This window comes from Cetorhinus maximus, chromosome 9, assembly GCF_964194155.1.
Source record: "Cetorhinus maximus chromosome 9, sCetMax3.hap1.1, whole genome shotgun sequence".
In the NCBI taxonomy this organism is placed as follows: domain Eukaryota; kingdom Metazoa; phylum Chordata; class Chondrichthyes; order Lamniformes; family Cetorhinidae; genus Cetorhinus; species Cetorhinus maximus.
In genome coordinates this window covers 139218056-139290144 of record NC_135887.1, presented here as the reverse complement: position 1 = coordinate 139290144, position 72089 = coordinate 139218056, and positions in this window count along the sequence as shown.

The window sequence follows — 72089 nt, the reverse complement described above, 5'->3', positions numbered from 1 at the left end:
CCACCATGGCAGCTGGTGGAATTAGAAATCATAAACAAATCTAGCATTAGAAAGCTAGTCTCAGTAATGATGGCCATGAAACTATCATTCATTGTTGTAAAAACCCATCTGGTTCACTAATGCCCTTTAGAGAAGGAAACCTGCTGTTCTTACCTTATCTGATCTGGCCTACATGTGACTCTAGATCCACAACAGTCAGCCTCTGAGATGGCCTTGCAATCCACTCAGTTCAAGGGCAATAAATGCTGGCCTTGCCAGTGATGCTCACATTGCATGAAAGAGTTAAGAAAATAAAAGGGCTGATCTGATTGTGCCTTAACTCCATTTCCCTGTCTGCCTCGCTATAGCCTTGACTCCTGCATGCTCAAAGGCCAAAATGTAGTCCTAATGGATCAGCAACAGTATGGGAGCCCATTGTGTCCAAGAAAAAGAGGACATAATTACTTGTTTGTTATTATCAAAGCAGCAATTCACCAAGCCTCCTTGAACATCACTTTCCAAACTCATGACCTCTACCATTTAGATGGACAAGGGCAGCAGATGCATGGGAACACCGCCACCTGAAATTTCCCCTCCAAGCCACACACCATCCTGACTTGGAACTATTTCACCATTCCTTCCCCTGTCGCTGGGTCAAATCCTGGAACTCTCTCCCTAACAGCACTGTGGGTGTTCCTATGCCACACAACGGCAACGGTTCAAGAAGGCGACTTATCACCATCTTCTCAAGGGAAATCAGGGATGGGCAATTGATACTGGCCCAGCCAGCGATGCCCACATCCTGTGAACAAATTAATAAAAGAAGTTAAAATTAATCCTGGGGTGGCACTCAGTGTCAATGCCTTTCCCTTTCTCATGGTTCTCATTGCAGTTTTGTACTTTCCTCCTATGGGAAATTAACACCTTTTCTCTCAGTTTCATTTCATTTTAGAGTTGTCTGGAGGTCAGGCTCATTGAGCCTTTGGAATCTATTCGCTCCTTCAGATAGCCCGCTCTCTTCTCTCACCCCCCTGCCCTCTCCTTCAAGAGAAGACATTCGAAAACAGTCATGAAATATGAGATGAGGCATTTGATGCACCTTGCCGAATTTTAACCACTTATTAGCTCCCCTTTCAGCCCGCTGATGACCATCTAAAGTAAGCGATGGTTATTAAGGGCTGTACAATGCTCCCTCCTCCATTCTCGTGTTGCACCAACGCCCGCGAGATGCAAACAAAGTGACCTCCACCTGCCAAAAATAAATATGGTGAGTCAGTGCTGTTCTCGATTGGTGAGCATCAACACAAGTATTTCTTTGAGGCGATTGATAGAATGTTACTTTGGAACCGAAATACATGAAGTGTCTTCTTGTTTGGCATACAGATTCATTCAATCCTTCACAGATAAATGTGCTGCATTGGCATTAGCACAATCCCACAAATATCATACAAAGATAAATATATAGTGAGAGCTCGGGCACTGCATTAAGTGAATCATTTTGTGTGTCATGGGGAATATGTGCAAAATATGCACAAATAACAGAACCATCAAATCACGTATACCGAAGTGGATCACCGCACCAAATCCCAACAAATCTTTTTGCTACTATGAAAATAAACATCCTTAGCTTTTTATCCTTCAATTGTTATGATCGCCATAGAGGCCAGTAACTTTTAAAAAGAAATTCAAAATCACAGGGCGGAATCGTCCCCGATTTGCATTAAGTGCGGTAACGGGTAGAAAAAAAGAGCGTTTTTCCCACCGGCCGCAAAGGTGGGTCTTCACGCCGTATTGCCCCAATCCTGCCTCATTAATCATGCATTCCCGGGAAACACACTGTTTCGATGGCGGGCGGGCTCTCATTCGTCCACCACCCTGTCAACTCGCCGCTTCTTCATGCTGGGCAACATATTTAAAGCAAGCCACGCATCCACCTCTCAGTGCTTTCAGCCCAGGACTGCTGCCCAGAAGGCATGGCCCCAAAAGGCAGGAAGACTGTAGCCCCCCGTCACCACCACCGGTTTAATGACACATCCCTCGAGCACCTTTTGGAAGCAGCAGAGCCCTGCCGTAATGTCCTCTGCCCCCACTGGATGGGCAGCAACATCACCAATCCAGCATGGGGAGGCAGTCCCAGCAGTGGTCAGCACCGATGCCCTGCAAAAGAGGACAGCCACCCAGTGCCACTACATGGTGAATGGTCTCATCCATTCCGCAAGGGTAGGTCACTCTTCTCATCACCCTCAGCTCACACTCTCACAAACCCATCACACATCCTCAGGGATCTCACACCTCAAGGGACAACACCGCTAACTCTCACATCTCCATCAGGCGCATTTCCTCTGGAGCTCACGTCCTCACCCTGTCCATGGCTCCGCTCAACACACAAACATTCCACACAGCGCCATGTGTCCTGCTCACACTCTCTCCATCTGTTTCCATGCAGGAGAAGCTGGCTCACACCAGCAGGGAGAGGTCACAGACCGGGGGTGGAATGGCCCACTTTAGGCCCCTCACTCAATTTGAGGAGCATGCCATTGCGCTGACTGGTGAGGATGTGGGCCGTGCCATGTGAGGATCCTGCACCACATCATTCCTCTCTCAAAGCAAATGTGAGTGATGAAGATATTAATGTATATAAGGTTATTGGAAATTATTTTAAATTGGACTTGTAGTAGGGTCTGTGTCTGTGGGTGTGAGTGTGTGTGTCTTAATTGGATTAAAGCCAGCTAGTCTGGGTGCTTTGATGTAGAGTAGCATTGAGATGTTACACAGTAAGGGAGAGGGTAAATTTGCATTTTGTTGAATAAACCATTCAAAGACTGGAGGTAAAATCGTGCACCTAGCTAGGAGACACCAAGCAATATGTTTATATTACTACTAAAATTGATACTATGAAAGGAGTTTTATTGTAAGAAGAGGTGGAGTTCAAAGGGCCTGGTGATACAATGAGAATTTACATTCAAGGTGAAGGCTAGGTATATACAGAAAGTGTTTTGTGTGTGTGTCAGAGGGATGCCTACACCTATGTGAAGGAGCCAAATTGAAAGGAACCTCATTTTGAATTCATAAGAGACAATGTGCTTTGCCTGGTGTCTGTTTAATGTCTATGGGTTGTTTTTGCCTTGGCGAAGATATTTACCTGGGAGTGATTCATTTGGGGATTTGTTTAATGGTTATTATGGTAGTAATATGTAGACATCTCAATGTGTTTAATACCTTGTTAAATTAATAAATGTTTAGTTTAATTTATAAAAAAAAACCTCTGGAGGCTTGGTGGTCTTATTCCTGAATTCAGAGCTGCATCTCAAACATACCAATTGAAAATATAGGTTATGACAGTTGTTTAAAGTTTCTCTCTGGGATATTAAATAACTCAGCCTTTACCAACTGCTGTGTCATAACATTTAGGAGCTTTTGGCAGGATAATATTTGTGATTCCTTGATTGGTTTGGAATTGGTGAATCTTAAGGTAACAAGTATAAGAAGCACTTTGAATTCAGGAGTTGATGAGGTTTTTTAGAAGTGGTGAGACTGCAAGATGGCTTTGGCAATTGCTAAGACTTAACTGGGAGTAGAAGAGATAACTCTGATTGAGTTGCAGAAAATAACCAAGAGTAAATTAATAGAGTTGGCAGATAAGTTAAAATTGGGGTTACCTGCAGGGGCTGGGAAATCAGATATAATTTAAAGTATAGCACAACATCTACAGTTGGACGTGATACCTGACACTAGTGAGTCACAGCTGGAGATAGAGTGATTTAAGTTTGAAATGAAGAAGCTCGAATTTGAACAAGCAAAGGAACTGAAAAAAACTTGAATTAGAAGCAAAGGAAAGAGAAATGACATTTAAAAGGGAGCAAGTAGAGAGGCAGGAGAAAGAAAGGAAGCTGGAACTGGAATTTCGGGAAAGAGAGAAAGAGAGAGAAAGAGAATTCTGGCTTAAAAGGCTGGAAGTTAAAAAAGAAATCTCAGATGCTGAGGGGAGTTCTGATGATGAAAAAACCTTTAACCTAAAACCCAGTGGGGAGATGTTTAGATTTGTTCTTTCAGAGTTTGAGGAAAAAGCTGTTGAAGGGTTCTTTATTTCATTTGAGAAGATAGCTAAACAGATGAAATGGCCATAGGAGCACAGAACATTATTATTACAGCCTAAATTGCTGGGTAGAGCGGATGAGGGATATGCTTCACTGTCTGAAGAGGTATCGATGAATTATGATGTGGTGAGAAAGGCTGTTTTGAGTGCATATGAATTGGTTCCTGAAGCAGAAAGGCAGAAATTTAGGAAAATGAGAAAACAGCCTGGGCAAACTTATACTGAGTTTGAAGAGTAAAACAAAGTAATTTTCACTGGTGGATACAGGTGTTGAAAATAGAAACAACATTTGCAGCTCTTAGGGAGTAATTTTTTTGGAAGAATTTGAAGATTCAATCCCTTCGGTAGTGAGAACTCATGTGGAGGAACAGAGGGTTGATTCGGTCAGACAAGCAGCAGAGAAAGCTGGTGATTAGGAGTTAGTTCATAGAGCTAAACCTTTTTTTCTTTCAAATTGGAAAAGGATAGAAAGTGGGAAGGTGAAAGGAAGGCAGGTAGTCAGGGAAGAGGAGTAGCTGGAAGATCCAAGGAAGTTTCTTCTCAGAATAATCAGGAAGGTGCTGAAGGCAGAAGTGATATTTGAAAATTGAGGTGTTTTCATTGTAATAAAGTGGGGCACACAGAGTCAGTTTATTGAAAATTGCAGGAAAAGTCTGTTGGAATTTTTGGGGCACAGAAAAGTTCTGGAAGTAAAAGCACTGTGGGTTCTGAGGTTCAGGCACAGGAGAAACCAATGGTTCGTGTACAGGTAAAACATGGAGAATCAGTGATCGATAAAGAAGTGGGAACGTGTTCACAATTTACCCAAGAGAGTTCTGAGCAGCAGCTTGTCAAGGTGTTTAAAGATTTAGGGTGGGATTTTCCACGCCCGCCTGCCACTGCGATCTTCCGGTCCCACCACAAGTCAATGGACTTCTGGCTGGGGCGCCACCTCGCCCGCGACTTATCTTGCCCGTGACAGGGCCAGAATATCCCAGCCTTTGTGTGTGAAGGGAAAGTCTTTCCATGTGTACAGGGTCGAGTAGGTAAAGATGTTAAAATTTTAAGAGACACAGGGACGAGTCAACCTTTAACGTTGCTGGATTGTGATATTTGTTTCAGAGGGAGTATTGCAGGAGCAGGCGATACTGAGTGGGGTTCATGGAGATGCTAAACCTATTCCGCTGTGGAAGGTAAATTTAAAGTGCAAATGGAGGACCAGTGAAGCTATAGTTGCAGAAGTGGAAAAATTGCCCATTGCAAGTGTTCAATTTATTCTGGGTAATGATATAGCTGGATAACAAATGTGGGTGATGCCTATGGTAGCTGAGCAGCCTGTAGAAGTGTTTCCAACAGAGGTGTTATAGAGGGAGCAACCAGGATTGTTTCCAGATTCTGTGATAAAGAGATCAAAAGCTCATCGGGAAGAACAAGATAAACAAGACAGGCAGGCAATTCAAAAGCAAGAAGAAGGCGTCAAAATCCAATTAGCAGGCACTGTGTTTGATAACATTGTTCAGGAGGAAAGACTACAGGACAATTCAACTGAAATGTTTAACTCAAGGAGCGTAGTGGAGCTACATAAAAATGATTTGCAATTAAAGCAATTATATCAGAAAGCTTATTCGGAAACAGAAAATAAATGTATTCCAGTATGTTATTACCTTAAGGGAGATATTTTAATGAGAAAATGGAGGAGGTCGGATCATGTCTCAGCAAATTAAATCTGGAGTGAGGTGTATCAGATTGTTATTCCATTTGGGCGTAGAACTGAGATTCTGAGGATTGTTTATGAAATTCCAATGCGGGGGGAGGGGGGGGTGGTAATTCCAATGGGCAGGTGGGGATGGGGGGGACATTTAGGAATTAGGAAAATACATGAAAAGATACAGAGGTATTTTTTTTGGCCAGGGTTGCATGTAGTCAAATTCTGTGGAACCTGTCATAATGTCAAGTAACAGAGAAACCACAAGCAATGATTAAGCCAACGCCTTTCGTCCCAATACCAGCATTTGAAAAACCTTTTACCTGGGTGTTTATTGATTGTGTAAGATCCCTCCCTAAGACTAAAAGTGGAAATCAGTACTTACTATCAATATTGGATGTATCTACCAGTTTTCCTGAAGCAATACCTTTAAGAAATATTACAACTAAGAAGATTGTGGAGGAGTTAATTGCATTTTTTTCACAAGATATGGTTTACCTAAGGAAATACAATCAGATCAGAGGTCAAATTTCATGTCACAGCTGTTTAAGGAAATAATGAACAGTTTGGGGATAAAACCGTTTAAGTCAACAGCTGATCATCGGGAGTCAAAAGGAGCTTTGGAATGATGGTAGCAAGCTTTAAAAAATATGATGAGAGTGTACTGTCAGGATTATCCACAGGATTGGGATACAGGAATTCCATTCTTGTTATTTGCTTTTGGAGACACTCCAAATGCATGGACTGATTTTAGTCCGTTTGAACTAGTTTTTGGTCATGAGGTAAGGGGACCACTGAAATCGATTCAGGAGAAATTGATGGCTCAAAATTTAAAAACTATTCTGCTGGACTATGTATCAAATTTCAGGGCAAGATTGAACAGAGCGTGTGAGTTGGCTAGGGAACATTTAAAGATATCACAGCAAGTGATGACAGTGAAGGCAGATAAGAAAGCTAAAGCTCACAGTTTTGTTTCTGGACAGAAAGTATTAGTTTTGTTACCAGTACTAGGTGATTCATTAAATGCAAGAGTTAGTGGGCCTTAGAGGATTGAAGAGAAATTGAGTGAAGTAAATTATTTAATGAAAGCAAAGGGTGCATCATGTAAATATACTTAAAAGGTATTTTGACAGGGAAGAGGAACAAAAAGAGGTATCAGTGATGGTGGATGATGAGAAAGAGTTAGAAGTGCAGGACTCTGAAATTGATTTTCCTCTAATTAGATTGGATAATGAGGGAGTGTTTGAAAATTTAAATGAAATATTGAATTACCTCCCCACTCTGAAATCCTTCCCTTACTCCTTCCATCCCCCTTGCACCTAGCTCCCCACTTGCTCTCTTCTATCCTGTTACCTCCTACTTCCTCCGGTCCCTCCCCCCAACACCTTCATTCCCCCCAACCTCACCCTCGACACCATCCTTCCCCCCTCCCAACCTCACTCCCTCCTAAACCTTTGTTCCCCCACCGACAATCTTCCTCTCCGAGTCGATCCTCGACCTCCCTCTCCACGCCCTCGACCATCGGTCTGTTGTGAGCAGACCCTCAACGGTGACTTTCCCCCTTCAGTGCGCTGTTGTTGCGACGGAAGCATGTCCAAGAATCCATCCAGCATGCTATGGATATTCCTTCAGGGTCCCATTGGCCTCCAGCATCTTCTGCTCCTCGGATGTCCATGATGTGACCAAGGCCCTGGTGGTAAGTCCCGACTCCTGCTCATGAGACTTGTCAAGACGTGTTCTGTGCTGGAGTGTTTTCCTACCAACGTGGGTGGATGATCCAGCTGGGGGAGGGAATGATTCCGCAGGCTGGCCTTATAGTGATATACAGATGTATTACAATGAGGTTCCTGATGTCCAACAGTGGGAAACACGGCCCGCCATTGACGGACAATTGCAAACTGGTTCCAGGACCTTGTGAAACCGATTTTTGGCCTTCTCAACATATTGCCCGCTCATGCTGCCGAACACGCCCAATGCCAGCGGGCATGGAAAATTCCACCCCCAGTGATCGGCTTAAAGGATCAGACAACAAGATTTCAAGTTTCACAACACTTATTGCAACAAATGAAAACCAAATATGACGTGAGAAAAAAACATTTTCAAACAACGAGCGGTTCGGGTCTGGAATGACTGGAAGTGTGGCGGATGCAGGTTCAATGTTCAGTCGAGGCATTCAATAGGGCATTGGATAATTATTTGAACAGAAACAGTGTGCAAGGGTACAGGGAAAAGGCAGTGTAGTGACATTAGGTCATAATGCTAATTTGGAGAGCCAGTGCAGACACAATGGGCCGAATGTCCTCCTGTGCCGTTAAAATTCTGTGATTCTGTGAACATTGACTACACTTTATTTTTGTAGACGACTTTAACCAACAAAAAATAACTTTCCAATTTTAACATTTAAAATGACCAGAAATGCCCTGCTTCATGGTTATACTTTACACTGTCCCTTAAGTAGACGTGCAATTCTCCTGGAACCAGTCCAAAATGATTCTTCGTTCTCAATGGTTTCCTTCTGTTCTTTTTCTTTCCCAGCCTGGTAATTTTTAACTTCAGAATTGTCTTTCATGGTGAGGGTCTCCCTCTAACTCAAACTAAGTGAATCTTCCAGTCTTGTTTTCAAATCCTCATGGATTTGGTCTTTTCAGTGTGAGTGCAAGCTCTCACCTGCATTCCTGTGTAGTGAACAATACAGACTTGATGCCCCTATCTGTTCCTTTTCTCTTGGATCCTGGCAGACTGATCTGTCTCTGAAATTCAGGGAAATCTTTAGGGAGCTTTGTAATCCAATCCTGCAATGACTTCCTATGCACCCCTCCCCATTGCAGACCGTCTCCATCACAATGTGAATCAATTGGGCCTTGTATCCAGGTAGACATGCTGATTAGCATTCCTGGAGACTAACCGTCTGAGAGGAGGCGGTGGCATTGAGATAATGTCATTGGACTAGCATTCCAGAGGCCCAAGCTAATGCTCTGGGACACAAGTTCAAATCCCACCATGGCAACTGATAGAATTTAAATTCAATTAATAAGTTTGGAATATAAAACTGGTTTCAGTCATGATGACCATGAAACCTTTGTCACAAGAAAAGCCATCTGGTTCACTAATGCTCTCCCTTTAAGAAAGGAAATCTGCTGTCCTCAGGCCTGGTGTGGCCTGCATGTGACTCCAAATCAACTTGATGCTTGACTCTTAAATGTCCTATGAAACGGCTCAACAAGCCGCTTCATTGTATCAAATGATGCCAGAAAAGTCAATAAGGAATGAAACCAGATGGACCACATGGCATCGACCTAGGCATCGGAAATGACAATGGCACACCCAGCCCTGTGGGCCCTGCAAAGTCCTCTTATTAACATCTGGGGCATTTGCCAAAATTGGGAGAGCTGACCCACAGACTAAACCCACAAACAACAGCCTGACTTAGTCATTCTCATGGAATCATACCTTACAGACAAAGCCCCAAACACCACCATCACAGCCCATGGGTAATGAGATGTGATCTCATTGAAACTTACAAAATTCTTCAGGGGCTCTATAGGGTAGATGCAGGAAGGATGCTTCCCCTGGTTGGGGGGGTCTAGAACCAGGATACACAGTCTCAGAATAAAGGGCAAGTCATTTAGGGCTGAGATGAGGAGGAATTTCTTCACTCAGAGGGTGGTGAATCTTTGGAATTCTCAACCCCACAGGGCTGTGGAAGCTCAATCATTGATTATCTTCAAGGCAGAGATCAACAGATTTCTAGGTAATAATGGCATCAAGAGATATGGAGATAGTGCAGGAAAGGCACTGAGGTAGATGATTAGCCATCATCTAGCTGAGTGGTAGAGCAGACTGGAGGGCTGAATGGCCTACTGCTGCTCCTATGTTCCTATGTAACTTCTCTGACACTAGATTATTGCTGTTCTCGTCCACTCTCTTCCACCATCAGCCACTCATCTCTCCGTCTTCTAGGGTTGCCTTGCTAGCATTCTCCATGCGTTTTAGATACATTCTTAAAGCCTTTTTTCATTCGTTCTTGGGATATGGGCGTCGCTGACTTGGTCAGCATTTATTGCCCATCCCTAATTACCCTTGAGAAGGTGGTGGTGAATTGCCTTCTTCAACCGCTGCAGTCCATATGGTGTAGGTACATCCACAGTGCTGTTAGGGAGGGAGTTCCAGGATTTTGACCCAGCGACAGTAAAGGAATGACGATATATTTCCAAGACAGGATGGTGTGTGGCTTGGAAGGAAACCTGTAAGTGGTGATATTCCCATGCATTTGCTGCCCTTATTCTTCTAGGTGGTAGAGGCCGCAGGCTTGGAAGGTGCTGTTGAAGGAACCTAGGTGAGTTGCTGCAATACACCTTGTAGATGGTACACACTGCTGCTACTGTGCGCTGGAGATGGAGGGAGTGAATGTTTATGGTGGTGAATGTGGTTCCGCTCAAGGGGGCTGTTTTGTCCTGGGTGATGTTGAGCTTCTTGAGTGTTGTTGGAGCTGCACTTATCCAGGCAAGCGGGGAGTATTCCATCACACTCCTGACTTGTCCCTTGTAGTTGGTGGACAGGTTTTGGCGGGTCAGGATGTGAATTAGTCACCACAGAATCCCAGCCTCTGACCTGATCTTGTAGCCGCAGTATTTATATGAGTGGTCCAGTTCACTTTTTGGTTAATGGTAAACCCTAGGATAACTCTTTATCGTGCTTCCATCTCATTTCCTCACCTTTTCCCTTTTCCTCTTGCACTTGATGTCAACCTTTGTGTAAAATGCTGTTTTGATGCAACTACACGAGGAACCCTCTAGAAATGAAACTGAGTACTACATCAATTTAAATTCTTGCACAGCACAGAGAAAGCCTTTCAAATATATTCAGGCTTCTACACTATACAACAACACAATCTAAGAGGATTGCCAAATTTCATATCCACTGTTTAATATTAAATAGCTAGACTCAAACAACATTGACGCTCCAACATCAATTAAAAATTGCAGATTAGGATTTTTTTTTCTCTTACTGTTGTAATGGGTGTTTTTAGCACACATTTGGGGAACCAAGCTCTATAGTTAGACGCTCTTTCATCTCATCTCATCGCAACCCAGCAAAGGTACCAAAGAGAAAGCTCACTTTCAGCATAGAATTTTTGAACCACAGAGATTTAAAGAATAGGAGGCTATTCTACCCACTGAATTTGTGCCAACTCTGCTAAAACAATACAAAGGTAATCCCACCGCACTGCCCCGTCACCACAGCCATTGATTTAATACATTTTCTCATGTGCAAAATTAGGAGCTTCCAATATGTTTCTTTTGCCAGGATTATAGCAAACTGCAATAGATGCAGGTTGCTGAAACTAAATTGTCTGAATTCTTATTTATCTCAGGAGCTATCTAATTGGATTATATCGGCAAATACTTTAGTTTGTAGGAATTATTGCACATTATCAATTCTGTTGCATCTGTGAAATGTTCAACTTAATATGTGAATTTGTTGTGATGTATCATGTATTACATTTATTTCTAACGTACATGTGTAATCCTTAGCCAAATTAATAGTAATGCATTTAGATTATATGAGATGCAAGTTGCCTAACATTTATTATTGACTGCAGTCCTATCCAAAAATTTTGACATCATTTTCGCACTCAATGCACTCAGAAACTATCAGTGTTCATTTAACTTCAAACGTTCTAATCTGGAATGAGTTTGGGCGCAGATCAGCAGAGTTTTGCCAACTTTGACATCAAATTGCAAAAGACGCACAGAGGCATCCAGTGTGCTCAAATGTATCCAGTGCAGTCAAAGCTATCCTGTGTGCTTAAAGCTGTTCAATACACTCAGCAAGCTGCATTGAGAAATACGAGGACATTAATTACTTCAATAATGTCTGAATTCATTTAGACTAAAAGACCTTTCCACTATATAGGATATGCTTGAGAGCACCCAGCAGATCCCCATCAGTTCTTAATTCAATTTAGTCTCAGGGTCTATACTTTGCATCCACAGACCCGCAGCACCACCCGCCCCCCCCCACCAATCCTTTACCTGCCAATCTCGGGGCTAAACTCTCCCCCTGCACTTCCCCTTGCACCCAAGTTTCAGGGTCAAGCCCTTTCCCCCACCCCCCCACCCCATCTCAGGGTTTAAACCCTCTCCCCCACCCCCCCATTGCCACCCCCACCACCCCCAGCCCGGGGTCAGGGTCTAAACTCTTCCCTCGATATCCTCTCCCTCCAATATTCAAATTCTTCTCCCCACCGCCCCACTCCTGTCTCCAAACTCTTCCCCCACTTCTCCCTCCGGTCTCCAAACTCTCCCTCCCTCTCTCTCAAAACTCATCCCCCATACCTCCGCCCTACCACCTCCTCTGATACACAACCTCTCCTCCCCTCCCTCCAGGAGGTGGGGGAAAGAGGATGAGAGCGGTTGAGAGAGAAGGGAGGAGAGAGAGGGGGAAGGGGAGAGAGGAGGTGGGGGAGAAAGGGTGGGAGGAGAGGGAGGAGGGAGAGAGGGGGAGGCAGAGGGTGAGGGGTAGAGAGAGGGGGAAGGGAGAGAGAGGGGGGAATGGGAGAAGGGGGGTGGGAGGAGAGAGTGGGAGGCAGGAGAGAAGGGTTGAGTGGGTGGAGAGCAAGGGAGAGGAGAGAGGGGGAAGAGGAGAGGGAGGGGGAGGGTAGAGGGGGGCAAGAGAGGGAAGGAGAGAGAGGTAGAGGGGGAGAGGGAGTAGGAAGGGGGAGAGAGGGGGACAGAGGGAGTGGGCGAGAGACAAAGGAAGGTTGATAGGAAGGGCAGGTGGAGAGAGGGGTGAGGGGGGAGAGGGGGGTGGTTGGAGAGACAGAGGGGGAGGGGAAGAGAGAGAGAGGGAAGGGGAGAGGGGGAGGGGAGAGAGGGGGGGAGGGGGAGGGGAAGAGAGCAGGGGACAGGGGAAGGAGAAGGGGAGGGGGAGAGCAGGGGGAGGAGGAGGGGAAGAGTGACCGGGAGGGCAGAGACAGAAGGGGAGGGAGGGGGAGATTGCAAGGGAGAGAGGGGAAGGAGGGAGGTGGGGGGGGGAAGAGAAATGTTGCAATTTGAGGAGGGTGGGGATTTCGGGGGCAGAAGAAAATTGCTCAGGGGGTGGGGCGGGAGAAAATGTCTCCGGGGGCACAGGTGATGAGGGGCAAAATTCCTCTGGGGGCGGGGGTTGGTGGTGGGGGAAAAAGCTGCTGCAATCTTTGGGGGTGGGGGTTAGCACGCGGCTGCTGCCAAACAGAAAAACACAAAAATAGTTTATTGAAACTTATGTTAAAACTGAGAGCGCTTTTTCTAAAGTTTGCTCAGTTTTAGGATGTTTGAAGCTACGGAAATGCAGAAATATGGAAAATAAACTCTGATCATTTTTTGTGTCCAAATGCTACTGATGTTGCTAATCACAACTGTTGGAGAACTGGAATTTGGGGCAATTGATGACACTGATATCAGTTACGTTATTTGCAATGTTAAGTCACAGCTAAATGATTGCTTTTGAGTGTAATTGGTGTCAAAGAATGGCTAAATAATTGGTTTTGAGTGCAATTGATGGCAAATGATAGCTCAATGTTTACTTTTGAGTGTAATTGATGGCAAATGAGTGAAAATGAATGATGTCAAAATTTGCGGGTAAGGTGGTGACTGCGCCAATCCTCCTAATTGTTCCTACATTCTGTTTCTACATCACCTGGGGTAAAAATTGTTCACAATGAAGTCCAATGCTAAGAGCTTTGTTTTGACAATACACCTGTCTCCATGTAGATTGGAATGAACAACAGCTCAACAAAAGATTCTACAAAGTTCAGTCCTGAAAATGTTCAACTGATGCAGCGTTCACAGTTCTCAGGGTTTAGGATGATAGATTTCCACCACACAGGGTGTGAGAAAAATACCATTTCTTGATTTCACTCCTGGATGGCCGAGTTCGGGCAGAATGAAAAACAGTAAAAACTGGGAAATAAGAATACTGGTCCAAACTGGTCTTGTATACTTTAAAATGGAACACCGGTTAAAAACTGGAAAATAAGTGTACTGCTCCGAACTGCTTATTCCATCTGGTGGGGTCGGCAATCGGTGGTACACGAGATGTATATGAGTGGCACTCACACGGCTAGTCCAATTAACGGCACCAAGAGTTCTAAAGCTAATATTTTGTCATTTACTTATCCCGAGAAGGTATGTTACTTTGATGAAAGATGTATAGAATTTAAATAGTAAATGCCGTTTCACGTAATGCAGAACAGCACATTGTGTTTGAGGGTTTTTTTTCTAAATTGAGGGGTACATTTGACAAAATGGCAGCTCCTAAGAAAGCATAAGACCATAAGACATAGGAGCAGAAATTAGGCCATTCGGCCCATCGAGTCTGCTCCGCCATTCAATCATGGCTGATAAGTTTCTCAAACCCATTCTCCCGCCTTCTCCCCGTAACCTTTGATCCCCTTACCAATCAAGAACCTATCTATCTCGCTCTTAAATACACTCAATGACCTGGCCTCCACAGCCTTCTGTGGCAATGAATTCCATAGATTCACCACTCTCTGGCTAAAGAAGTTTCTCCTCATCTCTGTTCTAAAAGGTCTTCCCTTTATTCTGAGGCTGTGCCCTCGGGTCCTAGTCTCTCCTACTAATGGAAACATCTTCCCCACATCCACTCTATCCAGGCCTTTCAGTATTCTATAAGTTTCAATCAGATTCCCCCCTCATCCTTCTAAACTCCATCCAGTATAGACCCAGAGTCCTCAAACGTTCCTCGTTTGCAAAGTTAGATGTCCGTTCATTTCAGGATTCTTGGACAGGAATATTTGGATTTATTCAAAAGAATGACTGTGCTGTCTGTGCTTTCTGTTGTTTTGAAAGTGCTGTTTGTCACACATCAAGGGTGGACTCGTTCCAGATTTGCGCTAAATGTGGTAGCGGGCGGGGAAAATTATGTTTTACCCGCCGGCCGCAATGGCGGCTTCTCACGCCGTGTCGTCCCAATCCCGCCGCATTAATTAGGCGTTCACAGGAAACACGCCGTTTCCATGGCGGGCGGGCTTTCATTCGCCCGCCGTGCCATCACCCCACTGCTTCATCATGCCAGGCACCACATTTAAAGTGCAGCCACGTGCACACTTCTCAACGCCTCCAGCCCACGGCTGCCGCACGGAAGACAGGATGGCCCCGAAAGGCAAAAAGATTGCAGTCCCCCACGTCTAGTGGTGCGTCCCTCTAGTGCCTTTTCGACACTGTAGAGGCCCACCGTGATGTCCTCTACCCCCGCTCTGGCAGTAGGAGGGGCAGCAGCATCACCAATCTAGCATGGGAGGCGAAAGCAGCTGTGGTCAGTTAGCGCCAATGCCCTGCAAAAGAGGACAGCCACCCAGTGACGCAACAAGTTGAGTGGTCTCATCCATTCCGCCAGGGTAACTCACTCTTCTCATCACTCTCCACTCACACACTCACAAACCCATCACACGTGCACAGGGCCCTCACTCACTGCCAGTTCAAGGGACATCACCATTCACACTCACACTCTCACATACATCTTCATTGTCCTCATCCCATCCATGGGGACCACTCACCACTTATCATCTGGTCTGGCAGACGTCCAGCTTGTACTCTCTCCATCTCTATTCATGCAGGACAAGCTGGCACACAAGGGGGAGAGGTTGCAGACCAGTGATGGAATGCCTGAAATCAAGGTACTCACGGGCTTCCAAAATAGAGCCATTCAGCTGGGCCGGCAAAGATCTGGGCCGTTCGTGTACTGACAGTGAGGTCGGCGCTGCTCTATCAAGTCAGGATCCAGCGGTGCAAATCCATCAGACATCCATGCTGTGAGCAATGCCATGCACTAATTGTCTCCCCTTGCTTTCGCAGGCACATCTGCCAAAAATCCCAGAGAGTCCATGACCCAGGGCCTCCAATCAAGGCCTGAGGGAAGCTCAGATGTGGCATCCACTGAAACCCTCCCCAAAGTCCCGTCACAGCGCTCACCCACACCCTCCCACCAGCGCAGAGACACACACCTCAGCGAGACCTAGCTTTAGAGTAGCCTCAAGATCACAATCTGGTCAGCACATCGCACTGTCTGATCCACAGCAGGCGGAGGTAGGGACTTCCCAGGTCCCCGGCACTCGGAGGGCTGCTGGAGGCCGGAAGTTTGCTAAGTCCGAGTCAGATGATGAGCCTCTAGAATCGGTCATGTCACAGTTGCTGGAGCTGCAAAGACAAGCTCGGGAACATCAGATTGCAAGGCATGATGGATAACTCTATAGAACCATAGAAAAGTTACAGCACAGAAAGAGGCCATTCAGCCCATCATGTCTGCACCGGCCAAAAAGGGAAAAAGAAACTAGCCGCTCATTTTAATTCCACTTTCCTACATCTGGTCCGCAGCTTTGCAGGTTCCAGCACTTCAGATGCAGATCCAGGTACCTTGTAAATGAGTCGAGCATTTCAGCCTCAACCACCAATTCAGGCAGTGAATTCCAGATGCTCACTGCCCTCTGGGTGAAAAAGTTTACCTCATGTCCCCTCTAATCCTTCTACCAATCACTTCAAATCTATGACCCCTGGTAACTGACCCCTCAGCTAGGGGAAAACAGGCCTTCCCTGTCTATCCCATCTAGGCCCTTCAATCTTGTACACCTCAGTTAGGTCATCCCTCAGCCTGTTCTAAAGGAAAACAACCCTAGCCTATCCAATCTTTCCTCAGCTGCAATTTTCAAATCCTGGCTACATTCTTGTAAATTCCCTCTGCACTCTCTCCAGAGCAATTATGTCCTTTGTGTAATGTGGTGACCAGAACTGCACACAAAATTCCAGCTGTGATCTAACCAGCATTCCATGCCCGCTTTTGTATTTTATACCTCATCCAATCAGGAGCAGCATTCCATACATGATTCTTTACCAATTTATCCACCATGAGAGTAAACCTGCAAGGAACATAAAAGTGGACTATAAAAGCTTCTTTAAGTAAAAGAGAAAGATTAGTGAAGACGGATGTCGGTCCCTTACAGTCTGAAACAGGAGAATGTGTAATAGAGAACAAGGAAATGGCAGAGCAATTAAGCAATGACTTTAGTTCTGTCTTCACGGAGGAAGACATAACTTTCCAGAAATGTCTGCCTTCAGACTGAGGTGATAGCGCCGGCATGCCAACACACCGAGGTCAACACTAGTAGGATAGCAATCGCCATGGAAGCCTTGGTCCAGGACTTTGCTCCTGCACTGCTGTGCAGGCTGAACTCCATCACCGATGGCATAGTTGGCCTCCAACAGTGTGTACGCGAAAGGGGTGCGGGGCAGCCCGATCTCACCAGTTAACCTTTCTCCTCAAGGAGTCAGCCTGGGGCCCCCGGGCACCCATAAGTAGGAGGGCCAGCAGGTGTAACCCGTGGAGCCATCCATCCAGGGAGTGTCCGGCCCATCTGAATTCCCCCTTCCTGTGACCCCAGCAGCTCCAACTCCACAGGCCGAGGAGAGTGCCACTGCCGCACAGCAGGATCCCAAAAGCAGGCCGGGGCCTTCCAGGTCTCGCCCTCCAGAAGACGCCCATCAAGGTCATCACAGATAGGGTGTAACAGTCAGCCGGCTGCCTCCACCTCTGCTGTGGATGGCTGGGGAGCACAAAGATGTAGCGGCAGGATTAGAAAGGTTAGGAAAGTGTATTTGCACAGCCTGGATATGGGTGTTAACCACTTGTACATAATGTTCACTATTGTAAATAAAGTCTCAACAATGTCTCCCTGCCTATGGTTCCTTGTTCTGATGAGCAGTGTTCATGTCACTCAAGACGTGAAACCTTTCTGCACAAGATAAAGGCAGGTGTCTCAGTCCAGGGCCTCTTCCCTGTGCTCTGTGCAGTCTGAGGCCGCCGCACGGGTATCATCAGCCACGTTCTCTGTGGGTAGCCCTGGTCCCCGAGGAGCCCTGTAGGCTCTGTAGACCCTGGAAGACGGCAGGGATTTGTGGCCGACTGAGGATGTAGGAGTCTTGCACACTCCCTGGGAACCATGCACACACCTGCAGGATGTGTTTCTGGTGGTTGCACACCAGCTGCACATTCAGCAAATGGAACCCCTTGCAGTTGACATCGTTGACCTCTTGTTGTGACAGAGATCTGAGTGCCATGTGAGTGTAGTCGATTGCACCCTGTACCTGTGGGTAACCTGACATCTGAGAAAATCCAATCGCTCATGCATCCTGGCTCTCATGGTCCTGCTCAAAATGCACAAAGTTGTGTGGCCCTCACGAAGATGGCATCCATGACCTCATGGATGTATTTGTGGGTGGAGGCTTGTGACATCCCACAGAGGTCACCTGTGGAGCCACTGGCATAAAAATTGAATGCCGTGGTCACTCTCACGGCCACTGGCAGCGGATGCCCACCATATTCCCGTGGAGCCAAGTCCTGCAGTATCCTGGAGATGTGACTGATCAGTTCCCGAGATGTGGGCAGCCTTCAGCAACACTGATTCTCAGTCATGGACAGGGATGAAAGGCGGTGTCTATGGACCCTGGGTCTAGCTGGGCAGCGACCAACAACGGCTCACTGTGGCTCTTCAGGGGCGTGTGCGGGCCATGTTGCCTCAACCGCAGGGCATCCCTTGCCCCCCCCACCAACCCGCCTCCAACAGGTGACCCAGGCAAGCACTGTGCAATGTTACTGTGCACTCACCTCCGAGGTCCCCATAAAGTGCAGCCCACCAAGTCCACACCTTATAGACGTTGTTGTGAAACACGTCAGTGCTTGTAGGTGGATGATCCAGCGGGGCAAAGGGGGGAGGACGATGATTCTGGGATGATTCGGGCTGTCCTTATGATGATATGCAGATGTATTACAATGAGGTTCCCAATGTCTGATGGCAGGAAACGCAGCCCGCTATCGATGGGCTGAGCAGATCATCGCAAACGCTGTGAAACTGATTTCTGGCCTTCTCGCCATACCGTCCACTCACGACACCGAGCACGCCCGACACTAGTGGACATGGAAAATTCCGCCCCAAGTGTTGAACAACATTTTCAAATGATGCACGAGGAAACCTTTCTTGATGAAGTGGAATTGTGGGCATCAGAATTTAGAGACCTGTGGAGTGCACTTGACGCTACCGAGAGAGATCATGAGGCCTCTAGTCTGACCTGCCGGGCGTCCCTGCCAGTGAAATTTAACTGTTTGAAGAAAACTGCAACGATTTCAACATTTGGATCTACATTCCTGCGTGAATAGGTATTTTCACACATGAAGTCAGTCCTGTGTCACTCTTGGAGGAGCCGGTTAACAACTGATCTCTCAGAAGCCTGTCTGTAACTTAAAGTATCCAAATCCATGCTGGACATCGGAAAACTCAGCAAGGAAAAGCAAGGGCTTGGATCACACTAAACTGGTAAGATTTGCATTTTAACTTAATTTTAAATGAAGCTTCTTAAGAATTTTAAAAACCTTCTTTACTTTACATGCAGCAATAGTTTAATTTTATATAAGAGCTTATAAACCCTTCAATGTATTACTGGCATGTGAAATGTTAAATTTGAGTGAGTAAGTGAAGCCTGAGTGCGCCACTTCCGAGAGGTTGCTGATCCCGGGCCTAGTTCTAAAGATTGTGCCCCTTGTTTCAATAGGACCAGAATCTACTCCTTTTAACTTTACAGACCTTTGTCAAACCATTCCTAAATCTGTGTACCTTTAACGTAAATAAACTTAGGCCTGAAATTTTTGGTTGTCGGGTGCGGGCGATCGGGGGGCCCGGGAGCGGCCAGGAAACAGGCCGCCCACCGCGATTGGCCCCCGATCATGATTTCGCGCGGGCTGGCCAATTAACGGCCAACCTGCGTGAAACGCGCGCTGAAAATCTCAGCGCTGCCGGGGTGGGGGCGGGAAGAGGGCCGGTGACGATGTCACCACGGGCGCGGGATGAGCGCTTCGAGAGAGAGCTCCCTGAAGGCCGAACAGCTGCCTCGGGGAGCTGCAGACCTGCAACTAATGAAACAAAGCTGCAAAATGCTGCAAAAAAATGCCCATTCATCACAAGCAAGCACCTGAAATCATACCTCATAAAAATACAGCCCCCAGATACTTATTTTTTATTTTATTTCCTAACAGAGATTTCATCCCACTTTTGGATGAGGTTTGATGAAAAATGTAAAGGCCGCCTGGCCAATTGGCCCGTCCGTCAACTGTAAGGTTGGCCGGGCCACGAAAAATCGCAGGCCATCGCACCGCTAATGGGCTTAATTGCCCCCTTAATTGTCAGCGGGCGTGCTTCCGACTTTTGCGCGTCCCGGCCAAGCCAAGTATCGCATCAGTGCGCGATAACGTTGGGACGCTTGCCCGACATCATCTCGCGCAATCTTACGCCTGATGGGGTTGGGCGTGCGCCCACCCACGGGACATAAAATTCTGCCCTGGGTTTTCTAAACCTCCCTGAGGTTCATTAAGTTTACTGGGCTTGTGGCACTTGTCTGAAACTATTCCATAACTCCTATACCATCTATAAGAGGGTCAAATACAGCTTTTTAAATGCAGTCTAACCAAGGTCTTGCGTAAGGACGGAATGTTGTTCCATGTTATATATTGAATCGTTTTATCAATACAGCCTAATTGTTTTCACAATGGGCTCTTGGAAATTGTCACACACTTTTAGAGGATTATGAACTCCAACAGTTTTCAGTTATATTTCATGTAAAGTTTAAGGGTACTTGGTGTTGCTTCTGCCCAAATGCATATCACTGCAGTTATCCAGGTAAAAACTCTACTCCTCTGCTTCTAAATCTGCTTGCAGAGATTTGCTCACCTCCACACACACACACTCTCACACACACACACACACACTCACACACACACACACACACACACACTCACACACACACACACTCACACGCACTCACACATACACTCACACACACACACACATACACACACACAAACACACACACACACATACACACACACTCACACACACGCACACATACACACACACAAACACACACACACACATACACACACACTCACACGCACTCACACATACACTCACACACACACACACACATACACACACACAAACACACACACACACATACACACACACACGCACACATACACACACACTCACACACACACACTCACACACACACAAACACACACGCACACTCACACACACTCACACACACACACTCACACAGTCACACACACACACTCACACACACTCACACACACACAAACACACACGCACACTCACACACACACACACACACTCACACAGTCACACACACACCCACATACACTCACACACACACAGATTCACACACACACAAACACACACTCACACATACACACACACACTCACAAATACACACACACTCACACACACAAACACTCACAAACACACACACACACACACACACTTCATTGATGAGAATAGAATAAAGCAGAGTGTCCCTAACACTGATCCCTGTGGAACATCACTGGTGAAAGACCTCGAAGCAGATCCACAGCCACTGATAACAACTTTCTGCCGACAGAAATGTAGCCAATTCTCCATCCATTGTAGCAACTTACAATCTATTCCACAACATTCTGCCTGGTGGTATTACCTATTGTGTTGTACCTTATCAAACGCTTTCTGAAAGAAAAGAAGTATAGTAACTTATTCCAGCAAATTAATAAGGTACAACCATTTTTCTTCCAGAAGCCACGTTAAGTTTCCTGATTCTCCATCTAGATGAACATAAACAGCATTTCTTACCATCCTTTCAAATATCTTAGCTATAATTGTTACCAGGCCCAAAGGGCCTATAGATTCCTGGATCCACTCTTTTTGGAAAATAGGAACTACATGACATTCCTCCCAATTTAAGAGAACTATTCCAGACTCAAACAACCTGTTAGACATGTAGGCAATGGGTTTATAAAGCACACGTCCCATCTCTTTAATCATCTTCGAGCGGATAACACTGGACTAGGATTTACGATAAGGTTCCTTATTCTCTCTAGGATGAATTTTTTTTCATTCTTTTTCTTTTTTCTCATGGGATGTGAGTGTCACCGGCAAGGCAAGGATTTGTCGCCGATCTCTAATTCCCCTTGGGAAGGTAAAGACTATATATCACCACTGGTGGGCATTGAAGGAAAAATTGCTATGCCCTATTCAGCCAGTAGAGAAAGGACCAATTTATGAATCTCCTACATTTCTGCTCAGGTCTTTGGTGATCTGCAAATAATTTAATATTTTACTATTTCCTTACCTACAATGTAGCCCATAGCTAGCTATTGAGCATCATCCATAGGTGTGAAGGCTAAAACAGAGTTATCATTTAACGCCCCGGTCATATGCTGGGACTGATCTAAAGCATCTTTCAGAGGTGCTGTGTATTCTTTAACATTGCACTGTCATGTCCTTCTGTTAAAACAGCAGACTGATGAATCTCATGTCAAACTGTTCGTTTTCTTCCTTTATGATTGGCAATAGTAGTTTTGGGGCTATCATGACTAAAGCAGTAAAAAAGTTCAGGACAAAGTTATAGTAGTTACAAACAGAACAGTTAATCTCAGTAACAGTAACTAAAATGTTCAAATTACTTTTTTTAAATGCCAATTAAGGTGATTGGTAATAGAATATCTGTCTTTCCTTACAACCTTATTATTTGCCCTAGCAAGTTGCTCTTCACTGAAATTTATGTGTATTGATTTTTAAAATAGTTTAATGATTTATTTTCCCTCTTTCCCATGGCCCATTTTGGCTAATAAAAACAGGACTGATTTATGAACAACTTCTCCACCTGAACTGGCCTCTGGTAATGGTTTACAATCTTCCCCATTTCAAAAGTGACTAACACTGTCATTGAATTTGAGTCAATGGGCCAGATTTCCACTACCGAGATGGGCCTGTCTCAGTAAAAGGTGCCCCAATACATGCAATTTTAGCTCCCTTGGGGGGGTGGGTGCAGGATAGAATCGGGTCCACTGACCCCCATGAAGCAGGATGTAGGTGGTCACGGGAGCAAGTAAGTGCCAAGTCGGGATGGTGGAAGACTTACCTTGGTTCTCTGGGGCTCCACTGGAAGCCCCTCTAGCCCTCACCTCTCAGATCCCCTCACCCTGCCACCCATTCCACATGGCCCCTCATAATCTTCATGCCAACTCAATAACAACTCATGCCCCCGACCCACCCTTCATGCCCCCTCATAGCCCCATACTACCTTCATAGGCACTCATCCAGTCTCCACTATGGCAGACCTCAGGAGCCATGTAGAGATGTAAAATAGCTTTTAACAACCTAATACAGCTCTCACTTATACGGACTTGATAGTGAAAAAAACTACCACTCATGAAATCAATTCAAAGCTTTTAAATCTCCTCAAGTGGTTGATCTCTTATAAAATAAAACTTCTGTTTAGACTATACAGCAATGACAGCTAATCCTTTAATAGCTTCTTTAAACTGTGAATCAAGCTGTGAACTCAGAACCCCCGGTGAGATAGTTGTAGCTTGTGAAACTCAACCAAGCATTCACAGTGACATAATAATAGCCCTTGGGGAAATGCCAGTCACAAACTCCATTAAAATTGCACAAACAGATGCTAATGGTTTTTGCTAACTAACACCAGGTAACCTGTCAATCAAAGCAGTTCAGCAGAATTTTTTTTAACACTCACTAACAACGGCAACCTTTTTATTGTTTAAAGATTGGGATATTTGAAAAAAAAACTTAAGATCATGACACTTAAACTGACCTTGTCTGCCCTTCAAATGCATTTATATCTACTTCATCAATCTGTGACACCCACACTGTGGGTTAAGGCCCTTGCAACAGCCAAAATTTGGTCTTTTTGAACTCAGTGCTAAATTCAAAATGGCCTTGCTGAGTTTAGGTGTGATTGCTGTCCAACTCTCTTACCCTTTCTGGCAAAAAATGGGATCTTACGGATATGGGGGCGGGACTTCCACATCGGATCCCACTCCATGAAAATGCGGCCCAAATACTCTGCAGTCGAGGGACCTCCATTGAAGCCCATCTCGTAGGTTTTTCCATGAGTTTCTCATTGGCCTGTCCTTAGCAAATATCAAGTAACTTATTAATTTCCATTTTTGCTATGCTCATTAGTTCTTTTTGGAGAAGGAATCAAGGCATCTTAAACTGGAAAAATAATCACTTGTATTTTTAGATCCAATTCTACTGCTATTTATGAGTGTGATTTCCACTCCCAGCTCCTATGTGATACCCTGAGGGATTTTACTTGGGCTCCACGATCCACAATGTTAAATTGCACAGAGAGTGTAACGGATGAACTTTCCAAGAGACGAGAAGGATTCATTTATTTTTCAAAACCCCAAAACAAATTAATTATTATCCTGCCCTGTGCTTCTGGTATTACTGGCTTTCCACAAGTGATGGGGGGTGTTAAAGAGCATGTATACTGAAATAAGAACACACAACCTACAGTTGTGATTCCATCTCCACTAGAAAGGGTCCCTAACCCATGTAGCTGCAAACTGTCTAACAAGAGAAAAAGGGAAAAACTGCAGGTGATGACAAACAGCTGTAGCTTATTACTTGTCTAATGATGGCTTCATGTAACATGGCCTCATCTCTCTGAACATTGAAACCAAATGAATGGTTGACTTCTGGGGAAATATAATAGTTGCATACTTAGAGATGGCACATCTGCTTGAATCTCAAACTCTGTATAAATGGACCTATAACAAGGTACAGGGAATAAAACTAGTACCAGCATAGAGTATGTATTTGTGTTTCCCACAAAATCCGGAGTGTCTGGAGGTAGCTTCCAACCGGTATCAGATTGTGTATATTTAAAATTGTTACTGGATGTTCAATTGCAGAGTATTACAAGTACAGAAATTTCAATGGAGAGGTCCAATCCACAACATACAGAGCAATAAACTCCAGCAGTTTGAAAGACAAGGACGAGATGATGCCAGTGAGAAAGACAGTAAAAGGAAATCTAATGGATGAACATTTCACCGAAAACACCAGTGTGAAATAAGCTCTAAAAAGTTGTTTGAACAAGAACAAGAAGCAGGGGTAGGTCATTCAGCCCCTCGAGCCTGTTCAATAAGATCATGACTGACCTGACTGAACCCTCAAATCCAGTTTTCTGTCTGCCTTCCATACCTTGACTCCCTTATTGATGAAAAATCTGTCTAAACTCAGTGTGGAATATATTCAATGACCCAGCCTTCACTGCTCTCTGTGGAAGAGAATTCCACAGACTAATGATCCTCTGACAGAGAAAAAAAAAATCTCCTCATCTCCGCCTTAAATGGGAGACACCTTATTTTTAAATTACATCCGCTAGACTCCCCACACAAGGGAAAACATTCATCTCAGCATCCACTCTGTCAAGTCCCTTAAGGAACTTATATATTTCACTAAGGTCACTTCTCATTCTTCTAAACTCCAGTGAGTAGAGGCCCAACCTGCTTCTGGAGAAATTTTCAACATATGAAGGTCAGAGGTCAACCCAAGTCCTGCAACAGCAGAAGTATTTGGTATGATAACTCTTAATATAAGTTAGTTACGTCCACTTGTCAACTTATTAGACCTTCGGCAGAATCATCCCAGATTTGCACTAAGTGCAGGAGCGGGCAGGTAAAACGACGTTATACCCGTCGGCCACGATGGCGGGTATTCACCTCGTATCATCCCAAACCCGCCATATTAATGACTCATTCCCGGGAAACACGCTGTTTCGATGGTGGGCGGGTTCCGATTCGCTTGCCACGCCTTCACCTCGCTGCTTCATCACGCCCGGCACCACGTTTAAAGTGCAGCCGCGCTCAGTGCTTCCAGCCCAGGGCTGCAGCAAAGAAGTCATGGCCCCGAAAGGCAAGAAGACTGCAGCCCTCGAGCAGCTTCTAGACACCGTGGAGGACCATGGTGATACCCTCTATCTCTGTTCTGGCCGTAGGAGGCGCAGCTACATTACCACTCTGGCTTGGTTGACGATGGCGGTGGTGCTCAGTGCCAATGTTGCACAGAAGAGGTTGCCCAGAAGGAAAAATCAGTAAAAACTGGGAAATAATAAGACTGGTCTGAACTGGTCTTGTATACCTTAAAATGGGACACCAGTAAAAACTGGGAAATAGGAGTACTGGTCCAAACTGTTTTTTCCCTTCTGGGTGGCCATCCAATGCAGTTGGAGGATGAATGATTTCATCTGTGCAGCCAGGGTATGGCAATCATGTCATCACTCCAAACTCACACACTCAAACCCACTACACATTTACTGGCATCTCACTCACTGCCAGCTCAAGGGACATCACCACCCATTCTCACACACACATACCCTCACATCTCCATCTGGTCTCATCTCCTCTGGAGACTGCCTCATCAGCCCTCACCATCTTAAGGCCACTTGCACAGATCGACATGTGCCTCCACCCACACCCTGGGATACCCTCCTTCCCCCAAGCAAGACCTTGCCCTGCAGCCATTGAAAAGCCAACCACATATGGCTGATCTGGTAGGTAGAGACCTACCTGTGAGTGCCCCTAAAAGTGACGTGGTGCTGTCTGTGAAGCCTGGCGCTGATGACAGCGAGTGCTGACCGGTGCTCGGTAGGCAAACAAACCTTGAAGTCCCGAGTGAAGTACAACCCTCCAAGTGCATGCCTTGTATACGTTGTTGTGAAACATGTCGATGTGTTTTCTCGCCAATGTGGGCGGACAATCCAGCAGAAGGGGATGAGTCCGGCCGGCTGGCCTTATAATGATATGCTGATATATTACAATGGGGTTCCCGATGTCCGATGGCGGGGAACACAACCTGCCATCGGCGGGCGGAGCACACGGTCGCAAACTGGTTTCACGACATGGTGAAACTGATTTTTGGCCTTCTCGCCATATTGTCCGCTCACGCCACTGAACACGCCCGATGCCAGTGGGCACGGAAATTCCCGGCCCTTAGATATTCTAAAGAATAATATCCAGTAGGATCGGAATGACACTGGGCAACTCATCACAAAACTTTACATTTATAATTTATAAAGGATCTGGTATACATTTCATTAAATGCGGGAAAAAAAAACTGTGATTTGTTGAATAAATCCATTATAATTTTAAAATGCCTGCAGTAAAAATGGCCTGTGTTTTGTATTACAGAAGAGATTAGCATTCAGACCACCATCTGCACTGATTGAACCAGGCTGATTGCTTGGCCGTGCTGCAAAATCCTGCCGTTTGATTTGGAACCAGGAGCAGGGCTCTCGAGCTATTGTTGTCACAATAATAATTTGTGTCGTTATCTGTATTTGATAAAAGTAATCATGTGGGATGAACTGTGTTTCTTGTACTTATTATGACCATTATGCCAAAGGAGACAGTAAAGTGCTGGAGATAATGCCGAGCAAGGCCATAATGGCTCATCAAGCGTCTGATTATGAATAAACATCGGGGAAACCCGAGTCCTTCAGTTTGGAACGGAGGTATCTGAGGTGGAGGGGAACATTTTTACTCTCCCTAGTCGGTAGGAACAGAGTGTGTGGACAGGTAAAATGGAGTTGCTCCATTTCTCACTGAGATTTTAGTGCCTCTGACTTTGATAGCAGAGGATGTGCCTGCCACACTCAGCCACGCATCCCATGCCAATCGAGATGCTAAGATGTCAATAGAGCACCCCCCCCCTCCCCCCCCCCCCGCCACTACCAGATATATTTTAATGGGAATGTGAGCAGGGAAAACTGAAACAGGTCAGCGGATGGTGGAAAGGATGAAGGTGCTTTCCAGATAAGTGGGAAACGTTCCTCAGAGGGGCCAGTAGGAGCAGGACTGCTCCTCCAAGGCCCACATGGAAAATAATGTCCACTTTGCTGCACAATCCCATGTCCCCCTCCCAGCCCGCCACCATCTCTCCACTCTCCCTAACTCCCATCTTTTCCCTCCCAAGGGACCCTCCCAAATTCAGCAATTCACTTGGAAGCCCGTGGGCAGCCTTTGGCCAGGCCATCTTCCTCTGCACCCCCTTCCTGTTCATTCCGCATTGACCTCACCCAGGACTTGCTCACTGCATTAAAATCAACCCTCTGATCTTAGAGGTATAAAAGTTAATAAACCAGATGGAAAAAAAAAAGTAATTTGGAATAATGCTTCATTCCAAACTGTAGGAGTATGGCAGATGAAAATTAACAAAAGATCACTTCCTGAAATCAGGAGGTTTAGCTTCAAAGGAGAGTGACCAACAATTGGAACAAAGTTCAAGACCGAGGCAGAAGTTGAAGCTCTGGTCGTCATTTTTAAAAAGAAACAACAATGAGGAGACTTTAGGATCATTCTAAATGGAGGAAACACTTTCCCCATCATTAGCCATCCTCTGGTCTTATAAGACATACACTTTCTTGAAGTATGCACAGGAGTGATGATCCACAGAGAGGGAGGAAACTGACAAATCCAACTGAGAAAAAGGGAACTTGGGTTGACTGATGAAACTTTGTAATGATTGCTATTTGTGTCTCAGGACAATAAGGACATCTCTTTGGAGCACTGAATTATTTGTGCTGTCATTTCAATTGATGAGTAGCTTGCACTAGATGCCACAATGGGTCCAGCATTAACAATAGTCCTTCCCTATATGACACCATTCATCATTTTTTCAGAACTGGCAGGAAATCACCAACTTGATAACCACCAGAGAGAACGAGAAACATTTCTTAATCCTTTTAACCGTGTAGACTGCTGGTCATTTTTAATTTTAGCCAAAACAATAGCTAGAGCTGAATGTCTGCCAACTGCACAAATAACTTATTTTATGTAACCCCCCTCCCGCTAAAGGAGCCTAAACCCCAACCTCTAAATGACAGACCAACCCCACAAGCATAAGAGACTCACCTGCTTATTGCCAATCACAGAATTCAACACCACAGAAACATTGGTAAAAATTCTGAAATCCCATGTATTAAAATGGAATTAGATTTCTAATTCAGATCTAAACAGTGACCATTCCTTGGGATAGCCGCTCTGGCTATTCTAGTTACAATACTGTAATTTTTTTTTTAAATGAAAGATAGAATAACTATTGCCTTATCAACATGGATAAACCATTTGTTTTATTCAGGAGGGGTGATTTGAATCTGAACACAGGCCCCTCCCCCACCATGCAACCCAAACAGAACACAATATTAGTGATTTTGTTTTTACTATATTAAGAACAATTGCGTTCCAAAAGATTTCACTGCTGGGATAGAAAATCTACTTGTCTGAAATATTATGTGGCTGGAACAATGCATTAGTATTCTGTCTGCACCATCTGGATTGACAGACAGGCTGCGTATGAGTAATGCAGGGGAACTGGGAAATCGAGGAGGAGGAGGAGGATTATAATGTCCAATGTTGGCTTGTAATCATGTGCAATTTGTGACTAATAGTTTGCACAGGAGAGAAACATAAGCAATGATGAGTAAGAAGACTGTGGAAGCTTTGGGATCCACTACAATAATTCTGGATTTCAATTGGGGCAGATTTTGCCATCGGGTATTAGCTGGGTAGGGTGTTATTAATACTCACCCAAACATCAGCTTAATTTACATAGTGAGGACAAGCTTGCTCCATCTGCTTGACTCTGGCAAGCAAGAAGGAAATGTAATTTGCTCTCATTGAAAATCAAGCTTGATGTGAGGTCACCCAATGGAGCAGGAAATTATTTGCTTATAAGGGTGGTGGGTAACTTTCAAGCGGTGTGGCCATTAAATGGAATAAAATTGCTGCTCTCCATTAGAAAAAGACTGTTCATATGTTTAATGTATATTTTATCGTTTGCAGAAATTACTTCTATAATAAAAATGTCCAACAAACACTACGACCTAGTGCTATAAACAATGAGGCAAAATGCTGAGGCTGTTATGGAGTAATGGGATAGCAAAATACTCCAACTCCATATTAAACAGCTGGTGAAGTAGACAGTCGCAAGACCGCCGGAAGGGGACAGAGTAATTGGACCTAAGGGCACAGTTGACTGCTACGAACAATGGCAGTATTGGCCTTACGATGCATGTTCACTACAGCTAACTTGCAGTTTTGCATCTGTCTGCTTATCCAGAACTTATGCAATCCATGTGGAATGTTCATTGTCATTTAGGTCCACATTTGCAAGTAAATGTGGGGAGAAGGGTATCATTCAGGAGATGCAATCTGCCTCTGGTATGGCATGATCTTCCCGGCATTTGTTCAACCTTTATTTATAAGAACAAAAGAATGAATGGTTGAATGAATAAGTAAAGCTTAACATTGGGATCACCTTTGAAGCTTTTTTTTTTGGTGCAGCTGGTGTGTGCGATCCCTGGACTGATATTCCGAAGGAAAAAAAAGGTGGATTAAGTTTAGGGTGATGCAGGATCCTTACCTTCCCCTCCCTGATCTTCTAACTGGAAATGGTTTGGTATAGGGCCAGAAAAACCTCCAGATGCCCCTGAAAATGGGTGTTCCAAATAGCAAAATGAGGCAAGAAAGCTAGTGAAACCTCCTTCAGTCACATTTAAATGACTGCTCCTGGGCTGCATCGATAATGGATCTAGATGTTCCTCCCCATATATCCCCCCCCACCCCCGGATCCCTAGCCAGTGCCCTTGCTGTTCGTCCGTCCATTGACCCACCAGCCCAGACTGCTGCCATCCACACCATGATCGTGCCGTCTTCAGCCAGGCCGTCTAGACCAAGAGCTGTGTCAGGTCATCCTTCAAATCCACCTGCAGCCTTCTCCACTGGGAGTCGACAGCCTTTCACCAGTCATGTTACAGGCACTGGGTTAACACTCTTGAGGGCTACTCAGACAGACAAAGATACGCAGAAGACAAACAATAAGGGAATGCACAAGAGCACAACCATGGATCTTGGCAACCTCTCTGCTGAGTACTGCCGGGCAGCAGAAGTGCCATTGGTCTGATCTATCATGTTTGGTGTGACTGTATAGCTTTCATTGAATACATACTGCACACGTGTGGGATGTATACAGGGGTTATAGGCTATGTCATCAACAAATATTCCTCGTCACTGATGCAATGGTTCAAATACAGCTGACACAGCGGACTGCTACAGAATTAAAGCTTCATGACTGCTACCAGAATACAGAGCATTGACCGACCTGATTCTCTGTCTATAGTTGCACAATAACAGGATGTTGAGGGAATCCCTGTCCATTCCCATATAGCAGAGTTTACACGTGGTGCCTGCTAAGCAGTATGCCTGACATCCTGCATACAGTTAAAATCCAAGCAAAGTGGCATGCTTTCTCTGCCTGCTAGTCTCAGAGAGAGTGAAATGTTGTGAACTCTGAATGAATAGAGAGCCTTAGTGACCTTCCATATGTTATAGTGGGTGGCACACTGTGCGATGTTGCAAATATCTCTAGCTCCAACCTGAAAGAACCGGACACCCTGAAAGCTCATTATCATGGTCATCACTGATGATGTGGTCTTTGCTTTCTCCTGAGGTTACAGTTGTGGTGGCAGCTTTCAGCAATGAAGCCCTTATAGATGTCCTGCAAATAATTCTCCTACATGAACCTCAGCGAGCAATTGCTCCCTCAACACCCTGGGTGTAAATCAGCCTGTTGTTAACAGCCCTTCTCCCCCTCCTTCTTCTCAGCCTCCCTCTTCTATCAGCTTGTCCTGTTCTACATGGCCTCGATTTATTCTCCAAGTTGTTCTGTATTACAAGGTGAATGCCAAGGCATGTCTGGGAGCAATTGGTTAATGCATTGTAGTCCTTCAGCACCCGCCTGTAGACATTTGCAATTTGAAATGGTTATGGAAAGCATTAAATACTTGTAGAAGCATATCAACAGCCAGAAGAAATCAATCAGCAACTAGCTTCTAAATAGTTGATGGTCCCTTTAAACAGTCTTTCTGCTGCTGAACACATGCAAAGATAAGAGAGGGTGTTAACTGGAGTGCTGAGCTCCAAGAAGGCACTGCTGGTGTCAAATTAACATTGCATAGTGACTGATGGCACAGTCTTCCTGCTCTGTATATTTCTGGTGGATGTTGATTGTGCACAGGCCAATGCTCTCTTCAATATGATGTCCGGCATGATTCACTCCAGAAGTGCGCATGTGCATCACAGGTGCCATTTTGGAGCTCTAAGTGCATTTGTCATACCTAAAAAACATGCTAATGAGCCCAGTTTCTTGCCTCTGGTGTACTGGGCCTCTGCCCTTCTTTGCTTGTGCAAAAAATTAAGCGGAAAGAGAAAAGGAACATAACAATGTTTAAATGTTACTTCAGAATGCTTCTACAGGTCTTACAGCACAGCCAAACAATACTGGAGCCAATTTTTATGGGCAAAGCAATTTGGATATTTTAGGATATCCAAATAATACCATTTGGGAGCAATTTTAATAAATTGCAATGGCACCAGTACAAAACCTTACAGGAAAATTGGATAGGGCATTGAATGGGCAGTAATCTGACATAACAGATCTTTGTCCATATTCCAACCTGCTATGTTTACTTTATACATGTTGATTGGGCATAGCCAATTGAAAAATCTACACTAATTAGTAATATTTACACTTTGGCAGAATGGTCTTAAAAGTGTCTTCCCTGCCCTTGTCTTTGCCACAGTAACCAATCTTCCCTGCTGACACATTGGCCTGCTTGCAAATTTCCCAATCACGCAAATGAATGGAGGGAAATCATAGACTGATGAGTGCACGAGCAGAAACCCCAGCACTTCAGTCTGCTGATTTCAATAATGGAAGCCAAATGCAAAGCAGCAAGCATATTAATCTGATGCTGCAGTTAGGTCACTGATAACTGCACTATTGTCAGGACTCCTGAAAAATACAATGGAATAAGGATGCAGTGCACTGTTATTTACTTACAGATGCTCCAGCAACTTTGCACAAAGGTAGATGCGCAATTAGAAGCTGAAACTCAAAAAGGTGCTATAGGACGTGCTTCACTCCACAATTATCTTCACCAAATTGGCATCTCGCTGGTTGGTTCTTCATTGAAATGAAAATTATACAACTTTTTTCTCTCTTCTTTTCACTCTCTATTCCTTTCTCTGCACCTGATTTGACATTGATTCACATACCCTACTCTTGATTCTCAGTCGTTGTGTTCCTAATCCTTCAATCGAATCGGTCAGGAAGATGCAAAGTTCACTCAGGTCCCAGGTGCGTCATTGCCACGTTATCAGCAGCACTTCCAGCAACTTGCTATGCAATAATTTTAAAAAGTGAAATTGCAAGGGCAAGTCGAGATAACAACATGCTATTGGGTGCTCTGTTACGTACAGCACATTCTCCCCAATGAATGACAAACTGCTGCACCTTCTCAATTGTAATAGGCTGCATAAGTTTGGGACTAGTTTTTACAGCCCCCTGGCAATGGGTTTGCAGGTAAGGGGCCCATAAAAAAGCCTTGGGTATTGCACCCACTGCCTACCAATCTGCCCCTTCCATTTTACAAGTGGAGAGGGAGTCTTTGGGGAGCCCATTTAAGGGCCTCACTCACCTCTGCTGGGATTTAGCCAGTGACAGCAGAGGCCCACGTCAAGCATCCAGCCTGGCTGCTTTCGCTGCATGGACTTGTGGCGGATAAAGGGGTGCCTCCTTTATTGTCTCCTCTCAACTCCCGTTTCCCCCAATCTACCCCAGCGCCCCCACCCGTCCATTTACCCGCCTCACAGAGGCTTTCTAGCCTAGTCCCAGGAATACCACCCCCTCCACTTACATTGAACTTCAGCTCTGTGTCTCCTCATTATCGGGGACCCGCTGCAGGCCCAACTGTGGCCTCTGCTCCCGGTGGCCACTTGAATGGCCGACAGCTCTCAGAGGCGGGACTTGCTACCGAAATGGGGGTGGAAGTTCCGCCTTATGAGGCAATCCACCGAAGCGGAGACTTTTTCACCCCGGGGATGGGCTCCCCAGTGCCTTTAGATTCAGAAGGAAATTCAGTCCAATTAGGATTCTCTCAACTTTCCTGTGTGAAAATGGAACGATTCTCTCCATGTCCAGCTCAAAGCTGGAGAACAACATTTGATATGTTTCAAGGCTTTAATGAACTGCAACTTTGGAGAAGGTCAACTAGACTCCTAGTAAATAGGCATACTTCCTTTGAATACAACTGGGCAGGGGTCATATTCAGGAAAGCACTGTTGATTCTACTCTATTCCTTATCTTTCTCAGTGACATGCTGTAGGACTTTAATCTGGCATTTCCTTTGCTTATACCACTGTGTCCAAAACAGGCTAACTCCATGCAAAGTGGCAACCGTCTTATCACAGTCAGACTATATAGTTGATGTGAAAATACTGTGCTGACTTCAGCAATGACAAGATCATTTAAGGGACATTTTTTGACTCGTCCCTGTCCTGCAAGGAATTCCTGTGCGGCACTTGTTATCTGGCAAGATATTAATGAGGGTAGTACTTCATAATTGCATAATTGCAGCCGTCTCTTCGACTGACATGTCCCAATGGCCAGTTGCCCAAAAGAAAATCCATTGTCTCTTCTGTCCATGAGATTTTCCAGCGGCATTCATCATTGATCGGAATGCCTTCCTTTGCATGCAGCAGTTTATGCATTAGTAACAGCCAATTCATTAGGTGAATTAACCAGTGCTACTGTAATAAGAATGAACGTCAATTGCTGAATTAGTTTTGCTAGAAAACATACTGCAGAAAATCGCCGCACAATGTGCAGTGTTGCAATTATTTTTTTTTCTCAGTAATAAAGATTGGCTATTTCTTGAGAAATGTGTGCTTATTATAACTGTTTACGGTTAGAAGAAAACAGCACACAAAATTGTAAAACATTGAGTAAATGGGATTTCCCAGCCCTGTCAATGGTGGGACCCACCGCCGGAGGTTCAACCACCCATCCAAAAATCCATTGACTTTCTGCGGGACCGGACGATCCCAGTGAAGGGCGGGGCCAGAGAATCCTGCCCTAACGTTGACAGCATATATAATACGCCATGAATACATTGGCATGAGTTTTCATCCTCACACAGGGTGCACAGAGTAGAGAGAATTCCCATCTCCACGAAACTGACTTCAATAAATGTTGTCCCAAAAAGGGTTAAAGACAGGTCCATAAGGGCTTGTTTCCTTATCAATTCACTGTAAACATCTGTATAATTAAGGGTTTTGCATGGGTTTTTCTAGTATAACATGTCTGGGGAAACGACTGTCACATTGGGAAAGTAGTTGTCAAAAGAATTTGTAATTTCTGGTGAGGAACTATCCCATGGAATCAAACATTTTAAGGTGCTAACTTCCACAACTAAAGTCTTCGTCAATTGGATTGATGTATAGCAAAGTTTTTAGTACTGCCATAGTTTGGCTAATATGAAGGCTGACCTGATGTTTCAGTTCTAATGTAAAGGATGGTCTACTTCCAACCAACTTTCAATGTTAAGTGGATAAGAGTCAGATTAATATAGGTTAAGCGAGGAATCAGCGTTAGTACACATTCTTCCTCGAGGTGGGGACTGTAAGATTTTGATAATAGTATTCGCTTTTAGGGTTTGTGGTCGGTCTGTAGCATCTATTCAGTGTGAATTTCTGTTAGTGAGATAACGGGCAGTCAAGGTAGCTGAGATACTTTACAGGATGGCAGCTGTTGATTGTGAGAAACTACACTTAATCGTTTTACAACTTTAATTTGCTTGAGAGTGTGGTTTCAGCAGCTCTATGTTATAATTAAGGGCAGGATCTTCCGGTCGGTGAGTGGGGGTGGGGCCCACTCACTGACGTGTAAAATGATGCAGGATGAGGTCGGCCGCAGCTCCCGACGTCACATCGTGGAACACCCATTTTCAGATCGGCGGGGGCGCAGCCGAATCAGCTGTGGGCCCGCCGACCTGTCAACAGCCTATTGAGGCCATTGAAAAATACTTAACATAATTAATGGACCTGCCCGTCCAACCTTAGCGTTGGCAGGCAGGCCAGGAGCCCTGGCAGGCTTAAGAAAAAGCATGGAACCTCATCCACGGGCGGGATGAGGTTTCATGAGGGTTTTTAAATATTTAATAAAGGTTTCAGAAAATGTGATGGACATGTGCCAACTCATGTGACAGTGTCAAATGAGGGGACATGTCAGGGAAATTTTGTTTTCATCTCTTTCACATTTTTAAATTTGGAGCCGATTTCCCTGAGGCAGCACTTAGCCTCAGGGAGATCAGTGCGCTCTTTCGTGCGCATGCGCCCGCCATCACAGGGAGCGCATAGTGCTTCCTGGCGGGCATCACTATGGCCTTAATTGGCCCACCCACGTAAAATCCCCGACTGGGGGTGCCAATCGGAGGCACGCCTGCCCACGCCCGCTCCTGCACTTTCCCCCCTCCCCCCAAACGGGGGAAAAATCTTTCCCTAAGAGTTTTTGAAATCAACTTTGAAGGAATGGTTAAAAAGCAGTTTGAACTTTGGATGAGTATCTTTAAACAAAATCCTTGCATTGATTTAATTAACTATATTTGCCGGGCAGAACATCTGTATTAGAGGAAAACTTTTCTTTCTGCCATCTACCATAATAATGGTAGCAAGTGTTTTTTAAGATTTGTTCTTTATGGTTTTAGCATCTGTGGCACTTGGGTTACATTTGCTTTGTTACTGCTCTGTATCTAAAGGAAATGCAGCGTTTGTTCACAATGGGATGTAAACTCTGAGGGCCCAGGGAAAACAGGGGATGGACTTTTGTCTTTAGTCTACATGACTCTAGTTAGAGAGGTGGGGTGACACGAGGTGACTCCAGCCAATGGAAGAGGTGAAGTTGGAGTATTTCCAAATAAGGGATTCTGGAATAATGAGAAGTGGGGATAAAAGTTAGAAAGTTGGGTTCCTTGTTGGCACAGTGTTACCATGGCTTCATAGCTTTGATTCTTCTGGACAGAGTCCAACAGCACTTCAAAGATAGAGAAGAGAAAGACATCACCTATGCTGGCAATGCTCAAGGAATTTTAGGAACTTGAGGGATAAGGAACTTCCATGTTGTCTTCACTGTATATGTAAATCTTGCTTAATAAATTCAACTTGGTTCTTAAATACTAGTTACTTGTACCCTGTTAGGTTAGGCACAACTGAGGGCCCTAGCATTAGAAATTAAGAATTCGGAACTTAGAGATTTTAATTAGAAGGGTTTTATACCTTGAAACCCCTACAAACTTACACATCTGATTATCAGTCAAGCCGAGGGTGGTGGTTTGGGGGGTGGGGTGGGGCTATACTAGGAGACCCTGGTGACCCCAGAATTTGCGAGGGGTCGAAGGTGAGCCGGCGCTGGTTTGACAACTTGGGCGCATCCAAAAGGAAAAACCACCAAAAGGTGGAAATGAAGAGTACCAGTGAAACTTGTCCAGACTAGTCTGAATCAATCTCATTGATGTTGATTCTCTCCCTTGTAGGGAATGGGCCTTCCCCTGAGTAATTGTAGCATCAGTGTAAAAGATTTTATACTTGGAAGTTGCACACCAGGGTCTGGCTGATGGTGCGTGTGAGATCAGAGGGCCCCATGGGAACCGACTCTGCCCAGGAACCCGCCTGGTGATTATCTCCTCCTGCACAGTGTCAGCCTTGGCTGCATGGCCATGCCTCCAACCTGCTCTGCCATTAGCGGCCTCCTCAACCCCATCCATTTCAGAGTGATCTGAATGTACAGGGGCTTCATCCTCCTCCTCATCATCATCATCATCATCCTCCTCCTCCTTAGAGGTTGGAACTCTGCCATTGCCATCTTCCTTTTCAAGTTGTTGGCCCCTCCGCTGTGTGATGTTGTGCAGTATGCAGCACACCACGACAATTTTGGATACCCTTTCTGGGGCATAATGCAGGGTTCTGCCTGAGTGAGCGAGACACCTAAATTGTATTTTAAAATGCCAATGGCCTGTTTGATTGCACTCTTTGTGGTGACATGGCTGCTGTTGTAGCTGTGCTCTGCCTCATTAAGGGCTCTAACAGCAGTCATTAGCCAGGTTAATCGGGGTAGCCCTTGCCCCCTAGAAACCAACTACAGATCTGCAAAGGTGGCTGAAATAGCTGAGGGAGTTGGGAACTCTTCAGTATGAAGGAGTATGAAGGAGTCCTGGCAGTTACCAGGGAACCCTGCACACACTTAAAGAAAAACCTTGTTGTAGTCACAAACTGCCTGGCCAATGAAGCTCTCCACATGTTAAATTGGGGCCTTTATGATAACATTGATGCAATCAATAACAACGTGAACCTAAGGGAACCCTGCTGTTATGACCAATGTATTTGACAAAGCGGAGTTATTTTAAAATCGCAGATGGAAACTTTAAACAACTGTCATGACCTATAATTTTAAATGTTATGTTTGAGATGCGACTCTAAACTCAGGAATTAGACAACCAGTTCTTGAGGCTTTAAATTAAACTAAATGAAACGTTTTGTCACTTTACACAGGTTAAAAAAAAAATATATATATACACATGGCTTCAAATTATTACTATCATAACTTTTAACAAATTCCCAAACTAATCTCCATTAAGGCGACAGCAACCCATAGACTTAACCAAGCACCAGGCAAAGCATTTTCACCTTACAAATTCAAAATGAGGTTCTTTTCACTTCGGTTCCTGTGCAGCCAGTTGGAGGCTTGCAGCTGCCTTTTGATCTCACATCGCCTCTGCTCTGAACACCCGAAAACTGATAAAGTTATACCTACCACCCCCATTGAATGTAAATTCTCATTGTATCACCAACCTCTGAATTAAGCCTCTCTACTAATAAAACCCCTTTCATAGTACCAATTTTATTAGTAACATAAACATATTGCTTGGTATCTGCTAGATAGGTGTCAGTTTTCATCCAACTTCTTGAATGCTTTATTCAAGAAATGCAAATGCACTCTACCTCTCTGTTTACATCTCAGAACTAGTACATATCAAAGCACCCAGACTAGCTGGCTTTAATCCAATTAAGACACACCCACAGACTAAACCTCTATTTTAAAAGAATAATATTTTCCAATAATATTATATACATTAATAGTTTCATGACACCTGCTAGTTGGGCAGAGGCCATGGCTCTCTGCGTCTGAGATGCCAAATCTACAGGGAAACTAATGTGATCTCCAAATGAGCAAACAGGGCATTAGTTACAACCTTAATGCAGCTGTGTGCTGTGGACTGGGATATACCAGACAGGTCTCCTGATGAACTCTGGAAAGATCCTGAAGCATTGAAATTGAGAGCAATGGTTATCTTTCCAGCCACTGGCAGGGCATGAGGATCGATGATTGTGACTCCAGTTGCTGCTAGACCGTGTGACATATTGCTGTCACCACCTCACAGCTTAGCCTCAGTCACCTCCGGCACTGGTTCTCTGTCATATTGAGGTAGGGTGTCTGAGGTTGATGCACCCTTCCCACAGGGTGTTGCCTGGCTGTCTGCCTCTCCTTCCCCCTCCTTCTTCATGCATGTGGCCCTGCCTCTTCCTCCTGACCTACTGCCCTCCCTCTGGCCTCCGGCTGCTCATGGTGACTGGCTTATATGGCCTCTATGTGCGAGGGTGCCATGGCCATCTTGTATCTTCCTTCGCATGAAGTGCAATGTGCCTTTTTTGAGCACAAAGTTCTTTCTGCCACATGGGTGCACAAGCCAGTAATAATGTTGCCCTGTTAAGTCCAGCAGCCTCACCCTCCTATTCCTCTGGGTTTAACCCAGACAGTTGGAATTGAATTTTTGACATCTCAGGGACAGTAACTACAACTTTAAAGCATATTCCAAAGAGATTCTTTCACCTCTTCAAAAGGGTACCATGGTTCTCCAAAGAAACCCCGCAGAGTTCAGTCCTGCTCTTACCACGTCTAACCTGTGTCTGTCATGTTTCACATCCCTTCCAAAATCGTACATGAGCAGAGGCATTTGCAGATTTAAACGGGCAGCTACCTCCACGAAGAGCAGCACTCCCCCATTCCCACCCCCGGGAAAATGTCGGTGCCGTGTTTGGGGGCCGGGACTTCCTATGTCCAGGCTTGTTCACCATTTTTGCAGCAACAGAGAGGCCTTCTACAATTGAGAGCCTTAGATTTTTCTAGAAGCTAACTTGAATATGAAAAACCGTTGCCACGATACCAAACAAAAAATCAATTTTTAGGATTCACCTGATTAATTTGGGTTCCTGCTCTGAATCGCTGGATTAAATTTCCTCTAACTCATGGCCAGTATCTTACGTCCTTTATGTAAAACATATTTTTTCAATAGTAGCCATCTGGACTGCTCCACAGACACAATGGTAAGGATGCGATAAATGATGTTTACTGTAAAGAAAGTACAGCTTAATACCACACAGTTAAAGAAGTACAATAAAGAATACATTTGTAAGACTGAAATTGCTATTGATTTGACATTTATGGCTTCTTTGTACAAATAGATGAAAAGGCAGAGCCAAACAAAACCATACATATTCCTTGCAAGTGATATGAGGTACTTCATTAACAGAGAATACCATCTGATTGCTCTTCTAGTCGGGTAATAACGAATGGGAGGAGGGAGGGAAGGGAAGGTTTTCTGCCCATATCTGGAACTAGCTGATGAAATGATTAGAATTTCAGAAGTATCCACAGCACCAGGAAATGAACGTTGGCATTTTTGCAATTAGAAGCTTTCTGACCTGAAGGTCAGTATTCAATCTACTTATTCCAACGAGCAGTGGTTTATGATTGTTGAAACGATTCCCTATTGGTCAAAGTGCACAAATTAAATTACAACATCTTACTTCTAAGCTTTTAATTTAGAAAGACAGATGATATAAACAGAATACATATATTGAGCAGCAGAAATTCTATTCATGATGTGATTTCATGATCCAAACATAATTTGATATCCAAGATCACCCATTGGGAGAACAATTTACTGTGGATAGAAAGTATAAATATTCCAATGATGAGGGGTGGTTTTGACATTTTATTGCGAGTAGCTGGACTAATGAAGGTGAACTTTACAACTTTGCATCAAAACTAATCTACTGAGGAGATGGTAATAATCCAAAGGCCCAGGCAAATGCTCTGGTGAGACCGGTTCAAATCCCACCACGGCAGCTGGTGGAATTTAAACTGAGTTAATAAAATATGGAATATAAGGCTAGTCTCAGTAATGGTGACCGTGAAGCTATCACCAATTGTCGTAAAAGACCAACTGGTTCACTAATGTCCTTTAGGGAAGGAAATCTGCCGTCCTTACCTGGTCTGGCCTACATGTGGCTTCTGCAGCAATGTGGCTGACTCTTAACTGCCCCCTGAAATGGCCCGGCAAATCATTCAATTCTCGGGCAATTATGGATGGGCAGCAAATGCTGTCAGTGACAGCCCATAAAAGAATAAATTTAAAAGAATCTAACTGAGTAGAATCAAACTAAGTGGACAATGCAGTCCAGTTATACCTCAAAAAAATGTTATTCTGCGAAGCCAAGCAAATAACACTGAGATGTGGTGTAAGGAAAGTTCATTCTTAAAGCAACAATAATAGCACGACAACAACACAACAAAATACTGAAGCCAAATGCAAGGAGTCAATAGCGCATTGAATAGCAAATATTCCACTAAGTATTAACTAGGCATGATCCACTTTGCTTAATGCAGCAAAAACATTATGTCCTAGAAATTCTCGTGGACATTCTGCAAACTGGGTAACAATCCCTTTGTTAGAGCTGGGAGGCCTAAAGGACACTCAATATTGGGCCTTGAGCCTTATTTACACGAGGCCTTTAAATTGATGCCTGGCAGATGCAAATATTTGCAATGAATGGCTGTGCTCACCTGAGTTTCCAATATTTCCCCTAATGTCTGATGGGGGTGTGGAATTAGAAAAGATAGTCTGTTAACCATTTGAAAGACAACTTAATCAATGGTAACTTCTACATTTTTAACATCAGCCAATTCTCACTTCAGTGCTGTCCATGAGAAAGAAGGAACACTTATCTGACTTTGAGCTCCCAGTGAGGAGTATGGCCCACATCGACAGAGTATCAGTAATTTGGGCACGTACCCATTGAATGAGTGGTCAGGAAGCAGCACAAAGGATTCAGGTAAATTTCTAATTTGCATTCTCAGCGGACAAAGTCAGAAAATGACCCAATTAGCGTCTATGGAAATCACCCCGCCTGATTGCACAATGTTCAGTCCCACTCACAACTCGTCAGATACTGAAGCAGTCCCCATGTCCATATGCATGCAACTACACCTGGACAACACTGAGACTTGGGTCGGTAAGTGGCAGGTAACATATGCGCTGCACAATGATCATTGTCACGAGGCAATGCCCCTTTATTTTTGAAAATATGATTTTTCAACTTTCAACTGACTAGAAATTTTGCAATTTGAACTGAGGCAGAACAAACGGCTTAAAAATGCAAGGCCACAATCTAAGGTGAAGGTGATCACCAACAAATCACCCGAAGGGGAATGTGAAGAGAGAGATATTTCTTATAATTCAGGCACCTATCGAAACTGTCTAAGGTAAAAGCATTGGGCTGAATTTTCCCCCCATTGGGGGGGAAGTTGAAAGGTGGGCATGTACGGGCGCACTTCCGATCGGCGCCCCCAATTGGAGGCGCAGCGCCATTTTACGTGAGTGGGCCAATTAAGGCCCACCCAGCGTGACATCCGCACAGAAGCGCTGTGCACTCCCTGTGTGGGCGGGGGGGGGGGGGGGTGCGCAGAATGCCTCAAATTGAGTGTGGGCTCTTTCGCGCATGTGCACGATAGAGCGCATTCATCTCCCTGAGGCTAAGTGCTGCCTCAGGGGGATCGGCTCTAAATGTGAAAAAGCTCAAAATAGAAAAATAAAATTTCCCTAACATGTCCCCTCATGTGACAATGTCACATGAGTTGGGACATGTTCATAATTTCCAAAAAAACTTTATTAAAATTTTGAAAATCCTACATGAAATCTCATCCCACCCGTGGATGAGGTTTCATGTTTTTTTCTAGTGCCCGCCGGGGTTCCCGGCCTGCCCGCCAACTTTAAGGTTGGACGGGCAGGTCCACTAATTTCTTTAATTGCTCTGTCAATGGCCTCAGTTGGCCATTGACAGGTCGGCGGGTGCACAGCTGATTTTGTTGCAGCCCCGCCTTCCGGAAAATTTAAATGGGGCGCGGTGATGTCGGGAGTTCTGCCCGACGTCACCGGGCGTCATTTTACGTGTTGGCGAGCAGGCCCCGCCCCCCGCTCGCAGACGGTAAAATCCAGCCCATTAAAATGCCAAGTACTGGATATTGAAACAATGGCTGCCACAGACAGATGCACCCAAAACCTGTCAGAAATACACAATGGGTGAAGTATTTCAAGGCAAGGCTGCCCAGCCACTGAAGAGAGATTGCAAGTAACACAGGCGGTGTCAAGAAAGTCTCCAGCAGAGGAAACAAGCTGAGACTGGTCTCTCTCTCTCTCTCTCTCTCTCACTTTCTCTCTCTTTTGGAATAAGCGTGACACCCAGCCTGAAAAGCCAACTCTACCAGAAACCTACCAGCGAACGAAGATCTTGAAATAATTGTAACATCTTACACATCTGGCTGCACCCAAGAAACCAGCCAACCTAAATCAGCCGCAACATTTAAAATCTATGCCTCGAGGACTATTTAAGTTCATTTAACTATATATTCTTTTGCCTTTTTTATTAGACTCTAACTCCTCATTTCTGATACCTGTATGTGAGTGTGCGCGTGTGCATGTGTGTGTGTCTGTGTGTGTGTGTCTGTGTGTGTGTCTGTGTGTGTGTGTCTGTGTGTGTGTCTGTGTGTGTCTGTGTGTGTGTCTGTGTGTGTCTGTGTGTGTGTCTGTGTGTGTGTCTGTGTGTGTCTGTGTGTGTGTCTGTGTGTGTGTGTCTGTGTGTGTCTGTGTGTGTGTGTGTGTCTGTGTCTGTGTGTCTGTGTGTGTCTGTGTGTGTGTGTCTGTGTGTGTCTGTGTGTGTGTCTGAATGAATACATGAGAGCTGAATGCTTGATATTGTGTTTTTAATCATCTTTCTTGGGTTTAGTGGTAAATAAATCTGCTCTTTCTTTGACTCAAGAAATCTGCTCTTTCTTTGGCTCCTTATTGCTCAAGCTTCAATAGTAAATTACATTCTGATTTGGAAAAGGAAAAATCCACATGAAAAAGAAACTCAAACGTTTGTTGTGACCAACCGAGGAGGTTGGATAAAGGGGAGCCAGTTCACCCCTTCTCACCTGGTCATAACACCGTCTCCAACAAGAGAAAATCTAACCATCTTCCTTTGACATTCAAAGGCATTACCATCGCTGAATCCACCTCTATCAACATCCTGGGGTTACCATTGACCAGAAACTGAACTGGACTAGCCATTTAAATACTGTGGCTACAAGAGCAGGTCTGTCCAAGGCTTGGAATTCTCTGGACAGTAACTCACCTCCTGACTCTCCAAAGCCTGCCGCCAACTACAAGGGACAAGTCAGGAGTGTGATGGAATTCTCTCCACTTGCCTGGATGAGTGCAACTCCAAAAGCACTCAAGAACCTCGATACCATCCAGGACGAAGCAGTCCGCTTGATTGGCACCCCATCCACCATCTTGAACATTCACTCCCTCCACCACTGATGCACAGTGGCAGCAGTGTGTACCATCCACAAGATGAACTGCAGCAACTCACCAAGGCTTCTTCAACAGCACCGTCCAAACTCTCAACCTCTACCACCTGGAAGGACAAGGACAGCAGATGCATGGGAACACAACCAACTGCAAGTTTCCTTCCAAGCCTCACACCATCCTGACTTGGAAATATATCACCGTTCCTTCACTGTTGCTGGGTCAAAATCCTGGAAGTCCCTTCCTAACAGAACTATGGGTGTACCTACACCACATGGACTGCAGCGGTTCAAGAATGTGCTCACCACCGCTTTCTGAAGGGCATTTAGGGGTTGGCAATAAATGCTGGCCTAACCAGCGATGCACACAGCCTGTGAAAGAATAAATTAAAAAGAGTTGTAGGGAAGTTATTGCAATCTATTATCAGGGTCACAGACTGAGCATTTGAACAAGAATGAGCTGTGCAAACTATCAGCATCGATTTGTGATGTTTTACCTTTTTTTTATGTACCCTTTCATGCGATGTGGGCATCACTGCCAAAGGCATCATTTGTTGTTGCCCATCTCTAATTGCCCCTGAACTGAGAGGCTTGCTAGGCCATTTCAGGGGGCAGTTACAAGGCAACCACATCGCTGTGGGTCTGGAGTCACATGTAGGCCAGACCAGTTTAGGACAGCAGATTTCCTTCCCTGAAGGACATTAGTGAGGCAGATGGGGATTTTAGACCAATCGATGATAGTTTCATGGTTATCATCACTGAGATCGTTTTAAAATTGATTCCAGATTTTATTACGATGAAAGCCCAATACTGTGGATGCTGGAAATAGGAATAAAAGCAACAAAAAAAAAAACAATGCTGGACAATGAAATCGCAGCAGGACTGGCAGCATCTGTGGAGAGAGAAACAGAGTTAACGTTTTAAATCATATAACCCTGCTTCAGAAGAGAAGAGTCATATGAACTTGAAACTTTAACTTTGTTTCTTTCTCCACAGATGCTGCCAGACCTGCTGAGTTTTTCCAGCATTTTCTGTTTTTATTCCCGATTTTATGAATTGAATTTAAATACCACCAGCTGCCATGATGGGATTTGAACCTATCTCACCAGAGCATTAGTCTGGGCCTCTGGCTTACTAGCCTAAGTGACATTACCACAATGCCTCCATCTCCCTTACTAATCTAGTTGAAGTTTTTTTGTGGAAGTCACTAACATGAAGGACAACGGCAAGAAAGACCCAAACCTCCCTGTCGCTTGCCATTTTAACACTCCACCCTGTTCTCTTGCCCACATGTCTGTCCTTGGCTTGCTGCATTGTTCCAGTGAAGCCCAACACAAACTGGAGGAACAGCACCTCATCTTCCGACTAGGCACTTTACAGCCTTCCGGGCTGAATATTGAATTCAACAACTTTAGATCTTAAACTCCCCCTCCCCCCATCCCCACCCGGTTTCTTCCCCCTCCCCCTTTTTTTCAATAATTTATATAGATTCTTCTTTTCCCACCTTTTTCCATTATTTTTAAATCTACAACTAATACTTTGTTAGTCTGTCCACCCCAACCCCACTAGAGCTGTACCTTGAGTGTCCTGCCATCCATTCTTAATTAGCACTTTTCTTAGATAATATCACCACCTTCAACACTTCTTTGATCCTTTTGTCTGTGACATCTTTTGATTATCTGCTCCTCTCACTGCTTGCTTATCCCTACAACCACCCCACCCTCAACTTCTCTCTCCCCCCGCCCCCCACCTTAGACCAGCTTATATTTTACCTCTCTCCTAATATTACTTCAGTTCTGCCGAAGGGTCGTGAGGACTCGAAACGTCAACTGTTTTCTTCTCCACCGATGCTGCCAGATCTGCTGAGTTTTTCCAGGTAATTCTGTTTTTGTTTTGGAATATGTACTGATGTTGTCTCTATGGATGTCCAGAAAGCATTTACTCAAATTCCACAAAAGAGATTATCATCAAAATAAAAGTGCACAAAATTGGAAGTAACCTTGTTTGTGAAGTAGAACTAAAGGGAAATGTGCTCTGATTGTTGAGATGTAACAAGGGATGAGGTGTTCCCCAGGGAACTGCACTGGCGCCTCATACTTTCACCATGGTATGTCAATCATATTGATAAACAAATAAGGAACAGCTGATTTTATCAGCTTTTAGTTCTGCATTATAGTCACCATTGTAAATTATGAGTATTTAATAACAGAAAACACAAAATGTAAATTATTCAACATGTTACGCGATCAGACCACCAGAGTGGCCCAAACTAAAGTCCGTTCCAATTTATTTGCAGCACATGTTAGAAGGAAAATGAAATAATCATTGTGTGAGGCTCCACAATCCAGGTGGAATCTCGATAGTGGAGCGCAGGTCACGGAATCAGTCCCTTCGTTTTGTCACCCTAACCGACCCCTGCTCCTGTCCAGAGAAGCTCCATGTGCGGCTTGAAATCTCGTAAAATTGCCTCAGTGGTTTTACTTAAATGGTTCCAGAAATAACGTAAGCTAGGTGAGATAAGCTTAATTGGCACAGCTCAAGGTGACAGGTGTAATGGCATTGATCCTAGCTAGGTCACAACCCAGGGGAACTTATCTTAGATCTTCAAATATTAGCTTTAAATTTAGTACTTTCTATAAAAAACCTACATCTGACATAATTAATATCTTGGTAGAAACACTTGATAGTTCATTCTTTCAAATTGCTTTGAAATCAATCTTCAGAGGGAGGATCAGTTTTATGAAGCATGGCAGACTACCTTTTGATATTTTGGTTAAGCACGTGGGACATATGAAATATCTACATATTTTACAGCTAAGAGCTCAAAGGGCTGGATTTCTCTTGTGGATAGCAGTGACTCGTTATCAGTGATGTTGGCAAAAACATTTACTACAACCCAATTATATCACTTTCCCTCATAACTCTACAGTATTAATTAATATGTAAATACAAACCCAGTGGACCTAATGCATTGCAACGGCCATTACTAATGAGATGTGCTACCCATTTAATGTGAAAACCCTTTTTTGAGGTTGCAGGAGGAAACTTCTTAATTGGTCTTGATTTCATTGTTAGTTACAATGCTTTGATAGAGATAACATCAGATGACAAGAGCAGGATCACCCTGCCCCCTCTCTCCATCACTGTCATCAACGCAAGTCAAAAAAATCTAACATTTAGCCATCTGTACTACCAGGACACAAAAGAAGCTGTCATTCACAACAACAGTCAGTTACTATCAACAGAAAAAAAGATCCAGTCCAATGATTCATTGCCACAGGAAATATTTTCTATTTTTCGACAACCTGCCTTACCCAAACATCAGGTGAGACATTACAACTGCCTTAAATTTAGATTATTCAGATCAGAAGCCTGTTAAAAAAAAAACCAGCAAACCACTGCAGAAAGTGACAGGAGATTCTGTATCTCTAAACCACCAGGCAGAGCAGATGAATCAGACTCACCCTGGATTACCAGAAAATTAGAGTTCACACATGAAAACAAGACTTTGTAGTTCCACGCACATTAAATATAGTTTTTAAGAGTTATGAGAGAAAGGATTGCGTTGTAGTGGATATTTTTGCCAGCATTGCTGATGACTCCTATCCAGCTGCATACACAACCTAATGGTACAATTTCCAGAATAATCCAGGCTTCAATTTATAAAACGAAAAGAAACAAATCGACATCAAAAAGCCTCCAATCTTATATCTTCACAACTTGATCCAAAGCAAATTTACGTAGATGCAGAAAACAATCTGGTATTTGTCCCCAGTAGAAAGCTGTCATTTATTTAGTCCCAGAAGGCAAAGAACTGACTGTTGCATATCAATAAAATCTCTATCTGTCATAGGCTCAACGGTATTGCAATATCTCAAAACCTCACAATCAGGTCAGAAAACCTCCAAACACACAACCAACCAACCTGCTGCAAGATTCATTTCTTAAAAAGTAGGAGACAGAAATTGACGCAAATGAAATGGCTGCCCGTTGATATTATATTAGCTCTTTTAAACTAACAACTGGCAGGAATCATTTCGAAAAGCATCCAAAAAATTGGGTTAATGAGAATATTTTGCTCTCTAATTAAGGCTGGGTTAGTTGTGATATACTTAAAGCATACACTGCAAATGGGTAAATATAAACCAGCTTTGGACCAGGAAATTCAGACCAAGGCACAGACCATTTTTTTTTTTTTAACTTGAGTCCAAAGCTTAATTCCTCGATGGAATGTGCATTTTATACGCAGCTTCAGGCATCATGATGGGATGTCCAAATAAATTAGAACAGTTAAACATATAATTTGCATAATTCACACAACATCCCAACAGCAGCATGTCTTTTAACAGGAAAGTGAACCTTATGCCATTTGCTTGAAGGTACTGTGAAACTCCTCTGGAAGGCCATTTGTGTACTGCATTGCTTTTTTCTATATATAAAACAGTCTGACAAATTGTTTTGCTTGTGGAGGGCAAACATCAAAAAGATCCTAGCATTGTTCTCATTAGGAAAATTCAATGATGCGAGTGATGCAATGATGAATTTGGACCTAGCAACACCAGAGACTCATGTTTTTAGGAACTCAGCAAAAACCAATTGACAGGCACTTTTCTTTTTCAAAATTGGAAAAGTGAATTTAGTGTTTCAGTAATGAAGATAAGCCCCAACACTGAATTGATAATTTAGATTTAAAAATCTGTTTTTCCAAAGCTACTTGTCTATACAGCCACCTACATCAATGAAAAAGTGATACCCTGTTGACAATTCCTTAATGGAATATTGCAATATTAATTGAATATCTGTCGTCTAATACTAAAATGACTTCCTCTGGGGTTTCATCTGGTTTCATCTGGAAGGCCTTGCACCACTGGTTCACTACGCTTCACCATGTCTTCTTCCTCCTCCTCCGCTGAAGGTGTGTGCTGCTCCTCTGCATCTTTCTCCTCAATGCCACACCTCTCTGAAAGGCCATGATGTGCAGAGTGCAGCTTGACGCCACCATGTGATAACCACTTGTGGGAGCGTACTGGAGGAAGCTCCTCAGGCTGGTCAAGGCACTGGAGCCACACCTTTGGGAGTTCGATGGTATGCTCAATGGTGCTGAGATTGCAGCAGTTGTAACAACTCTGTGGCTTCATTGTAGTGTTTCATGCAGGTGTCAGCAGCCATTTCTTCAATGGATAACCCTTGTCCCCTAATAGCCATCCACATGGTCCCTCTGATGACTGAATGGTTGTGGCATCTTCGATTGTCTCAGGATGAAGCAGACATGACAACTGCCAGAAAAACTTGCACACAGCCTCTTAATCAAAGAAATCAGCCATCTGGTGAGCCAGATGGCCATATTTTTAGCCTGCTTCAAAGGTTTCAATGAATTCAGTTTTAGAGCCTTTGCTGACACAGCTGTGTGATGGAATTCTATTATGAATGTTTGGCTGAGCTCCATACCCACAAACGGATTCAGCTCAATGGAGGATTGTTTGCACAGCTGTCGAAGGAACTTTTAGTTTTTTTCGACAGTTTAATGAGCATTTCAAAGACATGTCTTATCATATTGTAGTGTTATCATAGGGCTAATTGGTTCTGTACCTAACAGAAACTAGAAGAATGCTTAAAAGGTGCAGTAGATGTCAGGACATTAAATCAATATTAAAACAAAATCACTGAGTCCCCTACACACATTAATATCTGATTCTCCATACAATGCAATGCAGAAGAGCATTTTCTTCACTGGATAATGTACTCTATTTCACTCAACACTTTCACATTGCTGGTTAATTTATTGGTCACTTACCTTATAAGAACAAAGCCCTATCATCAATCACTGCATTAAAACATAGTTAAATGGTTATATACCATCTATATATGACATGTGAGGTTGGCAAAACCTTTTAATATTACCCATCAGAAGGTTCCTGACTCTACACTAGGCATCTCCAGAGGTGCTGTGAACCACATCTTGCAAAGCCTGCCCTACTTCATCAAAAATTGTGAGGCGGTTGGGGTGGGGGTGGGGGTTGGGGTGGGGGGGGTGGTGTTGTTGGGGTGGACAGGTCTGAAATCCCTATCCCCGCAATGGTGGAGACAAGGTAAAGATTGCTGCGTGTGGACTCACTATCTGCACCTTTACCCTCAGGCCATAGAAATCCCACAAGACAGGAATGGGACGGGAATCCCGAAATTGAGTCCTAACCGCCATTTTTAAATTTCCATCTCTGCTCTGATACAGACAGTGGCACGAGAAACTGGCTGCTCGAGTGTGAACTTTCAACATGGATGGGGGTATAAACTGGGAGGAAGAAAATCGGCAGCTTGTTATTTACATCTCCCCTCCTGCTTCCACCACCACCCCCCCCACTCCAACCCCCACCACATTTTGGCCAGGGTGCATAATGGACAGCCATTCACTCCAATATTGTTGAACAAAACGTTTCATTCTGATAAATAATTAACTGTTTGGTGTTTAGGTAGGTGCAATTTTTGTGCCATTGTTTCTGCTGTTAAGCAGGTACAACCATGTTAATCCAAAAGGCACAAATTAAAATGCGAATTGTTATTAACTTCCTATTGAAAGGATACCACCATACAAACTTTTATGGTTGTATTTAGCATCCAATCATCCAAATTAAATTCTGCAGTACTAACCTTTACCAGTGCATCTAAAAACACATTTCACAGAAGTGGTTTCCCATTTACTGGGAGCAGCCATTGTTGGGTGTGGAGAGATAACACAAGGTGAGACCACACCAACTCCTCATATTCTCCAGGTTTTTTGTTCCTCTCTGTTATTTTTCCTGGATGTGGGATAGCCATTTACACGAAAAACATCTCTTCCATTTAATTACTAATAACAGCTTGTTTTATGCAATCTGCTAATTAAGAAAGCATTATGTTGACATTTCTAGTCTCCCATGCCTTTAACCAAGAGTGGTATAATTTGCTAACAAAACACTGCTGCTAATCCCTCCACAGCTACCAATACCTAGCTGCAATAAGTAGAAAATATTAATTTCGCAAGTTGTCTGTGGAGAGGGCATCAAAAAAGCATATAATTGAATCAGGTATTTAAGGAGCGTTCTAAGCGTTATATAAGAATCGGTAGTTCAAAAAAAATCCATAAACATCAAAAAGAATTGTTTCCATGTCAATGGAAAGAAGCAAAACTCACAGTCATTAAAATAAAATTACATTTAAATGGACTACACAATTAATGGAAATATGTCTTGGACAGCTATGCGTTACTGGAATACATCCCCAGTAACCTCGTTTTATCCCAATTACATGCCTGAGGATTCTTAATTCTAATACGATTTCTATAATATAAGATGCTTGCTTTGTTTTCTTACATTTTAAATCAGCACATTTCAGTTTCACAAAGATACGATGGAAACTCAAACACAAAGAGCTTCCATTTGAAGAGCAGCAATATTGGAAACATGCATATTTGCAGCACAGAGTCATGAAGAGGCATATGATTCAACAGCAGTGCAGACAAGCACTGAGCACTATAATTCTTTCTCCCCTTGATTCTCTACACTTTACAGGCCCCTTGATACCACGTACCCTCCTTAAGCCAGGAAAAGAAAAAACTACCTAAGCTTTGGGCATCGCCTCAATCAGCATTTGTGACACGCCGATGAACAACTGTCAAGAGATGTGACTCAGCCTTAACATGACAGGTTGAGACATTTTCCTCCTCACTGGTAGGTACCTTTTTAATTTGTGGCAGTCACTACATGGCTTAATTATCAGTTTCACCTCAAAAACATTCATTTTTGTCACTAGTTAGCAAAACAATATCAAAAACGGCAAACATTAAAAGATCAACAGATACACATTCTTGCACTGATCAATATCCTGAACCCAGAAGTGCTGCAGAGTGAGTAAATGCCTTCAATAAAGAACACATATGAAATTCAATGCAACAGATGCACCAATACTTGATTCCCATTTGGATTTTAAGAAATTAGATACAGAGCTTGTTCTAAGGTCTCGACAATGCAGTCTGTTTTACTCAGCTTCAGTCGATAATGTTGCTAAATAGATCAGGCCATTTGACGGTACTGACAGCAATTCCCTCAAGAGGACAGGCAACACACTTCACAATAGGACACTCGGGTGAACGACTGCCATCATTCAACCATATAGGATGTACATCGGTGATGGGTACAAACTGCAAACAATAAAAGGTGATGCGATTTCTCATTCCTTTTCATCCGACCCAATTTCCTTTGATGACTACTTTATGTCAAGGACTAAGTCATTGAAATAAGTTCTCCAGAATTCACAGTACCCTGTACCAATATTCTGCTGCTGACTAAGGCACACAGTAGATTTCCACAATCCTTCCCCCTCCCAATTCTGAAAGAAACATTCAAAGCAGCCTGATTAGCTTAACAAATTACTCTCGTGACTACTCTGTGAGTCGGGGTTGATATTAGCCTTTACAAGGAATGTGGCTCCTTATCTGTCACACTCGACTGATGTTTTCTACTGGCAGGGAAGAGATTACAAAGAAGGAGTTGTTTCTGCATACAGGAGGCCACCTGCAAGTTGCCAAGAAACGGTATTTATGATAGTGTGACCCCACCGCTAAATTCGTCATGACCCCTCCATGATCCAGGTCTTCAGGCTGCTCCCTTCTTGCCTCCCCATTAATATGGGGGGGGTACTATTTCTTCTCTCATTAAAAATTGAATTTTGAAAGCAAACAAGCCAGATTTCAGGATAACAGATAAGAAAGAAGGCTAACAGGAGGAGGAGAGGAGGGGAACAGATTGAGTGTGGAGGGCCATCAGTTGGGACAGTGCATGGGAAGGGAGCCATAGCCTTTGCAATATTCCGCACACTCAGTCATCTTTTGATATCACATGGTTTGAATTGAATTGGCTGAAGACTGGCAATCTGTGATGGTGGGGGCCGCAGGAGGAAGCCAGGTTGATCATCCACCCGGCATTACTGGCTGAAGATGGCTGCAAACTCTTCAGCCTTGCATTGTGTACTCGTGCTGATCTCTGTCATTATTGAGGATGGGGATAGCCACAGAATCTAATCCTCCCATTAGTTGTTTGATTGGCCATAATACTGCACTCTGATCTGATCCAATGGCTGTGGAATCTCTCCACTTTGCCTATAGTATGCTGCTTCTGTTGTTCCTGTGTTGTCACATCACCAGTTGGCACCAGATTTTCAGTGTGCCTGGTACAGCTCCTGTCATGATCTTCTACACAGCTGACGTGCTGCCACTTTGGTGTGTCCGTCCTGCTGGTGGGACAGGACATACCCAGGGCTGGCGATGGAGGAGTCTGGAATGATGGCTGATAGTCCTGCTCATTAAATCATACCTGGGTAAGGCTGCTACACTAATATCTGGGACAGCTCTCCTAACTCCAGCGTAAGTCCCCGGACGTTAATGAGGAGACCTTTACAAGCTGGACTGAGCTAGCTGTGCTTTTGTTGTCAAAACAGAAAGTGCTGGAAAAACTCAGCAGGTCTGGCAGCACCTGTGAAGAGAGAAACAGAGTTAACATTTCGAGTCCATATGATTTCCTCAGAGCCTTTACTGTACCTGTATCCGATGCCTTAGTCGAAGCACAGTGTTCCTTTGCTTTTATTTGTATTATACATTTTGGATACAACTGAGTGGTGTGCTAGGCTATTCCAGAGGACATTTAAGAGTCAACCATATTGTAGATCACATGGGACAGATGGGAAAGGATGACACATTTCCTTTCTAAAAGGACAATAACGAACTAATTGAGTTTTTACGACAATCCAATAGTTTCAGGATCACCGTTACTGATATTAGCTTTTCATTCCACATTTATTTAATTGCTTTGTTTCAAATTCACATCCCACCATTGGATTTAAACTCAAATCTCCAATTTTTAGTCCAGACCTTCAGACCAATAATCCAGTAAAATAACCACAACACAATCATGCTCTCATTGCCATATTCTTCAATTTACCATGCGTGGTTTCAAGGGAGGTTAAATTACCATAAATTTTTTAAAAATTTATATCTGCGAATGCCTCTTGTCAAATCTTCCATTATAAATGGAAGACATTTTTACCATGATGTTAAACAGCCATTCCAGCTGATTTGAAACTTGTTTTAATAATTTGGTTTGCATACGTTCACTGAAGGCTTGTGCTAATCACTCCTATATGAACAGGCATTCAACAGCATGAGGGAGCTCACTGTCACTAGTGCTATTTAAAGGGCCAGGCACCAGCTTGCAGGTGAGATGCTTTCCACCATACTTCATCTTAGGCAACATTCGTGGAAGTCGTGGATTGCGTTTGGAGGTATTTGAGAGCTGCTGCATACATTCAGAATTTGCCGATTGAGCTCTGCATAAGGCATGTGTGGTTGCAGTGCTTTTGGGTCTGCAACGTGACCAATAAATAGAGCGAAGGCAGCAGGGAGGAGTAGGTCTGTCAAAAAGGAGGAGGACTCTCCACAGAAGGCCCTGCCCACCACCACTTCTACTCAGGAGCAATGCCTGAGGTGACCCAGATCAAACAAGGAGGTGGTGCCAGAACCGTGCCACCTCCTTCAACCCGGCCTGGAACCTTGCACCAGAGCAAGGATGGTCCTACAAATGGTCATAAAGGTCCGAGTTGCCTTGAATTTTTATGCAACTGGATCTTTCAAGGCCGAGGTGGGCAGCATTTCCAATTTCTCCCAGTATGCCATCCATCAATGCACCCAGGATATGATGGATGCCAACAATGCCAGGAGAACTGGAATTTTCTGTGCCCGCCGGCATCAGGTGTGTTTGGTGACATGAGAAGACAATATGGCGAGAAGGCCAAAAATCAGTTTCGCAACGTCATGAAACCAGTTTGCCAGACTGTGTTTGATGCCATCAGATGTCAGGAACCTCATTGTAATACATCAACACATCATTATAAGGCCACTAGGTGGTGTCATCATGCTGGAGTTGGCGGAAATGGCGGAGGATGATCCTTTGAATGCGGAGGCTGGTGGGGTGATAAGTGAGGACAATGGGGACCCTATCATGTTTCTGGGAGGGAGAAAAAGGTTCCTTCGCCTCCGTTGCATCTGTTCTGATGATGCCATTTTCAAAAACAGTTCCTCTGACATGTCCTCCTTCTTCCTTAACCGAGATTTTCCACCCACGGTCGTTGACAGGGCCCTCAACCGTGTCCGGCCCATCTCCCGCACATCCGCCCTCACACCTTCTTCTCCCTCCCAGAAACATGATAGGGTCCCCCTTGTCCTCACTTATCACCCCACCAGCCTCCGCATTCAAAGGATCATCCTTTGCCATTTCCGCCAACTCCAGCATGACGCCACCACCAAACACATCTTCCCTACACCCCCCCCCGGCAGCATTCCGTAGCATTCATTCCCTCCGTGACACCCTGGTCCACTCCTCCATCACCCCCTACTCCTCAACCCCCTCTCATGGCACCTTCCCAAGCAACCACAGAAGATGCAACACCTGCCCCTTTACTTCCCCTCTCCGCACCGTCCAAGGGCCCAAACACTCCTTTCAAGTGAAGCAGCATTTCACCTGTACTTCCCTCAACTCAGTCTATTGCATTCGTTGCTCCCAATGCGGTTTCCTTTACATTGGAGAGACCAAACGCAGACTGGGTAACCACTTTGCAGAACACCTTCGTTCTGTCCGCAAGCATTACCCAGACCTCCCTGTCGCTTGCCATTTCAACACTCCACCCTGCTCTCATGCCCATATGTCCGTCCTTGGCCTGCTGCATTGTTCCAGTGAAGCTCAACGCAAACTGGAGGAACAGCACCTCATCTTCCGACTCAGCACTTTACAACCTTTCGGACTAAATATTGAGTTCAACAATTTTTGATCATGAACTCTCTCCTCCATCCCCACCCCCTTTCTGATTTTTCCCCCTCCTTTTTGTTTTTTCCAATAATTTATATAGATTTTTCTTTTCCCACCTATTTCCATTATTTTTAAATGTATTTCCATCCATTGTTTTATCTCTACCTTTTAGCCTATTTCGATTCCTTCACCCCACCCCACCCCCACTAGAGCTATCTGTACCTTGCTCGTCCTGCTTTCTACCCTTAATTAGCACATTCCTTAGATAATATCACCACCTTCAACACCTCTTTATCCTTTTGTCTGTGATATCTTTTGGTTATCTCCACCTATCACTGGCCCTCTGTCCAGCTCTACCTGTCCCACCCCCCCTTAAACCAGCTTATATTTCACCCCTTTTCTATTTTTCCTTAGTTCTGTTGAAGAGTCATGCGGACTCGAAACGTTAACTGTGCTCCTCTCCGCAGATGCTGCCAGACCTGCTGAGTTTTTCCAGGTATTTTTGTTTTTGTTTCCAAATAATACATGTGACTGTTAGCCAAAGGAACCTCCTGTCCATTAAATTGCTTTTATTAACTTCAAGCAACCACATTCCTGTAAAGAGGATTCTGTTCTTATGTAAAATAGATTTCATTGATTTGAATAGTATTTGTGGTAATAAGTCATTGAGTGCATTTCATTGTACAAATTGGTTGAAAGGCTGAAATTATTCTGCAATGCTCCAATAAAGAATCATTGGAATACTAAACTTTTTTTTAAAAAGTCAATATTAAGTTTGATGTCATTGAAATTATATTGTAAGACAATATTTTTCATCGGGTTTTTAAATCAAGTTCAGATAGTGAGGGTATGGATTCTGTTTTTATGACCGAATGACAAAAGACACATTTTTAATCAAGAGAAACGGATTTATTCTACTCGATCAGTCCAAGCCCTGCAAGATGTTTCATTCTTACTGTAATTGTAATTGCTATCAAAAATATGGATCAGGCAGAGCAACAGCATAAATCAATGCCCATACTGTTCCCTATATCCTACTCAGTACATCAGTCAGAGCATGTCATGTCAGTTGGTTTTTAATCAGAACCTAATTTTGTGGTGGGATAACAGGGATGCTTCAAACTCTGGAAGCTTTCCTGTATCACCTTGTGTGCATAGAGTTCTTAATTCTTATTGAGGTTCTTGAAGATGCAGTCAGTTTAAGTAATGCAGCCATGTCCATTGATGTGGAATAACAATTTCACAATTGACAGTTGGCTAGCAGTTGGATACTTTTCTTGGCACAATTACAAGAGGCTACTATGTGTGAGACCCATTGCAACTAGACTGTGTACTTGGCAGGATAAGTAAGTTGCTGACTGGTAGTTTTGCAGTAAATTGGCCTCTATCTTGAAGGCTGTCATACATCCATATTGCACTATACCAGCTAATGATGTCAGTACATGGAGCATTATGTTTTCTGGAGAAGAAATTCTACACACAATGTTCACACCCCAGGCTTCCTCTAATTATAATTCAGAAGCATAACATGGTGAAACAAGAAGTCATTGAGATGATAATAGGTTTACACATATCTCCATGCATTGCATTCGGATTATGGGGCATCCGTTAATAACACCATTTTGACCCAACAGGTGGCTAACTCAGTTCTTTGATGAAGTATGAAAAAACAGTAATGAAGATAGTGCAGTAGATGTATATATGTACTTTTAAATGGCATTTGATAAAGCACCATATAAAAGAACGATTTGGAAAATAGAAGCACAGGGATTCAAGGGATGGTAATAAATGACAATGGTAAGGAGGGATGGTGAACAGACTGCAGAAAATGTGCAGTGGGGTCATTCAGAAGTCGATATTAAACAAGATGGGGAGGCAGTATAACGTAAATCGTACCACTTTGAGCGAGGTGCGAGAGCAAAGTGACCTGGCAGTACATATTCACAAGTCTTTGAAGGTGGCAAGGCAAGGGTGGTTAAGAAAGTGTATCTTGCACTTCCTTCAAAATAGTACCATTTAGATTATACTGCCTCTCACATGTTGTTCCTCCCAAAAGTGCAGCACTTTACACTTATCCATATTTAATTTCATCTACCATCCTTCTGCCCACGTCTCCTGCTTATCGAAGTTCTCCTGAGGTCTGTTACTATTCTGCTCACTACTTACTACGCTGCCAAGCTTTATATCATCCACAAACTTTGAAACTTCCTATACCCAAATCCAAGTGATTTAAATATAACAAAGAAAATTAATGGGCTTAAGGACCACTGGAGGATGCCACTGCAGGCTTCTCTTCAGTCAGAATAACATCTGTTCACCACTCCCCTCTGCCATCCCCATCAACTATTTATTGCTCTGTGCTTCCGTTTCCCAAATAAGCCCAGTATGTGGTGCTGTGTTATATGTTTTTTTCAAGAAGTACACATATAAATGTACAGCACTATTTCATTAACCATCTTCCCTACTTCCTGAATCAAATGAATCAGGTTAATCAAACATGATTTGCCTTAAATCTATGCTGGGTGCACCTTGTTAATTGTTTCTTTCCAATATGAGGCCATAGTTCAAGGTTCAATATTCAAGAATCTCAGAACAATCTTATTAATATATATGTGTGTATTCTTAACATCAGTAATTTATTCTCTGAATCTGGGACCTGAATCAATGTTCTCAACATAGTCTTCATATAGCAAGAGTTCTCTAGCCACACATACTGAGGGGGAAAAAAAGGCAAATGAGAATAAAGCTTAGCTGTTGATCTTAACTAAAGTTGTGTGTTTTATGTGAACTTTCAATGATGCAATACAAGCTATGCTGAGAGCCTGGGTAAATTTGGCTCTCAGTGCTGACTGATGACAGAGTTTTGCATGTGACCTGATTAGTATATTTTAAAGGAAAATTAAATTTAACAACTTAGGAAAGGAAAAAAAGAAGTTCCCTCTAGTAGGAATCCACAATGGCGGGATATCATTTAAAAATTAAAAGCTGGTTAAAGTGAAACCATGAGATATTTCTTATACACATTTGCAAGAATGTAGAATGCATCACATTTTAAATGAGGCCTGAATTTACCCTATTAACATACACTTGAGATATATTAAGTGGTCATTATTTGAATTGAGTATAATGCTTTTTATTGTTGAAAAGAGAGACAAGTTGCCAAATTCATCATGCACTCATCAGGACAAAGTTAAGAATGCCAAATTTCAAATGATCATACTAAAGGAGGAAAGAGTGCTGACTGGTTGACAAGTCAACTCTGATTGGTTGAGGTTGCTAGGGGGGAATTAAATATATATATATATTAAAAAAGAGAATACAGTAAGAATTTACTGAAAAAACCCTAAAATCTCCAGGCAGACATGGCTGCTAAACATAGTAATAGTTGAAGATTACCAGATAAACATTGCACAGCCTTGAGAGTCAAACTGGAGACAAAAAGATTACATAAATTAGATTAAGTGTACTCCCCTCTCACATAGGGAAGGGGCAGATGGTTTTAGCTAGATATGAGAAGATGAACAATGGACAAAGAGGGGGCTTTGATGAAACACAACCAGTCTTTAGTTGTAAGAACCAAAGTCTTTGCATATGTGTTTTAATTCTGATTGGATAATATAATTATGTATGCATCCTTTAGAATCATTGGTTAGCAAAATCACATGTTTATGTACTCAATAAGATAGAGTTAGTATGGAACTGGTGTGTCGGTTACCGATTGGATATATTCAAATGTTCTCAAATGTGTTATGATAAGAAAAGGTACAAAAGCAGTGAAATGTAATCAGTCTGGGAGCTGGTCTTCATTCTTAGGAGTGATTGTGGCTCCCTTGCATATGCTTGAATAAAACCGGTTAAAAGGGCGCCTGAGTCTCTGTGGTTGTTGTGGGATCGGAGAGTGTAAAATCTCCTCTTCAAGGTGTTGCCATGGAGAAAGTAACTGTGAATTATAGGCTCCCCAAACTCCCGGGTAATTCAAAAAAGGCACAAGGCTTGAATATATTCCTTTTGTTTGCAGAGAACAGATCCCTATGAATGAATGTGTGTTGTTTCTAGCAAGCATAAATAAGCCACGTTATGAGCTCGGCTGATTATCTTAAATTGGTTGTTAGTGTGGCTATTAGCGCACTTAGGATTGGTCAGTAAGTGCTGCCCAAATGCTGTATGCCCAATAATGCTTTTTCAATTTTTTTAGATATCATGGGCAGAATTTTGCCCTTGATGGGCAGGCGGGCCCCACTGGCTCGGCGGTGGGCGGGCAGCCGATTGCCGCCGCCGAAATGGGTCCTGCCATCATTTTGAGTGGGTGGGCCAATTAAGGCCCACCCAGCGGCCTGCCCGACGGGAAGCGCTATGTGCTTCCTGTGCAGGGGGTGGAGGGATTTCCCAACTGTCAAAGTGCGCTCTTTCACGCATGCGCATGAAAGAGCGCACATCTCCCTGGGAATAAGTGCTGTCTCAGGGAGATCACTGACAGTTTTATAAACTTAAAAAATAGAAAAATAAAAAAAATTAACATGTCCCCCTCATGTGACAATGTCACACGAGATGGGACATGTTAATAAATATCACATAAAGTTTATTAAAGTTTTTCAAAACAGACATGAAATCTCATCCCGCCGGTGGATGAGGTTTCATGTATTATCAGAAGCCCCCTGGGGCTCCTGGCCTGCCCGCCAGCCTTAAGGTTGGACGGGCAGGGCCTTTAATTGGCTTAATTATCCTGTCAATGGCCTCAATTGGCCATTGACAGACCGGCGGGCGGAAAGCTGATCGCGCTGTCCTCCCACCTTCCTGAATATTTAAATGGGGCGGGATGACGTCAGAGGTTCCTCCCGACATCATCCCGCGTCATTTTCCCGTCGGCGAGCGGGCCCCACCCCCAACTCACTGACAGAAAATTTCTGGCACATATGTATTTTCACAAGGGCATTAAGCACAATCTTAGGGCAAGACAGTTAATTCTGCATGTCCGACTTTTTACTTTGTTGACAATTCACCTTTCATTGCAGGGTACTCTTGTGTGAAGAAGGGATGAGTTGAGCAAAACTTTGGTTGAAAAGATGACAATTTTGGATAGTCACTTTAAAGTATTGATTATTGTCTGCGCAATTTTCCAGGATTTATTGTCACTGTTGCTATCGTAACTGTTTGACTTTGTCTACATGCAAAGTATTCCTTGTAAATGCTACAATCCTTTAAATCCAATGACAATCCCATCTTTATTTTTCTTTCATTGTTGTCTATGTTGTCTTTGCCCAGTCTTGTTTACAAAAGCAACACTATTATGCCTAAGGTAACTATGGTAACCTGTGATGAGGCACAATCTACCTGGATCGCCAGGATTTTGAGTAGCACTTGTGTGCAAAAGGGAACTAAGCCACATGAAGGAGCTGGTCACTTAATTATATTCACACAATTTCTCCTTCCTTTATTCTCTGTGTTCTTTTTCTCCTGCATCTGAATTATGTGGCAAGAACCATTTTAAAACACCCTGAAGACAATCACAATAATTTAATGTTCAGCATTTGGGGAAATGTTACCTCATTGAGGGCTAATATTTATTTTGTTTAGAATTTGGCTGTGGGGCAGTCTGCTCCACAGTGAAGGGGGCAGTCTCCCAGGGAGGAATTTCAAACTGGAAGTCTTGCCATTGGCTGGAATCCACAGCAGAACACGAAAAGGCCTGTGCACCACATAAGCATTGGCTTGTTCCAAGAATAAATCAGTGAGAAATTATTAGAATAACAAAAAATGAGCAGCGTAATGAAAATATTGTCTTTAGTTCATTTTAAATGACAATCCTATGTAACTTATTATTGTTAATGAGCATAAAGTTCATTTACCGCTATATAGTATAGTGGCAGTTTTTTTATGGTATGCAAAATTTACTTAAATTCAATGTGTTGCTGTATTTTTGCTTTAGAAATGCTCTGACATGAGTGGTAATGAAATGGTAATTGCTTCATGATCTTGTAGGTGAAGGTTTCTTTCTTATCTGAGCAAATTCTGAGCAGGTGTTCTCAACAACACACAGTTGGAACATGTGGTGAATAGAAAATGGGTTTTATCTTCCTTCTTGCATGGCCAATATATTAGTTTTTGGATCGGTGCCTCATTCATCGGAAAAAAAAAATGTTTCTTCCTGCATATTATGGCAGTCTCACAGCAAGTTTTCCGTGTTTACACCTTTTCTGGGGATCGTCCAACATCCCGTGCAGATCTCTAAATACAGAGAGGGGGGAGACTTCGGCCTGAGTGAGACAGAGGCTGAGTGAAAGTATTTGGGAATTTGGGTCAAAGTGGGAACTCGGTGCACAGGGGAAGGAAGTGCTTTAGGTATGGTTCACTCCAAGAAGTAAAGTGCTGAGTAGAGAGTTTGGTGAAGGGTGGGCAGGAGGCGCTTTCTCTCTCCTACTCTTTTTCAGCCTCCAGAATTTGATTTACACTTTGATGCGGCAGAAGGAGCAGGTAAACCAATAACTGGTATTATTACTTATATCAATATAATAAACACTGCATTGTTTTATCAGTATTGTAAAGTTTACTGGCAGTGTCAAAACCTATTAGGAAGTGTAAGCTTTATCAAATATAATTAATTAATTAGCAATTATTAATTACACATATTGTAGATGGCAGGCCAGGTGGTGAGCTACAATTGCAGGATGTGGGAACTTCTGGATATCAGTGTGATCCAGGGCAAACACATCTGCAGTAAGAGTTTGTGGCTGCAGGAACTTCGGCTCTGAGTTATTGAGCTGGAGGCCTATTTGGGGGGTGGCGGGGGTGGGGGTGGGGTGGGGGGTGGGGGGGGTGGGGGGAAGTTACCTGGACACTGTTTTCCAGGAGGTGGTCACACCCCTTAGGATGGAGTCTTCTGATTTGATTATTGGTCAGGAACAGAAAAGTGTGACTGCAAGTGAGGAAGGTAAGGGGACCCAGATGGCAAGAGTGCAAGAGCCTCGGCCTTTGCAATTGTCCAACTTTTTTCAGCTTGTTTGAATGAGAGTGGGGGCTGCAGGGTAGATGAGCTAATTGGCCATGGCACCATGGTACAGGAAGCCATTCAAGCGGAGGGAGTTACAAAGAATATAGTGGTAGTAAGGGACAGTATAGTCAGAGGGATTGACACCGTTCTCTGCAGCAAAGTCCGTGTGTCCAGACAGCTGTGTTGCCTGCCCAGTAGCAGGGTTCGGGACACCTGCTCGGGGCTGGAGAGGAGCTTGCAGTGGGAGGAGGAAGACCCATTCATCATGGTCGATGTCAGTACCAACAACATAGGCAGGACAAAGAAGGAGGTTCAGCATAGTCATTATGAGGAGCTAGGCGCCAAATTAAGAAGCAAAATCTCAAAGGTCATAATCTCTGGATTATTACCTGAGCTATGTGCAAATTGGCATAGGAAAAGTCAGATTAGGGAGATGAATGCGTGGCTCAAAGCTTGGTATGGGAGAAGTGGGTTCCGGTTTGTGGGCACTGGCACCAGTACTAGGGAATGTGGGATCTGTACCTTTGAGATGGTCTACATCGAAACCATGCTGGGACCGGTGTTCTTGCGAGCCACATAACTAGGGAAGTAGAGAGGGTTTGAAACTAAGTAATGGGGGCAAGGGTACAAATTTGGGAAGATGCAGTAGACCAAAGAATAAAGACAAGGCAAAAGAGAAAGGTATCATTACAGGAAATGAAAAACAGACCATGATAGGAAGGGATAGAGAGTACAAATCTAACAGTAAATCAACAGATGGGATAGAGGTTATAAAAAGAATAAATGGATAAAACTTAAGGCTCTGTATTTGAATGCTTGAAGCATTTGAAACAAAACAGATGAACTGAGAGCGCACATAGAAATAAATGAGTACAATTTGATAGCCATTACAGAGACATGGCTGCAGGAGGACATGGATTGGGATCTGAATATGAAAGGGTATTTAGGAAGGACAGGAAGCGAGGAAAAGGTGGAGGGGTGGCTCTATTAGTTAATGATGGAATTAGCACAATAGAGAGGGATGACCTAAATTCAGGAAACTAAGATATGGAAACGGTTTGGGTAGAGATGCTAAATGGTAAGGGCAAGTAGTCACTTGTGGGAGTTGTGTACAGGCCTCCTAATAGTAACTACATGGTAGAATGGAGCATAAAGGAATAAATAAAGGGAGCTTGTCAGAAAGGCAGGGCAATAATCATGGGTGATTTTAATCTACATATAGACAGGAAAAGTCAGATTAGGAAAGGTAGCCTAGATGAGGAGTTCATAGAATGTTACCAGGATAGTTTCTTAGAACAGCATGTTCTGGAGCCAACCAGAGAGCAAGTTATACTAGACCTGGTATTGTGCAATGAGATCAGATTTATTAATGAAGTCATTGTGAAGAAGCCCCTAGGTATCAGCAAACATAATATGATTGAATTTTAAATTCAGTTTGAGGGAGAGAGGAGTGGGTCCGAGACTGTGTTTTTAAACTTAAATAAGGGCAATTATGAAGGCATGAAAGCAGAGCTGGCTAAAGTGAATTGGCAAATTAGGTTAAGGGATAGGTTAATAGAGATGCAGTGGCAAACATTTAAGGGGGTTTATCAGAATACCAAGAATAGATACATTCCAACAAGTAAGAATAAGTCCAAGGGATGAACACACTATCCGTAGTTAACTAGAAAGGCTAAAGATAGTATCAAACTTAAAGAAAATGCATATAATTGTGCAAAGGTAGATGGAAGGCCAGAAGATTGGACAGAATATCAGAAACAGCAAAGGATGACTAAAAGGTTAATAAGGATGGAAAAGTTAGAGTATGAGAGAAAGCTAGCCAGAAATATAAAAACAGATAGTAAGAGTTTCTATAAATATTTAAAAAAGAAACGAGTTAACAAAGTGACCATTAGTTCTTTGGAAAGTGAGTCTGGAGAGCTGATAATGGAAAAATAGGAAATGGCAGACGAATTGAACAGGTATTTTGCATTGGTCTTCACTACCGCGGATACAAGTAACATCCCAGAAGCTGCTATAAATCAGGAAATGGAAGGGAGGGAGGAACTCAGGAAAATTACAATCACCAGAGATGTGGTACTGAGTAAATTGTTAGAGCTGTGGGCTGACAAGTGCCCGGGTCCTGCCCTTATACTAGGGTCTCGAAATAAGTGGCGAGTGAGATAGTTGATGCATTGGTTTTAATTTTCTAAAACTCCCTAGATTCAGGCAAGGTCCCATTAGATTGGAAGATAGCAAATGTAACTGTATTATTCAAAAAAGGAGGGAAACAGAAAGCGGGAAACTACAGGCGAGTTAGCTTGGCGTCTGTCACAGGGAAAATGTTAGAAGCTATTATTAAAGAAGCTGTAGCAGGGCACTTGGATAAGTTCAAGGTAATCAGGCAGAGTCAACATGGTTTTGTGAAAGGGAAATCATGTTTAGCCAGCTTATTGGAGTTCTTTGAGGAAGTAACATGTGCTATGGATAAAGGGGGACTGGTGATGTACTGTACTTAGATTTCCAGAAGGCATTTGATAAAGTGCCACAAATAAAAGCTTATGGCATAGGGGGTAACATATGGCATGGATAGAAGATTGGTTGCCTAGCAGGGAGCAGAGAGAAGGCATACTTGGGTCTTTTTCAGGTTGACAAGATGTAACAAGTGGCGTGGCGCAGGGAATCAGTGGAAACTTCAACTGTTTCCAATTTTTATAAATGACTTGGGGATGGATGGGATGGTTACCAAATTTGCTGGTGGACACAAAAATTGATAGGAAAATAAGTTGTGAAGAGGACATAAGGAGGCTACAAAAATACATAGATAGGTTAAGTGAGTGGGCAAAGATCTGGCAAATGGAATATAATGTGGGAAAATTGAAATTGTTCATTTTGGCAGGAAGAAAAAAGGGAAGCATATTATCTAAATGGTGAGAGATGGCAGAGCTCTGAGATGCAGAGGGACCTGGGTGTCTTAATGCATGAATCACAAAAAGCTAGTGTGCAAGTACAGCAAGTAATTAGGAAAGCTAATAGAATGTTATCATTTATTGCAAGGGGAATTGAATACAAAAGTAGGGAGGTTATGGTTCAGTTATACAGATGACTAGTGAGACCAAATCTGGCGTACCATATACAGTATTTGTTACCTCATTTAAGGAAGGATGTAAATGCGTTGGAAGCTGCTCAAAGAAATTTACCAGACTAATACCTGGAATTGGAAGGTTGTCTTATGAGGGAAGGTGGGACAGGTTAGGCTTGTATCTGCTGAGTTTAGATGAGTAAGAGGTGACTTGACTGAAACCTTTAAGATCCTGGGGGATCTTGACAGGGTGGATATGGAAAGAATGTTTCCTCTTTTGGGAGAATCTTGAATAGGTATCACTCTAAAAATAAGGGGGTCACCTATTTAATAAAGAGGAGGTGATTTTTTTTTCCTCTCTCAGAGGGTCTTGAATCTCTGGAACTCTTCTCCTGAAAAGATGGTGGAAGCAGAGTATTTGAATATTTTTAGGGCAGAGGTGAATAGGTTCTTAGTAAAGCAAGGGGATGATAGGTTATTGGGGGTAGGTGGGCTGTAGATTTGAGATTACTCTCAGATCAGCCATGATCTGATTAAATGGCGAAGCAGGCTCGAGGGGCTGAATGGCCTACTCTGGCTCCTTGTTTGTATGTTCGTATGTTTACAATTAATCCGTTGAATCTTATGACAGCTGAAAATTATTAATTGAACTCATTTTACTAGTAACCTCATTAAGATAAGGTGATGCACGGATGATGGAATTTACAATTATGTGGGAAAGTAGCGTGTATTGTCTATCTGCAGGAAAACTGCAGCTTAACTAGGGCCCGGATTGTCACCATGACAGAGAGGCTCTTGATGACAATCCCTGAAGCGGCCGAAAATTTTAGGTCCCGCCCCCAAGCCCAGGATTTCTCATTTTCCTGGGAGTGGGACTGGGCTCAGGCCGGGGCTGGGGCTCGTGCACAAATGATTCGCGGAGGGAAGGAGCTGGTTATTTAAATCACCAGTTGCCTCCACTGAAGCGGGAGTTTGGAAGACCAGGGGTGTAGAATCCAGAGTATGCAGATTAGAACAGGTAGGAGGAGGCCTGAACCTGGCGGATGCATTTGGATAGCCAGGGGTACCCCTTTGGAGAGATAAGACACCACTTTTGGTAGGGTCCTGGGTCATCTTTGGAAGGGGTAAGGCACCCTTTGGGGGTGTTGAAAGTGAACATGATTATGCACTTATACGCACAAACATATTGGAACTGTCCAGCTGTCAAAGAGCTGTCCAACTGTCAAGGAACTGTTAAAGAGATGTCCAGGTATCTAGGAATTGTTAAAGAGTTATCCAGTTGTCAAGGAACTGTCCAGCTATAAAGGGACAGTTAAAAAGCTGTCCAGCTGTCAAGGGACTATCCATCTGTCATTAAACAGTTAAAGAATTGTCAAACCTGTCAAAGCTAACCAGGAAGTGTCAAACCTGTTAAGGAACTGTCCAAGGATACTAGGTGAGTTGGCCTGGAGGGGATAAGGGCAAAGGGTGATGGGTGGGGAGCATAGGTTGGCATGAGTTTACATTAAGTTGTCATAGGGGATAGGGGACAATGGCAGCTGGGTGGAGGAGCACACATTTGGCATGGGGCTATGGGGCAATGGGGTAAGTAGAGGGGCACTAAGTTGGCAAAGGGTCATGAGGGACCTTGGGGCATGGGTGAGGGTCATGGGTTGGAATAGCCTCAAATGGGTGGGGCATAGGGAGTAAGTGGGAGAGTGAGGGGTGAGGGCTGGAGGGATGATTTTTTTCGTTTTATTATTATAATTTATTTATTTAATCACAGCGCCAGAGCACAGAGGCAGGCCTTCCCCACAGCCAGCCTGCCCTCCACACCCGGCATCCTGCAGATTCGTTTCAGGGTTGCCCACCTCGACTTCCGTTTCAGCGTCGCACCCACCCACCCACCCCGACCCACAGGATTGAAAATCCCACATGTGGATGGACCTTTGGGAGATTTCCCAGCTTGGCAAACCTGACCCGTGGATGAAAATCTGGGCCTAGATGCTTAATTCCAAAAAAAAACATTTCAAAAGCTGTGTGAACTTTAGTCAGATAATGTTAAGCCATAATTTCGGCTTTTCTTTATATGCTTCACCACAACCATGTGTGCCAAGAAGGAGTTGTTAAAGTATGAGTAACACTTGCGTAAACTGTCAGGGCATATTTTTCAAAATCACTAAACTCCAGTTTATACTACATCATTACCCACAAGCACAACTCATTTTGCGTACTGCCATATTCTATAGTGCAAGATACACATTCTGATCCCCACAGTCAGTAATATCTATTTACCAACCGCTCTATCTAATTATATATTTTGAAAATCAAAGTGTGAGCTGAGAGCTGGGAGTATGGCGTCAAGTGTACATAGTCTGAAAGGAAACTAGCCCATAATCTCTTCAATTGTAAATGTATTTGTCCAATCAATTAGCACAAAACAAGCACTTTTTAAAGAGCAGGATTCAGCTCTTCAGGCTCCACACATCCTTGGAAAAAATATTACAGCACAGCAGATGGTAAGTGCTAAATTGCTCGAATTCCAGAGGGGAACTTGAAGCAGCTTCCACAACTATTTGCAGTTTGTATTTATTTTGAGATGCAGACTTTGAATTCAGTAAAAGAAGGCCACCGAGGCTTAGGAGGGTTTTTACAAAACTAAATTCAAAATTTATTAATAAAATAAATAATGCTAAGCACATACATAGGTCTACAAATTGCTACTATGATAACTCCTAGTGCCCCTAATTAATCTAACTCCCAGTTACACCTCTGTGTAGGCAACAGTAAAACATATTGATTTTAAAAGACCCAGGCAAAGTAACACGATACCCTGAACAGTTGAATTCAAAGTTAGTTTTCTTAACTTCAGCTCTTGCAGACAGCAGTTTAGACACAGAGGCTAGAGGCTTTTCACACTTGTTAGACCTTAGAATTCCTTCTCTTGCACGCAGCCTTCTCTCCTTTATACATATTTTCCCCTTTGAATGCAAATTCCCATTGTTTCACAACGTCTTTGGACTTTACGGCCAGAATTATACGTTCGTCGGGTGGGCGGGCCCAACCGAATCGGTGGCCGATTGCCCCTGGCGAAACAGGCCATGCCGCCATTTTCCGTGGGTGGGCCAATTAAGCCCTGCACTGCGGCCATGCGACTCCCGTGGTGAACGGGAAAATAGTGGCGGGGGCGGGTGGACTCAGACTGCTGGTTCCAATGGGGAGCCGGCCACCTGTATAAAGACAGGCCAGACAGCCTGCGTAAGGCAGTGCACCATGGCCACTCAGAGATCAAGAAATGTTGCATGGAGGGCAGAGGAGGAGCTGGAGGAGGAGGGGGGCAAGCTACAGGAGGGGCCAGCGGGGGGCCACTATGCCCCCAGATTCTCAGAGGCCTGCCTTGCTGTCCTCCTGCAAGAGGTGGGAAACCGGCATCAGATTCTGTATCCTGAGGATGGGAGGAGGAGAGCCCCCCCATGTCACCAGCCAGGAGGAGGTGGGTGAGGCTGTAAGTGCCCATGATGAGGTTTTTGTGTAATTTGAAACCAGTCCGCAGACAGCATTCTTTTTCGGCCTTGCAGCTTTCCGGAGGGCTCTATTTAGCCTGGGGTTATGGGTTCTGACCTCTCCAGTGGAGGCAGCTAACCTGAGGAGGAAGGGAGGGATAGAATAAGGATGAGGCCCGGACTGAACAATCAGCCTCCAGGGGAGCCACCTTTGGGACCCGAAGTTCGCACGGGCCCCTCAAAATCCAGGACAATTGGCAAGTTAAGGGCCTTAACGAGCCCTTCAATTAATGGTGGGTGAACTGAGTGCGCCCACCTACAGAAATATCGCGATGCTGCGCGCTGACGTCAGCACGCGACATTTTATGTGCAGTCTACACCATCCGCACGTCAGCCGGAAAATTCTGGCCACTGTTTGGCTTAGCCTCTGTTGTCTAGCTGTAACACCTTAACACCTCTTTGTAATTCACTACCCTAATTTATCTAAAAATGCAGATGTTCCCTTAACACCTCACATCCTAAAACTCCGGCGATGTTTACCTATTTAACATTTCAAACCTAGCTTCCTTTCTTGATTCATCAAAGCACCCAGGCCAGCGGTCTGTAATTCAGTTAAAACCCAAACAAACCCATAGACACAATCCCCACTATTACTCTACTTTACAATCAATTCCAATAACATTATAAAAATTATTATATCTTCCACACACAAAGTAGCCTTGTAACTTTTTTAGTCTGGAGCTTGTATACAACAGGGAAACAAAAGTGAACAGTAAGATTATATATATTGCATGGGCTTCATCATTCTTCACATGATAGCATCCAGCATAGGATTCTCTCTAATCTTTATTGGCTCTGCAGAATTGTATTTTTTAACAAAGGTACCTCTCTGTGATAGTATCCTACTCCTGAACCATATAAAAACTCAGAGACTGCACAATAAGCCATCTCTTTTTGATCTATGATAACCTAAAAATTACTTCCTTAAATAATCCAGCATGAACTAAGGTGATGACCACGGCGAGGGATTACAATGGGTGAAGTGTGTTAGCATTTGAAGAATGCTGAAGATCATTCAAGGTAGGTGATTTTACCTTGTTTGTTTATGTATTCCTTGTTGGGATTCTTCAACACTCGCCAAAACAAATAGTCAAAAATCTTTCCTAGGTTTCAGCTTTAAACAGTGATGAGTACTCATGCATTAGAGACAAAGTCCAGGAAGTAACTGTGAAACAAATGGATTATCACTGATCCAAACCTCCAGAATGATTACTGGTTCAATGTGAACAATGGAGAATACATTCCAAGAATCACTGTAAATTGCACTACTTTGTCACCAGGCGAGCTGACTTTATTCTGTATGACACAAACAACTGCTAAGATTTCTTAAATTCCTGAGTCTGGTGGACATTAAAGCTGAGTGCTTGATGTGTTTCCATGTGGTGAAACCTACAACCGATTTCGAGCAATCTTCTGACCCAGACCAAAATGAGAGAACACTTAACGGTAGCAATCTCGGCTACGTTTGAAAAAAAAATCATTTTCCTGCCAAATCAAATAGCGCTGACCAGCAAATCACTGCAGGAAAATACCAACACCTGGCAGATCATTCTATTCTCCAAGAAAGAAACTTAAGACCACATATTTAGAGAAGGTCAAATGATGAGTCTATTGCCTTATTAAGGTCTACTTTAAGGAGTTAGGAATTAAGGGAGGCATAACTGGACAAAATTTCCATATAATTTGCATCAAGAGAAATAGGAAGAGATGAGCAGCTGCTGTAGGTTATGCTAATGATTCACGTACATTAGTACAACTGGGCTTTAGATCCAGCTCATATACTCTAGAATGTAATGAACTTCACATGGTATGAAGCTGCACACTATTCTGCAAAATTTCAGCATTTGACATATGGTGTAAGGTTTGATAGTGTGGGGAAATCTCCCTGCATTGACCTGTTGCACAAAGGAAGTTTCAGTCAGAGAATTAGGGCTGCAGAGGTTTGCCTTTTTGAGCATGGTTCAACCTCTGGTATGTTTAACTTACCTGCAGAAGAACAAAAGAACAGGGGCCATTCAGCCTCTTGGGCCTGACCTGATATACAATTGGCTGGCCTGTGCCTCAAATCCGTTTATCCACCTTTGACCCACATCCCCTGATACCCTTACCTGTTAGAAATCTAGTGACGCTGGTGTTGAAAATGCCAATTGACCTGGCTTCCTCAGCATCTTGGGGAAGACAACTGCATATTTTCACCACCTGTTGTGGGGAACAAAAGTGCCTTATCTAGTAAAGTGGGAGCAGCTGCAAGTAAATTCACTCACTACAATCCTAGAAATAATAAAGTGAGGCTTTAACAAGAACAAAAGGACATCACTTGATATTCAGAGGCAAAAGGTGTACTGAAAGGTTTACAGTCAACTGCTTGTAAAGGTTTAATGCTGGAACATCTTTACTACGGTAGAACACTCAGCCTTTCC